General features: G+C 36.2%; 1 protein-coding gene and 1 non-coding gene across 2 annotated transcripts; one reads left to right on the top strand and one right to left on the bottom strand.

Annotated features, from left to right (window-relative positions):
- The first annotated feature begins 34,545 nt into the window (after positions 1 to 34,545).
- Positions 34,546 to 36,044, top strand: LOC110635029 (uncharacterized). Its single transcript, XM_021784216.2, has 5 exons — positions 34,546 to 35,000; positions 35,098 to 35,219; positions 35,447 to 35,538; positions 35,645 to 35,731; positions 35,808 to 36,044. Exons 1-5 carry the CDS (start codon positions 34,651 to 34,653, stop codon positions 35,913 to 35,915), a joined length of 759 nt encoding a protein of 252 aa, XP_021639908.2. The 5' UTR covers positions 34,546 to 34,650; the 3' UTR covers positions 35,916 to 36,044.
- Positions 36,045 to 42,822: 6,778 nt separating this feature from the next.
- LOC131170127 (small nucleolar RNA R71) lies at positions 42,823 to 42,930 on the bottom strand. The gene has a single exon (XR_009141068.1). It is a non-coding gene; the product is annotated as a small nucleolar RNA R71 (small nucleolar RNA).
- Positions 42,931 to 72,089: the final 29,159 nt, after the last annotated feature.

Raw genomic sequence — 72,089 nt, 5'->3', positions numbered from 1 at the left:
CATGATAATCCTTGAATAGATGCTATAAAGGATAAAGGAGCTAGAAGATGAAAACAGAGGTTTAAAAAACTAGATGGAGAATTCTAAGCCTCCAGAAATAGTACTATCCCTAATGTACAGACGGAGAACGATCCAGGCAAAAAGAAGGAGAAGGAAGATGGTGATAATGAGGCAGATTCAGGAGTTATGAAAAGCATTGACCGAAAGATAGTAAAACCACTTGAGAAGGTGCAAAAGGAGTATGAACTAGACAATGATTTTGGAGTGAGAAATTACTCTCCCCTTCCTGAACGGATGATGATTTCGAAGTGGGAGTTTATGCTCCCCTTGCTAAAGAAATTCTGGCAAAGCCATTCCCAGCCAAATTTAAGCTTCCACTTTAGACAACTATGATGGGAAGTCCGACCCTCGAAGTTACCTCTCCAACTTTAGAACCGCGACACAGTTACAAAACGTGAATGATTTCATTTTCTGCCAAGTCTTTCTTTCCACACTGATAGGATTGGCTCAAAAGTGATACTGGCATCTTGGTGCCCATTCAATCCGTAATTTCCAACAACTAGTGATTGAATTTAATTAGAGTTTCATCACCTGTACACTATCCAAATTGTTGCCATCCAACTTCAAGAAAATCCATTCGAAGGAAGGTGAGTCTCTCTGAAGTTACATTCATTGATTCAATGCTTAAGCCATTCAGGTTACATATTCTTTTCAAATTTACTTTGTAAAATTATATAAATTTATTTTTATATTTTATTTTTGAATATATGGATTTGTTTGGCTTGATTCAAAAAACATTAAGTAAATTTTAATCAATAAAAATGATTTTTTTATTATAAAATTTCAATTAAAAATAAATATAAAATATATTTTATATAATGAATAAAAAAATATTTATTTATTATGTAAAATAAATATAAATATATTTTTTTCTAAAATATAAATTTTAAAATAATTGACTGTTTTGTTAATAAAAAAAAAATTTTAGGGATTATAGTATTAATTTTTTCAAATTTAATTTAACTCTTTGACTACAATTACAATAAATTATAAAAATTAATCTATAATAAAAAATTTAAAAAATTAGCTATAATTGTAAATACAAATAAGCGTTTGGCTTTTTCATCATTAGGCCTTTATTTATGTTATAATATTCATTTAACACATTCAACTTCTAATAGGGTTTATTATAAGAATAGAATGAAAATATTAAGATTATAAGGTGGGCCAATTTTTAAATTTATAAATTTTTTATTAGTATGAAAATACTTTAATGAAAATTTGGATTTTTTATTAATATTTGTTTAAATGCTCAAGTTTGCCTATGTTATAATTTTTTTTTTTTTACTCAGATTGCAAATTGATTTAGCTTATTCATTTTATTACTATATAAAAAGAATTTCGAATCAAAATATATATTTTATTTAAAAATTTAATTTTTATTAATATTATTTAAAATTCATATTAGTAGAATTAACTCAAATGAAATAATTTCAAATCAAACCATTCAAGTTTAACTCTCAATTTTACTCCAAACAATTTTGATGTTCGTTTCAAATTTCATACAGATCAAAAGGGATTATGGATTTCCGGTTGATTTGACAAATCAGATTAAAATTTGTCAAATCTAAATTAATATATTATTAAATCATGTAAAAATTAAAATATAATTTAAATTATATATATCATTGGAGCGCACGGCATCTTAGCTGGTGAATTACGCAATTTGACTGTTTCTCGAACTCCTTCAGAAATCTACTTCTCCAAGCAAGTATACGTCTGCTATAGTGCTTGGTCCTCACGAGTAATGTAGCCGCTAAACATGACTTATGATGATTATTATTATTATTTTAAGAGTTAATATTTTCGTAACTTTTATTGCATGATAGTAGTAAGCTACGATTATTTAATTAAACTATGATTTTGATTGTTTAGCAAGAAATGCCACGGAAGTCCAATGTCCTAGAAAATATATGTTAAATTTAGAGAGTGTTGAGTATATTGTAATTTAATTTATTTTAGTATAAGTTTATATTAATGGTTAAATTATTCTATATTTTAAAATGATGAGTCAGGTCAATGCTATAATATCATAGCTTAAATTTTATTTTTTTTTATTTTATTTATTTTATGAAAAATAACTTATATATAAAAAATATTTTACATAAAAATTATTTTCTAAAAAATTGCTTTTTCATAAAATATTTTTAATTATTTAATTATAATATTAAATTAATAATATATATTTTTATCATGCATATATAAGTATTTTTATATTTTAATAAGATTATTAAAGAAAATATTATTTTTTCCTTTTATCAGAAAAATATTTTTATTAAATAATTTTTTAAATATTTAAATATTAAAAAATATGAAAAATATTTTCCAAAAAAATGTTTTTTGTAAAACAAACCTACCTTCGATTGATATATTTTCAATGTGAAATTTAGCTCAATTCATTTTTTCACAATATATGAAATTTAAAGTGAAGAATAAGTTTGTAACACCCTTAATTTTTAAATTTATTATTTTATGGGTAAATATTAATATTTTATTTTATTTTATTTAAATTTTAGAAAATTATTTGAAATTTTTCGGATTTTAGAAATCGATTCGATTTTTCGAAAATATAAAACTTTGATGATTTTTAAAAATTAATTTAAAGACAACGTAGCAAAACTAAAAATATATTTGAACTCTACGAATTTTTCTGAGTTTTCTAGAATTTTTTCGAAATTTTTGGGTCTCGTTTTCATTCTCAAGGCAGAGTAAAAATACAAAAATTTTCTATATTGAATCGGACCGGCCAAATCAAACTGGATTGGATAGGACCGGCCTTCTTCTCCTTTTTCTTCTCCCCCGCGCATTCCCGTCGCCCTTTCCCTCTCTCCCGTTTTCTCTCTCCTCCCTCCTCCCTATGTCGCGCCGCTGCCACCCAGCCCTCCCCACCTCACCGGCGCACCGCCCCAGTGCCGCCCCACAGCCGGCCGACGAATGCGCACGAAAACCCACCTATGGGCGCGCGCCGTTTCGACTTCCCAGCTAAAATCAGGCCGAATCCGGCCACCGTTTAGGCCGGTTCTTGTATCTAAACTCATCTACACCTCGAGAGCTTTCCATAGACACCAAGAACACCAAAATCCATTGAGCAGTTTGCCCAATTTTTATCCGGGAAGTTTTAACCCATTTCGACTTTTAGGCTAAATTTCTCGCAAACCATGAAACCCACGAGAAAACCAAGAGTACCAGAGCGCTCCACTTGTCGAGAGCTTCGCGGCAATATAAATTTCAAAATTTTCTGACATCGTTTTTCGGTAGGCCCCACGAAACTTTGTAGTATTTTTCTGAACACTAAATGAGCTTAGAAAATTTCGTAAAAATTATGTACTAACTCCCGTGTTGTGGGCTTTGTGTAGGTACCTTCAATTCACTGAAATTCAATAGTTGCCCAGGTCTGTGAACGGGTCTGTGAATTTCTGGCCAGACAGATAGGCTATTGAAAAAGTCTTGGAATTGGGTCGAGATTTTGGTTACCCCACCGTTGTTAGACATCCCGAGCTCGTCCCCAGAGTCGGAATCGGAATAGGTAAACCCAAACCTTGCTTTTTCTTAATTTTCTAGTGCTTGAATTGGATTAAAAATTCATAAAATATTTGTGGTAGCTCAGAAAATTATAATTCCTTTTGTATTAGCTTATTAATGATGCTAAGGACCGCGGGGCAAAGTTTTAGAATTTTTCGAACTCATTTGGGTAGTTTTTGCAAAAAGATTAAATTATGAGGACTAAACTATAATTTTACATGTTGTGATTGATGAATGTTTGGATGGGCCCAGGAGGGGCTATGTGATGTAATTGAGTTGTGGGTATATGGTTTGTAGATATAGAAGTGCGTTTTAAGCCCTTTTGCAGGTTGGGTAGGTCCTAGGTATAAGGGAGACTCTGTTGGATTTTCGGCATGACTTAGGACATCTTTGGTCTTTTTCTTAATTTGTGTTGAGTCAAATGTATTAAATAATTATAATAAAAATTATCAGGTGAGTTTGGACAGCCTTCCTCCTTTGCCCAGCCGCCATAGTAACTGCGGTTAAGTCTGTGAGTAAAATATTAATTTTAATTATAATTTCGATACTATTATATGTTCAAGCATGCCCATGCATCACTTATATGTATGTATCTATGTAATTAAACTCTAGGCACATTTTATGTCGCATTCACAAGTGTTAAAGTGCCATGGATGTTGTTTGTGGTAATTTGGAGCAGTGTGTGTGCGTTTTCGTGTGTGTGGTATAGTGTTGGATATGGACAGGACGGGTAGACACGGCTTGAGATCTTCGCTGGGACCCGGTCCTTCGGGGTAGACATGGCTTGAGTTCTTCACTGGGACCCCGTATTTGATTTATTAAGCGAAAGTTCGACATGAGATCTTCGTTGGCAGAGGTTGGATTAAGAGGGCTGTATAGGGGATCAGCTCCCATATATGTATTGTTTGACAGTGTTGGGTGTGTGAGTGCTCCAAATTGTTTTTTTATGTGATTTGTATGAAATTTATGATGGTGTTGCATTTTACTTCACGGGGCGCATTAGTTTTAGATAGCTATAGAGATTATGGTTAAAATTGATATTTTACTCTCTGAGTCAAACGCTCACTCCTATTTATTATTTTTCTAGGCTACAGGAGGATTATTATTGTGGTTAACCTGCTTTTCTTCTTCGCAGGTCATCTATTAATGTCTGTAATATTTGTATAATTCTGTTAACTCCTAGAATTTCTGCATGTGTTAGAAATATTTATTTGATTTGGGTCTGTAATATAATTTGCCATATTAGACCTGTAAACTTATTATATGCATGTATGTTGGACTGGATGAGGGAGTTGAGCTCCCATTTGACTTTATGTTATTATGAGCATGTGGAGGGTGAGCTGAGCTCCCTAATTGATTATATATTGTGTTTACAGGTCGGGTGAGTCAAAAACTCCCAGTTAAAAGGTCCATTTTATGGTCGGACTCTGTCCAGTTGAATTCTTGAAATTGGGCCCAAATGGGCCTTAGAGTTGGGTTGAGGAATAGTTAGGCTTACTATGGGCCTCGGGGGCTTTAGGCTGGCCCAGGTCCTAGTGCCGGTCCGGCCCATAGGTTGGGTTGTGACAAGTGTGGTATCAGAGCTTAGACTCCAGATTCATAAGGAATATTTGTCTAAAGTGTTGGAAAGAGTCTACTAGGAGTCACATGCAGAAAATAGGGTTCACATTCGTCTTGCATTGTTATCTTTGCTTCTAGTTTTTGCTTCATATAATTATGTGTAACTAGGAGTCTATAGAGCTGTGTAACATGCCGTTTTGAATTTTTGTGGGCTACTGCTACTAAATTTTAGAAAAATGCATAGAAGTAGAAGAGCTGCCACTACACCAGAACTAGATGTGCCTGATAAGGTGTCGGCACAGGATGAGGCGGCTGCCCCGAGGAGGCGGGATAAGAGGCCTAAAGCTGCTCAAGTAGAAGACCAGCTGCCACCAGTTCAGGATCAGTTTTTAATGGCACAAGGTCCCATAGACCCAATGGCAGCTACTCTAGCTGGTTTGCAGAGAACCATCGTTATGATGGCATAGTATATGGTCCACCCTCCCCAATAGCAACAGTCCACCACACCAAGGGGGAACCTTATAAACAAATAATTAATTTCAAAAAATTTGTGCCTCGTACTTATGATGTGTCAGACGATGCCTATCGGTTTTTGGATTCTTGCAAACAGGCAGGGATAGAGTTGCAGTTGACTAATAGGAGGCTCATAGAGTGTGTGCAGCATGTCATGAGGCCTATGCCTAGACAATGGATGAATGACTACATATTACCTCAGATGGAAGGTTTGTCATGGACCCAGTTTGTGGAACTGTTTATCAACAGATTTATACCAGAAAGTTTTAGAGATCAAAAGCAGTGGGCCTTTGAGGCCTTAAGGCAGAATGGCAGGTCTGTAAATGAAAATGCCATAGAATTTCTGGAATTGAGCAGATATGCCCCTACAACAGTGGCTACAAAAAGCATAAAGGTAAAAAGGTTCTTAAAGGGGCTGGACAGGAGGTATGCAAACCTGGCCATGATGTCTGATCAGTCTTTTGATATGGTAGTTGATCGAGCCCGATAGATTGAGATTAGCTATACAGGAGATGACGGTGGAAGGGCAAAGAAAAATAGAGTAGAGGATTCTTCAGGTGTTCCCCACATGGGTACTATGGATAGCGGAGGCCAAGGTCATTATAGAGGAAGAAGTAGGAATAAGAAGAGTGGTTTTAGACACAAATCTTGAGGATTCAAACTAGGGTACGGATCCAGCAGTGGTCACAGTTCAGGGTATAGCAGTTCTGGGTCTGGTTCAAGATCCTCCTTTGCACCTCGTGCACAGTGTGAAAGAGGACATTCAGGACCTTGTATGATGGGTTCAGGAGTATGCTTCAGGTGTGGCCAACCAAGTCACTTTGCTAGGGAATGCCCCGTGTTCAGCGAGCCATAGATGGGGTCACAGGGTTCTGTTGCTAATATTCCTCGTCAGTTGTATCCTGGTGCTTCCAGCATGGCAAGCAGTCGGTTCAGTGGCCAACAGGGCTGAGGACAAGAGGTACATGGATTTGGAGGCAGATCAGGAGGTAGAAGTCAGTATCAGGGTTCTGCAACCTAGGGTAGGGGTCAAGCTCGGGTTTTCACCCTGACCCATCAGGATGCTCAGGCTTCCAATGCAGTTGTGGCAGGTATTCTTCTAATCTGTTCCTATGAGACTCGTGTTTTGATAGATCCAGGTGTTACGCACTCCTTTGTCTCCCCAGTTTTTGCCATGAGATTGGGTAGGAACCCTATAACTTTAGAATGCCCTTTGTTTATAGCTACCCCGCTTAGTGACAACATAGATGTAGATATGATTTTTCCGGGTAGCCCAGTAGTAATGAATGGAAAGATGCTCCCAGCAGACTTGGTTCCTCTACCAGTAATGGATTTCGATGTAATTTTGGGAATGGATTGGTTGGCAACTCATTACACCACATTAGACTACAGGAAAAAAAAGGTGTATTTCCACATACCTGGTGTGGAAGAGTTTAGCTTTGATAGTGATAGGAGTGTGGCTCCATATAATTTGGTGTCAGCAATTAGTGCTAGAAAAATATTAAAGCGTGGATATCAAGGGTATTTGGCATTGGAGAGAGATACATCTGTAGAAGGTGTCAACATGGAAAATGTTCATGTTGTCAGAGAATTCATGGATATCTTCCCTGAGGAGCTTCCAGGGTTGGCACCAGGAAGGGAAATAGAGTTCTGCATTGATGTTGTGCTGGGTACAAACCCCATATCAATGCCACCTTACAGGATGGCACCAGCAGAATTAAAAGAGCTAAAGGAGCAACTATAGGAGCTTTTGGACAAAGGTTTCATACATTCGAGCACTTCACCCTGGGGCGCTGCTGTTCTATTCGTGAGAAAGAAAGATGGGTCCTTGAGGTTGTGTATTGATTATAGACAGCTGAACAGTATGACTATGAAGAATAAGTATCCACTTCCTCGGATCAATGATCTATTTGATCAGCTCCAAGGAGCTAGATTCTTTTCCAAGATAGACCTGCGATCAGGCTACCATCAGTTAAGAATCAGGAATGAGGATGTGTCCAAAATAGCATTCAGGACAAGATATGGTCATTATGAGTTCTTGGTGATGTCTTTTGGACTCACTAATGCACCAGCAGCCTTCATGGACTTGATGAACAGGGTGTCCAGGCCATTCCTAGACTGTTTTGTCATCATTTTCATAGATGATATTTTGGTATACTCTCGGACCAAGGAAGAACACGTGTGACATTTAAAGATAGTGTTGCAGACTTTGAGGGAGCACCAGCTATATGCCAAATTTTCAAAATATGATTTTTGGCTAGAAAGCATCTCATTCTTGAGACATGTGGTTTCTAGTGAATGCATTCAAGTGGATCCCAAGAAAATTGAGGCTATAACTGATTGGCTTAGGCCTACAACAGTCACTGAGGTGCGAAGTTTTCTAGGCCTAGCTGGCTACTATAGGCGTTTTATGCAAGATTTTTCCAGAATAGCAGCTCCCCTAACTAAGTTAACATGGAAGAATGTTCCATTCATTTGGACAGATGACTGTGAGAAGAGTTTCCATAAGCTTAAGGAGTGTCTAACCACCGTGTAACATCCTCCCGGTAGCAACTCCGTACATTCTACTGTTCCGGTGACCGGTGTCGGTCCGGACAGCTAGAACGTCCGGAAAAATATTTAAACTAAAGTCAGGAACCAAAATTAACTCAAATATTAATAAGAGAAATTTAATAAAAATTTTAGAAATGAAATACAACTAAGTCAAATGAGCCGGTGCCCAAGCGATGGGTAACCCAGAGGGAAGTTGCGGTTCTCGCAACTAGGAGCCCTAGACCCGTGGAAAAATTATAAAATAATTTTTGGGACTCCAGAGAAGGGCCATTGAGGTTCCTATGGCATTAGAATGCCCAGAAAATATTTAGAAAAATTTTTCAATCGGTACAGACAATTTTGACCCGTTAAGCCAAACGGAGGGCATTTTGGTCATTTCGCCTTCAGAGAGATTTTTGACCGACTTGTCCAGTTAAGTAAATAATTATTATGATCTAAAATATGAATAAATATTAGTTAAAATTTAATTAGAAATGAGTTAAAGAAAGAAGAAAGAAAAATCAAATAAAAAGGCATTTATGACATAAGCTTGATGTAATTAGAACCCCTTAGCCAATCAAAACTTAACAAATACATTTATAAGACATTAAATAAGAGAAAAGAAGTAAAAATAGGGAAAAACAATCTGCTCACCTTCACCTTCTTCCCCGAATCTCCATGGCCATTTTCTTCATCAAATTTTCAAGCTTTAAGCTTGCATTTTCTCTTTATCTATCCACCAAAATCCCTAAGCCCCTTTATAAAAATTTATCCCCACATCAAGAGGAATATTTTGATTATCAAAAAGTGAGGAAATTCCAAAATTTCTACAAGTGCAAGAAGAGGTTAAAGTGAGGTTAGTGCCTATTTATGCAAGTATTTCATTTATTTCATGTTAGGAACTTGAAATTGTCATGAAATGGACTAAATTCATGTGTATGTATACCATGAATTTCGGTAGCCCTAAGGAAGGAATGAATCTGATTGTTTTGATGGACTTAGAGTGAACTAGAGAGTATGTTTAAAGTATATATATATATATATAAGGAATGAAAGTGATTAATTAAGGTATGTTGTGAACATTTATAATGGGAATTAGGGTTTTGAGGAGTGAAATTTAGACTTGGCTTATGAAATTGTTAAAGAACATTATAATGGTCAATTAGTGACCATTTGAGGTAAGTTCACCATAATTTGAAGAGATTTAGAGTGATGCAAACTGAATTGGTGGGCTGCCTAATGAGTGCAGCAGGGTGGCTGTGAGTCCAGCCCACTTGGACAACCATAACTTTGGCTGTGTAAGTTCAATTGGTGTTTGGCCAATTGGACATGAAACTAGGCTTATAATGGCACATTTTTGCTGAAGAAACCATGCCCAAAAGACCAAAGCAAGAGGACCAAAAGTTAGCCCCAATCCGGATACCCTGCAACAGCACCTGCAGAATTGACCAAATGAATAGTAACTATTCATTTGGCCATAACTCACTGTAGATATGGTCAATTGACCTGAAATTTTTACAGCAACAAGTTAAGACATATACAAACAACTTTCATGAAGGAACCTACCCCAAATTATGGCCAGAACCCATCCAAAAAAGTGATTCTAGTCACTGTTCATGTTACTGTAGAAATGGTAATTTCTGCAGAATGGAAATCCGGCCAGCTGTGGTTTTTGGATCATATCTGGAGCTGCAAAACTCCAAATGGAGTGATTCAAAAAAGGAAATTCAACTAGACAAAATAAGGAACAACTTTCATGTTTGCCATTTCTTCAAATTCCCACTGCAACAGTACTCAATGAAACAGTAAAGTCAAGCTTCAAAATCTGAAAATTCTGCCCTCTTGGTTTTAAGTTAGAAATGGTAATGGTGACCAATTCCAACAAGTTTTAAATGTAAAATGTGGTATGTTGTGTGACACCCCTTACCTGACTACAGTGTAGCCGAGCAAGTTATGTCACTCAGTGTGCCGAGCACTCTATTTTATCTTAATTCATTTTTATTCTTCCTTTTGAATATAACTTGTGAAATATAATTTATTTAAACCATTTATCGAAATTATAATTTATTTGAGGTTCCAAGAATTTTATAGAAAATCCGGCAGAGTACCGGCTAAAAATGGAGAAAACAGTTCTTCGGAACCTGTGAAAAACACTTCCTATGATCATATTCAATCATCTCATCACTCTCAAACTTCAATATCAAAATCTCAACATTTTTCACCATTCATTTCTCAATCATTCATCTCATGTGATAATCATGTACAAGTCACAGTTATGTATTCACTTTTCCTTTCACAAACACAATTTTCTTAACAATTCCTCTATTTGTCATTCATTCATTTCACATCATCATTAGACTCAAATCATAAATAAATTCTCACATGTGATTTATAATCACAATTTACAAGTACTTACATTAATACAAAATTATATTACATTTGTTTCAAATACACATGATAAAATAAGAGTTTAATTACAAAATTTACAAAAACCTCAAAATACAAAATGGGACCTAGTGTCCTACCAATGCACTGTGGATGGTGAGGTGACACGGACACTATGCAGAACTGTGAACTGCCTTACCGAATCTGTGGTCTACTGGGCCCTCTGTCCAAATCTTCAGTACCTACGCGTTGCAAAAGCGACGCGCTAAGCATAAAGCTTAGTGGTGCCAATAATACGAGAAAATATAATATGCAAATAAAAATCATAATTTCTTAGCCATTGTGTTCATAAGAACTGAATAATTACCAACTTAATGTTTAGTCGAGGGCTAATTACGTTTTATGATATTAACTTCTTCATGCATTTTGTTAATTATTTTCTTCATGATCTTGAGTTTCTTTGTATTCTATCATAATCATTCCTGATATTTAATTTTCGTATTTTCTTTAACAATCAGTTCAATTACAGTTATACTTTTCCATGCCCAAGTAACCTATACTGGACGACTGGACTGGATAACGGGTCGTTGGCACTGGACACCGCGGTGCCTCGGGCCGTCATACCATGGGACGCAGAACGTCTACCACGTATGCAGTCAGTATGGCTAAAAAGCCATGATATCACATAATCGGGCATAAAAGCCATGAATACGGGCATAAAAGCCATGAATACGGGCATAAAGCCATGAATACAGGCATAAAGCCTTTCGCAGTACTGCTAAAATAATACCCTATTGGCATGCCAATCTATCCAAACCAATCACATTAGGCCTACTAGGGCATTTTGTACTTTTAAGTTTCACAATTTTTGAATTTCAAGTTTTCATGTCACTATTCATTTCATTAGTCAACTAAAATATTGACTTTTGCATAAACAATAGGTACATTGGTTTTAGTACTCCCAACATACCACATTTTGTATTCAAAACTTGTTGGTTTTGGTCACTTTCTCAAAGCTTAGGTCATTTTGGCAAAATTGCCAATTTTTGGTTTTGGTGTCACTATTCACCTCATTGGTCAACAAAAATGTTGACTTTTGGATAGAAAATAGGTGTATTGGTTTTAACACCCCAAACATACCACATTTTGTATTTAAAACTTGTTGGTATTGGTTGCCAATACCATTTCTAAGTTTAATGCTAATTGAACAAAATTTTCAGATTTGGTGCTTCATCTTTACTGTTCCATTTGTTATTTTTACAGTGGGAATTTGAGGAAATGGTAAACATGAAAGTTGTTCCTTATTCTGTCTAGTTGAATTTCCTTTTTTGAATCACTCCATTTGGAGTTTTGTAGCTCAAGTTATGGCAAAAATAAGTTTCTGTTCACGTGCCTTTATTCATGCTGCACTTTTGGGTTTTGGCAGATTTTGGTCCAACTTTGGTCAGTAATTTGATCAAGTTAAGTTCATAATTTGGCCTAACTTTCTTCATATGAAATGTTCTACTATGCCTTAGGTTTTCATCGGTTCAAGAATCGCCTAAATCCGAGTTTTCTAGAGAGAGTTATAGCCATCCAAACATTACTGCTCAAATGAAAATTCTGGAAATCTTAGTACAGTAAACTTCACTTTGCTCAATGATTTGATTAGGTTAATGGCATAATTTAGATTGGTGTCCTTCATGAAAGTTGTTTGTCTATATCTTATCTTATTTCTGTAAAAATTTCAGGTCAATTGACCATATCTACAGTGAGTTATGGCCAAATGAACAGTTACTGTTCATTTGGTCATTTCTGCAGGGGCTGTTTGCAGGGTATCCGGATTGGGGCCAAGTTTTGGTCCTCTTGCTTTGGTCTTTTGGGCATGGTTTCTTCAGCAAAAATGTGCCATTATAAGCCTAGTTTCATGTCCAATTAGCCAAACACCAATTGAACCTACACAGCCAAAGTTATGGCAGTCCAAGTGGACTGAAATTTCAGTCATCATGCTGCTGTCTTTAGGCAGCCTACCATTCCACTTTGCCATGCCATTTTTCAGTCCAATTTATGATCAACATACCTCAAATGGTCACTAATTGACCATTAGAATTTTCTTTAACCAATTCATAAGCCAAGTCAAATTTTCATTCCTAAACCCTAGCTAAATTTCAAAGATTACACCAATTACCTTAGTTAGCATACCAATTCATCATACATATATATATATACCTTAAACATCATCTTTAGTCCACTCTAAGTCCATCAAAAACACTTAATATTGTTCCTCCCTAGGGCTACCAAAATTCATTGTATACATACACATAAATTCCATTCATTTAATTCACAAATTCTTGCTTATTTTAGGTCTCTAATCATGGAAAGAGAAAGATGTATGCATAATAGGCACTAACCTCACTTGTGACCTAACTTGGACTTGCCCAACTTCAAAATTTCCTCAAATTTCTGCTGCCTTATGCTTCCTCAAGGTTTAGGGATAATTTTTTGTGAAGGAAGTTTAGGGTTTTGGGGTATAGAGCTTAGGGAAAATCAAGCTTTGAACAAGAGCTTTCACGGAGTTTTTTTTTCTTCTCTCTCTCTCTCTCAACGTTTCTGCAGCCCAAAGATGAAGATGGCTGTCCACTTTTTCCAATTTTTATCTCCTTTTATTCATATTTAAGTAATTTATAATGATGTATCAAAATTTGGTTGGGTGAAAATATTTTAATTGCATCATGCTCATATCATAAATATGACTTTTATTTCATTTTCTTTTCTTTTCTTTTCTACTCATTTTCAATTTAATTTTTAACAATATTTATTCATATTTTAGATCATAATAATTATTTACTCAACTGGACAAGTCGGCCAAAAATCACCTCTGAAGGCGAAATGACCAAAATGCCCTCCGTTTGGCTTAACGGGTCAAAATTGTCTGTATCGATTGAAAAATTTTTCTAAATATTTTCTTGGCATTCTAATGCCATAGGAACCTCAATGACCCTTCTCTGGAGTCCCAAAAATTATTTTATGAATTTTTCCCCGGGTCTAGGGCTCCTCGTTGCGAGAACCGCAACTTCCCTCTGGTTACCCATCGCTTGGGCACCGACTCATTTGACTTGGTTGTATTTTATTTCTAAAATTTTTACTAAGTGTTTCTTATTAATATTTGTCATGACCCAACCTATGGGCCGGACCGGCACTAGGACCTGGGCCAGCTTAAAGCCCCCGAGGCCTGTAGTAAGCCTAACTGTTCATTAACCCAACTCTAAGACCCATTTGGGCCCAATATCAAGAAAACAAACGGACAGAGTCCGGCCATAAAATGGACTTACCAACGGGGAGTTTTCGACTCACCCGACCTGTAAACACAATATATAGTCAATTGGGGAGCTCAGCTCACCCTCCACATACTCATCAACATAATAATAAATGGGAGCTCAGCTCCCTCATCCAATCCATCAAACAGACATAGAATATTAAGTTTACAGGTCCAACATGATAATAATATTACAGACCAAATTCAAATAATTACTGCTAACACATGCGGAAATTCTAGGAGTACATAAAATTACACAAATATCGATAAACAACCTGCGAAGTATAAAAGCAGGTTAACCCAGAATAAAATATCCTCCTGCGGCCTGTAAAAATTTTTGAACAGGAGTGAGCGTTCGACTCAGAGAGTAAAATATCAATTTTAACCATAATCTCTATAACTATCTATAACTAATGCACCCTGTAGAGTGAAATGCAACATCAACATCATATTCACATCATAGCATCAAAAAGGTAATTTGGAGCACTCACGCACCCTGTAGCATCAATCATAATATATTGGGAGTGATCCCTATCTGACTCTCTTAAATCCAACCTGGTGCCAGCGAAGAACTCAAGCCGGACTTTCGCTTAATAAACCAAATCGAGGGTCCCAGCGAAGAACTCAAGCCGTGACTACCCCTCGAAGGAACGGGTCCCAGCGAAGAACTCAAGCCGTGACTACCCCGTCCTATCCATAGTCCACACCACATCACACGCACGCCAACGCACGCACACTGCTCCAAATTACCACAACAACACTCATGGCACATTAACAGTTATGAATGCAACATAAATCGTGCCTAGAGTTTAACTACATAAATATATGCATATAAGTGATGCATGGGCATGCTGAACATATAATAATATCGAAATTACAATTAAAATTAATATTTTACTCACAAACTTGACGACAAATTCTGTGGAGGTGGCGGAGGAAGAAGGCATGTCGCTCACTGACAATTACATTACATCTATTTAATAAATTTGACTCAATACAAACAAAGAAAAGATCAAGTCGTCCTAAGTCGTAGAAAATCGTGAGAATCTCCCTATACCTAGGACCTACCCAACTTTGCAAAGGGCTAAAAACGCACTTCTATATTCACAATCCATATATCAACGGTTCAATCATATCACACACCCCTCTGGGCCCATCAAATCAATCATCCATCACAATACGCAAACTTTCAATTTAGTCCTTATTATTGTTCATTTTTGCAAAAGCGCCCAAACAAGCTCTAAAAATTATAAAACTTTGCCCATGGTCCTTAGCAATATTACTAAGCTATTGCAAAAAGAATCGTAATTTTCTAAGCTACCACGAATATATTATGGATTTTTAATCCTATTCAAGCACTAGAAAATTACGAAAAAGCAAGGGTCGGGTTTACCTTTGCCGATTCCGACTTGGGAGCGCTCGGGGATGCACGACAATGGTGGGGTAGCCAAAACCTAGATCCAATTCGGAGACTTTTCCTAGTAGTGCATGCAGTAGGAAATTCACAGATCCGGACAACTGTCGAATTTCCGCGAATTGAGGATACCTACACGAAGCCCAATAATAATATATAAAAAAATCAGGGGTGTTACATTCTTCCCCCCTTACAGAAAATTCGTCCTCGAATTTTACACAAGGCAGAATAAAGCACATGATTATACATTGAACAGATAAGGGTACTTGCTACGCATGTCCCGTTCTGACTCCCAGGTGCACTCTTCCACTGACTGACTCCTCCACAAAACCTTAACCATAGGGATCTGTTTTGATCTTAGCTGTCTCACTTGGTAGTCCACTATGGCTACAGGTTGCTCCTCAAAGGTCAAGTTCTCTTTTAGCTCTATTACATCCTGCCGTAGTATATGGGGAGGATCTGGGATGTACTTCCTGAGCATGGAGATGTGAAACACGGGATGAGCGTGAGAGAGGTTGGGTGGTAGCTCCAACCGTGAACAAGCTGCTCCAACTCTATCAGTAACCTCAAAAGGTCCAATATACCGAGGTGCAAACTTGCCCTTCTTTCCAAATATCACGACTCCCTTTGATTGGAGAAACCTTCAGGAATACATAGTCGCCCACTGCAAACTCCACATCCCTCCGTCTGGGGTCTGCATAACTCTTACTGCTCTTGAAAATTTTCAATCGTTCACGATTAAAGGAACTATCTCGAAGTGTCTTGCACTAGGTCTACATCATGCACCTTCGCGTCCCCCATGTTCGTCCAACACAGAGGAGACCTACACTTTCTTCCATATAGTGCCTCATAGGGTGGCTTCCCTATGCTGGAGTGATAACGGTTGTTGTAGGCAAACTCCACCAAAGCTAGTTGATCATCCCATCGACCTCCAAAATCCAAAACACTCATGCGAAGCATGTCTTCCAGTGTTTGGATTGTCCTTCAATTTGTCCGATGCATGCGAGGGTGGAAAGCCGTCTTGAAGTTCAGCGTGTGCCAAGTGCCTCTGCAATTTTCTCCAAAACCGAGAAGTGAGCGGGGCCCTCTCGGATATTATGGGCGAAACTCCATGCAATCGACTATTTCTCGAATGTAGATCCGTCTTGTGCCACAGTATGTAGTCTTCTGAGGCAAGAAGTGAGTGATTTGGTTAAGCGGTCTACAATCACCCATATCGAATCATATCCTCGCGTGATGCGAGGCAACCCATCACAAAATCCATAGTGATCATTTCCCACTTCCATTACGGGATAGGAGCTCTTGCAACTTCACGGCGGTCTCGATGTTGAAACTTCACCTTCGACAAGTCAAGCACTTGGACACAAAGTCTGCTATGTCTCTCTTCATGCCATTCCACGGTAGCTATCTTTCACATCATGGTACATTTTGGTGGAACACAGGTGGACATTATGCAGGTGTATAGTGTGCCTCTCGCATGATTTCATTCCTGAGATTGTCCACATCGGGCACACATATCCTAGAACCTTGCATTAGGGCACCATCATTAGCAAATCTAAACTCACCACCTTCACCCTGCTGTACTCTTTCTATGATTTTCATAAATTGTTGGTCTCTGTGCTGGGAAACTCTAACTCTGTCCCGTAAGTCTGGCCTTATTGAAAAATGAGCCAACAAAACCTCCTCATCTGAAAGATCTAGGATTAAACCTTGATCCATCAACTCATGTACTTCCTGAATCAACGATCTCTTCTCTCTTTGAAATGTCGCCAAGCGCGGAAGATTTTCTACTTAAAGCATCTGCTACTACATTGGCCTTCCAGGTGGTGCTTGGATGGTGCTATCATAGTCTTCCAGAAGCTCCTTCCTTCTCCTATGTCTCTAGTTTAAATCCCTCTGTTGGAAGATGTACTTCAAACTCTTATGGTCGGTGTATATCTCTCACACTTCACCATACTGGTAGTGTCTCCAGATTTTTAGTGCAAAGACTACACCGCCATTTCCAAATCATGGGTGGGATAGTTACGCTCATACCTCTTGACTACCTTGAAGCATAAGCCACTACTTTTCCATCCGCATCAAAACACACCCTAGGCCAACTCTGGGCGTCCACGACACGGTGTATCCTTCATCGCTCATAGGTAGTGTTAACAGGCGATGGTTAGACACTCCTTATCCTCATCATTATAAGCGACTCTATCGAGCTCTCTTCTGTCCTTTGCATCTTATCCACATCCCTTATACTATATTAGGAATTGTTGGTATCTTTTCAACTTTCTTTGTACTTATTCCTTAATTTTAGTCCTATCTCATCCTTACACCTTTTCCTTCAAAGATGTCTATCCATCATCAACTTTAACTTTCTTTTTATTTCTTAGTCTTATCTTGATTACTAGTTTCATTACTTTGAGAATTCTAACCCTATGATTTACTCCTACCAGCACATTCTTCACCTTATGTAACACTTATAATTACCCATAGAAAAAAAATTTTTTTTTTTTTCTTGTATCCCCTTTTTTCCAACTTAACTATCGAACATTATCATTCCCTATCGCCTTAGTAGGAAATTGCTTATCCTGGATGAATATGAGCCCCATAAACTATAAGTTCCATCTGAACTAACACGGCTGTAGGAAATATGTGTCATGCCTTAATTCCAAACAAGATACTTCACGTGTTCATTCTCCTTAATATAATCATATATACTGCCCATAGCTTTCTAAACTTCAACCTCAAATTACCCATCAGCAACAATTTCATCTATTGAATCTCAACCATAAATAGTACTTCCTCCAGCTCATAGTTTAAAACATTTGCAAGCCTTAGTATAGCTAACTCAATTTAACTCCTGTCATTACTCTGTTCGTCCTTTCATACTTAATACTAGGTATGCACTTACTGTCATTCTCATATCAGGAAATTATGTATGAATTGGTGCCTACCAAACTCTCAATTAACTAGGTCTCCTTGACTCAGTCTCTGTTCCTTATATAATGCTCTAGAATCAAAAACACGAGCTAAACTTGAAAAGAAAGAAAAATACTCTTATACTCAACTACGCTCGATTGTCCATATAATAATGTTTAACCTATGTTTCTTGGTCTTTCTCTTCAAATTTCATCATCTCCTAGCACAATTGTGCTCTACCTATAAGATGTCATCTGCATGAACTCTTTACCGAACCATTGTCCTTCCTGACATAATATTTTATAATTTATTAACTTTACTTATACTCGACCAATGATTCATATCTATCATCGTTTATATTGTGCTCTTAACTTTTGTTGATTCCTGAAAGATTTCTCTCACTAATAAATTCTTCCAACACTAATTCTAATCTTATCTATGGTCATTAGTTTGATCCTTGAACTTTCTAGTGATTTATAACCACCCAGACTTGTCACTTCTCGTTCTACCCCTACTGTTGTCATGTCGTTATTGCTTTACTACAAAGTGATTACATTGATCACACTAAAAATGTTTGCCTGACATTCATAATGAACCTCTAACTACCTTGTCACTATCTCAAAAGTCTAACTTAAAGCCTCTGTGTCATTATCTATCATTCTTTTCCTCTCATCATACCTTTTTGATCCCTTAGATTAACTTTTATTAAACTTACTACTTACTAACTTCTTCTTCTCTGCCTAATTAGATAGTCCACAATATCATCGCACACCTTCTAGCTTTTACTCATTATTATTGTATTCCATACCTCCATCAACATTCTTACTAATGTGGTCCCATTTTGGGTTTTCCATCCTTGTCATTCTCCTTGCCAAGAATAACACTTAGCCTACCATATATCTTAACTTTGTTCCTTTTATTCTGGCGCCCTTTAGGTTGTCCTTTCATTTATTTCCTTTTTCTTATCCAAAAAAGAACTTAACTATTCTATCCCTGGTACCATTCTTCTTCCTAACATGACAAATTTGTACTTCGACTATATCTTCGAGTCTCTGTCGGCGTTATCATATGTGCGTGCTACTCAGTTTGGTCATTTGACCACTCTAGCTAGTACTTCCACTGGCATTTAAATTATATTGCATCTGCAATCAATTGTCCAAACTTTCATTCTGCACTTTCTCTATTCAATGGCCTTCTGTGATTTATCTTCGCTAATTTATTACTCTTAACACTATTATAATTAGATTATACTATTGTTTTGAACAATATGAAGTTACAAAAGAACTCAGGAAATGACAATCATACCTTTATCGTATGATCTCTATTCTTATCCTTTAGCTTACATAATATCCTTACTACCTCGAGAATGATTCTGCGGTAATTTTATTTATTTGTTGTTATCATTATCATTATTATTATTATTATTTTCTATATTTATTCAATTAGCCAAAACTTAAGATTCCGGGCACCCAAACCCGTCATCCAATTCAAAGGATTTACATCCATCGTGATCTGATTATATATGATTCCTATAATGGAACTTGTATCCTCTCCGGGATACAGAGCCAACTACTCTCTACCACACTCTACGGTCCCATCCGGGACACTATTCCATAAGTCATCATTATCATTAATAACCTTGATCCATTACGAAAAGATAGGACTATATCCTAACTTGCGCAACAAAGGTACTACATCTACCACCTTGACAGAACCATGTCAAGTTAATGACTCTTTTATCATATCATAGCTCTATAAATCATCAATTCATAGTTTCGACCTTCTCTAGGTAGTAGAGTTGTACTTTATTCCATACTGATACACACAAGGTATACTATTCTCACTCTATAAGTGTCACCTATACATTGCAACTAGTCAGAAACCTGCAGTGCGATGGCAACTCTTGATGTAACTCTAGCTCATCTTTGGGAGTGGCTGAGTCATGACTCTAGTTATCACCCAAGCGTGACCTTTCAATATTCTAACTCTAGACTCTTAGCAGGAGTTCCCAACTCCTCTGCAAATATAGAACTACGTGCGGCATAAGCTATGCCAAAGCGAAGCCATCTCAAACACCCTCATTATGGAGCACCATGGGGATGCACGCAGCTCTACACAATAATCTCATGCCGGTACTGTAATCTGCAGCTTACAGAGCAGACATCGAGAACATTGTATAGTTACTACGATACGTCCTGACAGACTAGGTCTCCTGATTTCTTATCTCTCATGAATCTTCTATTATCACAAACTTATTACATTTGGGTCATCTACGATGTTGCGGTGAGTGGTATCCTCATCCTTATCTAGGGCAACTGTACTTTTAAGACTCACTTTTATGTACTCGTGTCTTACACGAAATAGGCACACCATTTAAACCCATACTGACAAAAATATAACATTTCTTGGAGTACGTATCCTCATGATAGATCTCACATGTCTACTAACTCTATTTCACATTTCTGTGTACTCCACGAAAATCAAGACACTAACTGAGGTAATCTTATATTTCCCGAGGTATAACGTAGAATCTAGAAACAAAGAATTAGAGGGAAAAGGCAAGCAGAATCCTATACTCCGCATGTGACTCCTAGTAGACTCTTCCCAACACTTAGACAACTTTTCCCTAAGAATCTGGAGCCTAAGCTCTGATACCACATTTGTCATGACCCAACCTATGGGCCGGACCGGCACTAGGACACAGGCGACTTAAAGCCCCAGGGCCGTAGTAAGCCTAGCTGTTCATTAACCCAACTCTAAGACCCATTTGGGCCCAATATCAAGAAAACAAGCGGACAGTCAGGCCATAAAATGGACTTACCAACGGGGAGTTTTCTACTCACCCGACCTGTAAACACAATATATAGTCAATTGGGGAGCTCAGCTCACCCTCCACATACTCATCAACATAATAATAAATGGGAGCTCAGCTCCCTCATCCAATCCATCAAACAGACATAGAATATTAAGTTTACAGGTCCAACATGATAATAATATTACAGACCAAATTCAAATAATTACTGCTAACACATGCGGAAATTCTAGGAGTACATAAAATTACACAAATATCGATAAACAACTGCGAAGTATAAGCGAGTTAACCTGAATAAAATATCCTCCTGCGGCTGTAAAATTTTTGAGCAGGAGTGGCGTTCGACTCGAGAGTAAAATATCAATTTTAACCATAATCTCTATAACTATCTCAGAACTAATGCACCTGTAGAGTGAAATGCAACATCAACATCATATTCACATCATAGCATCAAAAGGTAATTTGGAGCACTCACGCACTGTAGCATCAATCATAATATATTGGGGTGATCCTATCTGACTCTCTTAAATCCAACTTTGGTGCCCGAAGAACTCAAGCGGACTTTCGCTTAATAAACCAAATCGAGGGTCCCGTGAAGAACTCAAGCGTGACTACCCCTCGAAGGAACGGGTCCCAGCGAAGAACTCAAGCCGTGACTACCCCGTCCTATCCATAGTCCACACCACATCACACGCACGCCAACGCACGCACACTGCTCCAAATTACCACAACAACACTCATGGCACATTAATAGTTATGAATGCAACATAAATCGTGCCTAGAGTTTAACTACATAAATATATGCATATAAGTGATGCATGGGCATGCTGAACATATAATAATATCGAAATTACAATTAAAATTAATATTTTACTCACAAACTTGACGACAAATTACTGTGGAGGCTGGGCGGAGGAAGAAGGCTGTCCCGGCTCACCTGACAATTACATTACATCTATTTAATAAATTTGACTCAATACAAACAAAGAAAAAGATCAAGTACGTCCTAAGTCGTGCCGAAAATCGTGAATCTCCCTATACCTAGGACCTACCCAACTGCAAAGGGCTAAAAACGCACTTCTATATTCACAATCCATATATCAACTGTTAAATCATATCACACAGCCCCTCCTGGGCCCTTCACTTCACTCATCCATCACAATACGCAAACTTTCAATTTAGTCCTTATTATTGTTCATTTTTGCAAAAACTGCCCAAACAAGCTCTAAAAATTATAAAACTTTGCCCCGCGGTCCTTAGCAATATTACTAAGCTATTGCAAAAAGAATCGTAATTTTCTAAGCTACCACGAATATTTTATGGATTTTTAATCCTATTCAAGCACTAGAAAATTACGAAAAAGCAAGGTTCGGGTTTACCTTTGCCGATTCAGACTTGAGAACGCTCGGGATGCCTGACAATGGTGGGGTAGCCAAAACCTAGATCCAATTCGGAGACTTTTCCGGTAGCTGGTCTGTCTGGCCGGAAATTCACAGATCCGGACAACTGTCGAATTTCCGCGAATTGAGGATACCTACACGAAGCCCAATAATAATATATAAAAAAATCAGGGGTGTTACAATATTTGAGTTAATTATGATTCCTGGCTTTAGTTTAAATATTTTTTCGGACGTTCTAGCTGTCCGGACCGACACCGGTCACCGAAACAGTAGAATGTACGGAGTTGCTACAGTGAGGGTGTTACAATTCTTCCCCTCTAATTTAAATTTCGTCCTCGAAATTTACCCAATGTAAATAGCCAAGGAGCTAATACCTCTTTATTTCTTCACCTTTCCGTGTTATCCTACTTCACTTTCTCCTTAGTCTCAATCCTATCCTCAAACAGTTATGTACTCATCCTTTTTCATCTTAAATATAGTCTCCTTCTCATCTCCATTCGCTATCTCATTGTCTCTTCACTCTCTTATTCCATACCTTAACATAAAATAAACAGGAAATACAAATCTGCAATAGTGTCACCTCGACTCTTATGAATGCAATGCATGATATGCAGTCTATCTAGGTCTAGAAACGCCTAAACCGCGCTCTGATACCACTAAATGTGACACCCCTTACCCGACTACAGTGTAGCCGAGCAAGTTATGCCACTCAGTGTGCCGAGCACTCTATTTTATCTTAATTCATTTTTATTCTTCCTTTTGAATATAACTTGTGAAATATAATTTATTTAAACCATTTATCGAAATTATAATTTATTTGAGGTTCCAAGAATTTTATAGAAAATCCAGTAGTCTGGCTAAAAATGGAAAAGCAGTTCTTGAACTGTGAAAAACACTTCCTATGATCATATTCAATCATCTCATCACTCTCAAACTTCAATATCAAAATCTCAACATTTTTCACCATTCATTTCTCAGTCATTCATCTCATGTGATAATCATGTACAAGTCACAGTTATGTATTCACTTTTCCTTTCACAAACACAATTTTCTTAATAATTCCTCTATTTGTCATTCATTCATTTCACATCATCATTAGACTCAAATCATAAATAAATTCTCACATGTGATTTATAATCACAATTTACAAGTACTTACATTAATACAAAATTATATTACATTTGTTTCAAATACACATGATAAAATAAGAGTTTAATTACAAAATTTACAAAAACCTCAAAATACAAAATGGGACCTAGTGTCCTACCAATGCACTGTGGATGGTGAGGTGACACGGACACTATGCAGAACTGTGAACTGCCTTACCGAATCTGTGGTCTACTGGGCCCTCTATCCAAATCTTCAGTACCTACGCGTTGCAAAAGCGACGCGCTAAGCATAAAGCTTAGTGGTGCCAATAATACGAGAAAATATAATATGCAAATAAAAATCATAATTTCTTAGCCATTGTGTTCATAAGAACTGAATAATTACCAACTTAATGTTTAGTCGAGGGCTAATTACGTTTTATGATATTAACTTCTTCATGCATTTTGTTAATTATTTTCTTCATGATCTTGAGTTTCTTTGTATTCTATCATAATCATTCCTGATATTTAATTTTCGTATTTTCTTTAACAATCAGTTCAATTACAGTTATACTTTTCCATGCCCAAGTAACCTATCTTTGGACGACTGAATAACGGGTCGTTGGCACCGACACGCGTGCCTCGGGCCGTCATACCATGGGACGCAGAACGTCTACCACGTATGCAATCAGTATGGCTAAAAAGCCATGATATCACATAATCGGGCATAAAAGCCATGAATACGAGCATAAAAGCCATGAATACGGGCATAAAGCCATGAATACAGGCATAAAGCCTTTCGCAAGATCGCTAAAACAATACCCTATTGGCATGCCAATCTATCCAAACCAATCACATTAGGCCTACTAGGGCATTTTGCACTTTTAAGTTTCACAATTTTTGAATTTCAAGTTTTCATGTCACTATTCATTTCATTAGTCAACTAAAATATTGACTTTTGCATAAACAATAGGTACATTGGTTTTAGTACTCCCAACATACCACATTTTGTATTCAAAACTTGTTGGTTTTGGTCACTTTCTCAAAGCTTAGGTCATTTTGGCAAAATTGCCAATTTTTGGTTTTGGTGTCACTATTCACCTCATTGGTCAACAAAAATATTGACTTTTGGATAGAAAATAGGTGTATTGGTTTTAACACCCCAAACATACCACATTTTGTATTTAAAACTTGTTGGTATTGGTTGTCAATACCATTTCTAAGTTTAATGCTAATTGAACAAAATTTTCAGATTTGGTGCTTCATCTTTATTGTTCCATTTGTTATTTTTACAGTGGGAATTTGAGGAAATGGTAAACATGAAAGTTGTTCCTTATTCTGTCTAGTTGAATTTCCTTTTTTGAATCACTCCATTTGGAGTTTTGTAGCTCAAGTTATGGCAAAAATAAGTTTACTGTTCACGTGCACTGTTCATGCTGCACTTTTGGGTTTTGGCAGATTTTGGTCCAACTTTGGTCAGTAATTTGATCAAGTTAAGTTCATAATTTGGCCTAACTTTCTTCATATGAAATGTTCTACTATGCCTTAGGTTTTCATCGGTTCAAGAATCGCCTAAATCCGAGTTTCCTAGAGAGAGTTATAGCCATCCAAACATTACTGCTCAAATGAAAATTCTGGAAATCTCAGTACAGTAAACTTCACTTTGCTCAATGATTTGATTAGGTTAATGGCATAATTTAGATTGGTGTCCTTCATGAAAGTTGTTTGTCTATATCTTATCTTGTTTCTGTAAAAATTTCAGGTCAATTGACCATATCTACAGTGAGTTATGGCCAAATGAACAGTTACTGTTCATTTGGTCATTTCTGCAGGGGCTGTTTGCAGGGTATCCAGATTGGGGCCAAGTTTTGGTCCTCTTGCTTTGGTCTTTTGGGCATGGTTTCTTCAGCAAAAATGTGCCATTATAAGCCTAGTTTCATGTCCAATTAGCCAAACACCAATTAAACCTACACAGCCAAAGTTATGGCAGTCCAAGTGGACTGAAATTTCAGTCATCATGCTGCTGTCTTTAGGCAGCCTACCATTCCACTTTGCCATACCATTTTTCAGTCCAATTTATGATCAACATACCTCAAATGGTCACTAATTGACCATTAGAATGTTCTTTAACCAATTCATAAGCCAAGTCAAATTTTCATTCCTAAACCCTAGCTAAATTTCAAAGATTACACCAATTACCTTAGTTAGCACACCAATTCATCATACATATATATATATACCTTAAACATCATCTTTAGTCCACTCTAAGTCCATCAAAAACACTTAATCTTGTTCCTCCCTAGGGCTGCCAAAATTCATTGTATACATACAGATAAATTCCATTCATTTAATTCACAAATTCTTGCTTATTTTAGGTCTCTAATCATGGAAAGAGAAAGATGTATGCATAATAGGCACTAACCTCACTTGTGACCTAACTTGGACTTGCCCAACTTCAAAATTTTCTCAAATTTCTGCTGCCTTATGCTTCCTCAAGGTTTAGGGATAATTTTTTGTGAAGGAAGTTTAGGGTTTTGGGGTGGAGAGCTTAGGGAAAATCAAGCTTTGAACAAGAGCTTTCATGGAGTTTTTTTTTTCTTCTCTCTCTCTCTCAACGTTTCTGCAGCCCAAAGATGAGGATGGCTGTCCACTTTTTCCAATTTTTATCTCCTTTTATTCATATTTAAGTAATTTATAATGATGTGTCAAAATTTGGTTGGGTGAAAATATTTTAATTGCATCATGCTCATGTCATAAATATGACTTTTATTTCATTTTCTTTTCTTTTCTTTTCTACTCATTTTCAATTTAATTTTTAACAATATTTATTCATATTTTAGATCATAATAATTATTTACTCAACTGGACAAGTCGGCCAAAAATCACCTCTGAAGGCGAAATGACCAAAATGCCCTCCGTTTGGCTTAACGGGTCAAAATTGTCTGTATTGATTGAAAAAATTTTCTAAATATTTTCTTGGCATTCTAATGCCATAGGAACCTCAATGACCCTTCTCTGGAGTCCCAAAAATTATTTTATGAATTTTTCCCTGGGTCTAGGGCTCCTCGTTGCGAGAACCGCAACTTCCCTCTGGTTACCCATCGCTTGGGCACCGGCTCATTTGACTTGGTTGTATTTTATTTCTAAAATTTTTACTAAGTGTTTCTTATTAATATTTGAGTTAATTATGATTCCTGACTTTAGTTTAAATATTTTTCCGGACGTTCTAGCTGTCCGGACCGATACCGGTCACCGGAACAGTAGAATGTACGGAGTTGCTACAGTGAGGGTGTTACACGTTGGGAGTGTTAAAACCAATGTACCTATTTTCTATCCAAAAGTCAACATTTTTGTTGACCAATGAGGTGAATAGTGACACCAAAATTTGAAATTCAAAATTTGAAATTAGAAATGTATCTAGGGGACTTTAAATTGCAATTGGCAATTAATACTAGCAAATGTAAAACTCAAAATGTGGGATCTTGGTGTAATTAGAATTAATATATCCATTAAGTATAAAAAAGTCAACATTTTGGTTGACTAGTAAGGTGAATAGTAATCAAAATAACTAGTAAATTAAGATGAAGACCTAGAACCAATTCTAAGCTTAAATGCTTAGAATTGTATGACAAATGTGGACTATGCATCCTAGTCAAAATTGTTAAAAAGAAATTAAGGCCATAAATTTGAAATCCATGAAATATTCATGGATTACTTGAAACATGAAAAATAATTCACCTAATTGATGTGAATGGATAGTTAGGGCTTATATGCCCATCACAAATGGAATTCATAAAATATTAGTAACTCAACTTGAAATATAAAATTTGTAATTACATAAGTAGATTCTTGAATGTATAAATGAGAAAGGAAAAATGTTTTGAATACAATGGTACATGTGAACCATTGTTTAGAATTGTGATCAATATGAATAGCATAATGAATGAATAAATGAACTATATTAATGTATGAACGAGACACTAGTTCTCATTATTATAGAAAGGAGAAGTATTTTGAGTACAATGGTATAAAATGGATAATTGATGTGAATTGTGATCATATAAATGATCAAATGAATGTATGAATTATAATTGAAATTTATCATGAAATAACGAATTCATAAAACACAATATATTAATATTTAATGATATTATGTGCCCTTGTATTGCCTAGACACGTGTGTCAGATTGGATAGATTGACATGCCAATAGGGTATTGTTTTAGCAGTACTGCGAAAGGCTTTATGCCTGTATTCATGGCTTTTATGCCCGATTGTGTGTTATCATGGCTTTTTAGCCATACTGACTGCATACGTGGTTGACGTTCCGCGTCCCATGGTATGACGGCCCGAGGCACTGCGGTATCCAGTGCCAACGACCCGTTATCCAGTTTAGTCAGCCTGTCGTAGGTTACTTGGGCAGTGTAATTTATTGAAATAAATTAAGACTATTAGTAATTAAAAATATTAGAAATCAAATAAATGAGTTAATAAGACTTCAAAAGAATTAGTTAGAATTATGAAATGATCCAAACCACATAAAAAATTGTTAAGTAAAATGATAAAAGAGTTACAAAATTAGGTATAACTTAACTAAATGTCTTAAATGTACCTTCTATTGCCATATGAATATAAACTGAGTATTTTTATTAATTATGTATATTGTACATTATCTCTGTGAATTTAGGAATTAAACGCTTACAAAGAGAAACAAATGAGAACAAAAGATAATTAATATTAGACACATTGTATTAAATTAAATTGATTCTTAAATATTCAAATTATGCTTCGTTCTTTCTTTATTTGTATATTTTATTTTCTTGTTCTATTATTGCACCACTAAGCAGCAATGCTTAGCGCGATGGATTTGTTTCCTCGCGCAGGTACTTTGATTAAGATTTTTGGAGTCCAGATTTGCAGAAGTGGCTGAAGTATTCAAGGTTGTCACCTCCTCAGCAATACATGTAGATAGGGCCCATATAGATCATATTTTGTATTTAGTATAAAATGCTAAATATTCTATTATAATGTAGATTATGAGCAGGTAATTGATAGAAATGTAATGTAATTTAATAAATTAGCTTTTTCATATGTACTTAATTTATATATCATGTAAATTATGAAATTATGTAAATTAAAGAAATTTGAAAATTTTACTTATGTGATTTGAGCATGAATGAGACTGTATGGATTCGAAGACAGATTTGAAATATATAGATAATGCATGGAAATGAATATGAAATTGAGATATATGAATGAGATGTGAATTATGAGATGATTATGAAAATAATTGATGAGATTTTAATTGTAAAATATTATTGAAACTTTCAAACAGGTAAATAGTAAAATACGTCAACTGGTAATAAAATAGGGAAAACTCCGCTGGTTTCTCCGTCGAAAATTAATCAATATTAAAATATATCGAGATCAAAATATGAAAGGAATAAAGTAAGATAAGATAGGGTGCTCCGGCACCGAATGTAGCACACTTTGCTCGGCTACACTGTAGTCGGGTGAGGGGTGTTACACACCGCCCCTGTGTTGACACTACCGACGAGTGGTGAAGGATATACCGTTTACTGTGACACCTCCAGAGTTGGCTTAAGGTGTGTTTTAATACAGAATGGAAAAGTATTAGCTTATGTTTCAAGGCAACTGAAGAGGCATGAGCAAAACTACCCCACCCATAATTTGGAAATGGCGGCTATAGTCTTTGCACTAAAGATTTGGATATACTATCTATATGGTGAAGTGTGTGAGATATACATCGACCACAAGAGTTTAAAGTACATCTTCCAATAGAGGAATTTAAACTTGAGACAGAGGAGATGCATGGAGCTTCTGAAGGACTATGATTGTACCATCCAATACCATTCTGGGAAGGCCAATGTAGTAACAGATGCTTTGAGTAGAAAATTTTTTGGCAGCTTGGCGCACATATCAGCGGAGAAGAGACCGTTGATTCAAGAAGTACATGAGTTGATGGATCAAGGTCTGATCTTAGATCTTTCAGATGAGGGGTTATTGTTGGCCCATTTTCAGTGAGGCCAGACTTGCGAGATAGAGTCAGAGTTTCCCAGCACAGAGACCAGTAATTGATGAAGATCATAGAAAGAGTACAGCAGGGTGAAGGTGATGAGTTTGGATTTGCCAATAATGACGCCCGTATGCAAGGTTCCAAGATATGTGTGCCCGACGTGGATAATCTCAGAAATGAAATAATGCGAGAGGCACACTATACACTGTACAATGTCCACCCAGGCTCCACCAAGATATACCGTAATGTGAAAGATAGCTATTGGTGGAATGGCATAAAGAGAGACATAGCAAACTTTGTGTCCAAGTACTTGACTTGTCAGAAGGTGAAATTTGAACATCAGAGGCCGTCAGGGAAGCTGCAAGAGCTCCCTATCCCAAAATGGAAGTGGGAAATGATTACTATGGATTTTGTGACTGGGTTGCCTCGTACCACATGGGGGTATGATTCGATATGGATAATTGTAGACCGCCTAACTAATTTCTTACCTGTGAAGACCACATATTCTGTTGCACAATACACCCGGCTCTATATTATGGAAATAGTCAGATTGCATGGAGTTCTTGCTTCCATAATATCTGACAAAGGGCCCTAGTTCACTTCTCTATTTTGGAGAAAGTTGCAGGAGGCACTTGGCACGCAGTTAAACTTTAGTACCGCTTTCCACTCTCAGACAGACGGACAGTCCGAAAGGACAATCCAAACACTAGAAGACATGCTTCGCATGAGTGTTTTGGATTTTGGAGGTCAATGGGATGATCAGCTACCTTTGGTGAAGTTTGCCTACAACAACAGTTATTATTCCAGCATAGGGATGGCACCCTATGAGGCACTATATGGCAGAAAGTGTAGGTCTCCTCTATGTTGGAGGGAAATGAGAAAAGCAAAGGTGCATGATGTAGACCTAATGCAGTACACTTCAGAGATGGTTCCTTTAATCAGGGAACGATTGAAAACAGCTTTCACTAGGCAGAAGAGTTATGCAGATCCTAGATGGAGGGATGTAGTGTTTGCAGTAGGTGATTATGTATTCCTGAAGATTTTTCCGATGAAAGGAGTAATGAGATTTGAAAAGAATGGCAAGTTGGCACCTCGGTATATTGGACCTTTTGAGGTTACTGATAGAGTTGGAGCAGTTGCCTACCGGTTGGAGTTACCACCCAACCTTTCTCACATTCATCCTGTATTTCACATTTCCATGCTCAGAAAATACATACCTGATCCTTCTCATGTGCTACAGCAGGATGTAGTAGAGCTGAAAGAAAACCTGACATTTGAGGAGCAACCTGTAGCCATAGTGGACTACCAAGTGAGGAAGCTAAGATCAAAACAGATCCCTATGGTTAAGGTTTTGTGGAGGAGTCAGTCAGTGGAAGAGTGCACCTGGGAGTCAAAGCGGGACATGTGTAGCAAGTACCCTTATCTATTCAATGTGTAATTTTGTACCTTATTCTGCCTTGTGTAAAATTCGAGGACGAATTTTCTGTAAGGGGAGAAGAATGTAACACCCATAATTTTTAAATTTATTATTTTGTGGTTAAATATTAATATTTTATTTTATTTTATTTAAATTTTAGGAAATTATTTGAAATTTTTCGGATTTTAGAAATCGGGTTCGATTTTCTGAAAATATAAAACTTTGATATTTTTAAAAATTAATTTAAAGACCATGTGACAAAACTAAAAATATATTTTGACTTTACGAATTTTTCTGAGTTTTCTAGAATTTTTTCAAAATTTTTGGGCTTCGTTTTCGGTCCCAACGTAGAGTAAAAATACAAAAATTTTATATCTTGAATAGGACCGGCTGAATTGAACTGACCCGGATCCGACCGATCGAATCAGACCGGTCTTCTTCTCCTTTTCTTCTCCCCCGCGCATTCCCATCGCCCTTTCTTTCTCTCCCATTTTCTCTCTCCTCCCTCCTCCCTACGTCGCATCGCCGCCACCCAGCACTCCCCACCTTGCCAGCGCGCCGTCCCAGTGCCTCCCCACGGCTGGCCAACGTCCCAGGCGGCCTGAAAACCCGCGCGAAAATTCGGCCGATCCGGCCACCATTTGGGCCAGGTCTTGTGTCTAAACTCATCTACACCTCGAGAGCTTTCCACAGACACCAAGAACACCAAAATCCATAGAGCGGTTTGCCCAATTTTTGTCCGGGAAGTTTTAGCCCATTTCGATTTTTGGGCTAGATTTCTTGCAAACCATGAACTCCATAAGAAAACTGAGAGTACTAGAGCGCTCCACTTGTCGAGAGCTTCGTGACAATATAAATTTCAAACTTTTCCAATATTGTTTTTCGGTGGGTCCCACGAAACTTCGTAGTATTTTTTCGAGCACTAAATGAGCTTAGAAAATTTTGTAAAAATTATGTACTAACCCCCTTGTTGTGGGCTTCGTGTAGGTACCTTCAATTCGCGGAAATTCAACAATTGCTCAAGTCTGTGAATTTCCGGCCAAACAAACAAGTTATCGAAAAAGTCTTGGAATTGGGTCGAGATTTGGCTACCCCACCATTGTCAGACGTCCCGAGCGCGTCCCCGAAGTCAGAATCGGCATAGATAAACCCGAACTTTGCTTTTTCTTAATTTTCTAGTGCTTGAATTGGATTTAAAATTCATAAAATATTCGTAGTAGCTCAAAAAATTATAATTCCTTTTGCATTAGCTTAGTAATGATGCTAAGGACAGCGGAGCAAAGTTTTAGAATTTTTAAAACTCATTTGGGTAGTTTTTGCAAAAGGGTTAAATTATGAGGACTAAACTGTAATTTTATATATTGTGATTGATGACTGTTTGGATGGGCCCAGGAGGGGCTGTGTGATGTGATTGAGTTGTGGGTATATGGTTTGTGGATATAGAAGTGCGTTTGAAGCCCTTTTGCAGGTTGGGTTGATCCTAGGTATAGGGGAGACTTTGCCGAATTTTCGGTATGACTTAGGACATCTTTGATCTTTTTCTTAATTTGTGTTGAGTCAAATGTATTAAATAATTATAATAAAAATTATCAGGTGAGCCAAGACAGCCTTCCTCCTCCGCCTAGCCACCATAGTGACTACGATTAAGTCTGTGAGTAAAATATTAATTTTAATTGTAATTTCGATACTATTATATGTTCAAGTATACCCATGCATCACTTATATGTATGTATCTATGTAGTTAAACTCTAGGCATGTTTTATGTTGCATTCACAACTGTTAAAGTGCCATGGATGTTGTTTGTGATAATTTGGAGCAGTATGCGTGCGTTGGCGTGTGTGTGGTATAGTGTTGGATATGGATAGGACGGGTAGACACGGCTTGAGATCTTCGCTGGGACTCGGTCCTTCGGGGTAGACATTGCTTGAGTTCTTCGCTAGGACCCCGTATTTAGTTTATTAAGCGAAAGTTCAGCTTGAGATCTTCGCTGGTAGAGGTTGGATTAAGAGGGTTATAAAGGGGATCAGCTCCCATATATGTATTGTTTGACAGTGTTGGGTGTGTGAGTGCTCCAATTTGCCTTTTTATGTGATTTGTATGAAATTTATAACGGTGTTGCATTTCACTTCACAGGGTGCATTAGTTTTAGATAGTTATAGAGATTATAGTTAAAATTGATATTTTACTCCATGAGTCGAACGCTCACTCCTGTTTATTATTTTTTTAGGCTACAGAAGGATTATTATTGTGGTTAACCTGCTTTTCTTCTTCGCAGGTCGTCTATTAATGTCTGTAATATTTGTATAATTCTGTTAACTCCTAGAATTTTCGCATGTGTTAGAAATATTTATTTGATTTGGGTCTGTAATATAATTTGCCATGTTTGACCTGTAAACTTATTATATGCATGTATGTTGGACTGGATGAGGAAGCTGAGCTCTCATTTGACTTTATGTTATTATGAGTATGTGGAAGGTGAGCTGAGCTCTCCAATTGATTATATATTGTGTTTATAGGTCGGGTGAGTCAAAAACTCACCGTTAAAAGGTCCATTTTATGGTCAGACTCTGTCCGGTTGGGCCTAAATGGGCTTTGGAGTTGGGTTAAGGAATAATTAAACTTACGACGGGCCTCGGAGGCTTTAGGCTGGCCCAGGTCCTAGTGCCGGTCCGGCTTATAGGTTGGGTCGTGACAAAGTTAAAGCGTTAAACTTCTCAATTATATTAATTTTAAACTTGTAAAACTAAATTTTTATATTATAAAACATAAATTGATCTAATAATAATAATAATAATAATAATAATAATAATAATATTATTATTATTATTATTATTATTATTATTATTATTATTATTATTATTATTGCTCAATAAATCCTATAAATAACTTTGAATACCAATAAAAAAATTAAGAACTAAGAGATTGTTTGATTTTACTACTTTTAATTTTTTGATTTAAAATATATTTTTTAATTTATGAGTCAAATTAAAAATAAAAAATAAATTATTTAATAAAATTACTTAAAAATAACTTTAACTAATTTAAGTATTTGATTAAAAAATATTTAAAAGTAATTTAATTTATTAAAAATGTTGAAAAGTATATATAATTAAGTGTTGTTATTATTAAAATAAGGATAATGTTAATATTTTTAAAAATTATTAGGATAATATAATATTTTACTTAGTTAATGAGTAATTTGAAAATAAATAAATAAATCATAAGTAAATTATAAATATATTTCATAATTTTATTAGATAAATTAAACACTTTTTAAATTGAACTGTGACCTTTATTTTGTTTCTTATTTATGTAAAAAAAATCTTCTCAAAATAAGTAAAAAAGATAAATAGAAAGCAATATATTTTATTTATATTATATTATTTAATTACCTTAATTAAATTATTAGAGAATAAATTTTCTTTCTTTTTATTTTTATTATTATACACTCATTAAATAAAATTTACTATAATATATTCATAACTTCCATTTTTATAACTTTTTTTAATTTTTGAATTTCTTTTTTTCAATTTTAATTTTAAAAAAATATTTAAAAATTTAAACAAAAAGTATAAGAATATAATATTTCTTTCTTCTTTTCTTTCGTTGGCTTCCTTCCAAACAAACAAGCCATTAAATACCTCAACAGAGTAAAAACAAGCCAAATCAAAATCTAGTCGATCACATCGAATCCAACATCCGCAGAGAGAATGAGTTTTCTCGCGGGAAGGCTAGCAGGAAAAGAAGCTGCCTACTTTTTCCAGGAATCCAAACATGCCGTTAACCGGCTTGCTGAGAAATCCATCCCCACCTCCAAGAACCTCCCGTCTTCTCCTCTTTCAAGCGAGCACGAATCCCAAGCTGACGTTCTTCCGGAGGTCTTGAGGCATTCCCTTCCCTCCTACATCTACGGGAAACCGTCCGATTCATCGTCTCTTTCCACAGCCTCCAAGTGGGCACTGCACTCCCATGTCAGTAAGGCCTCCACTGTGTCCCCTGATGCTTTGAATCCTCTCAGAGCTTATCTATCTCTGCCTCAGGTCACCTTTGGCCCCAAAAGGTAATTGAAAATTGGGGATTTGATTTTTCAATTAAAATTGAATTGTTTTCTCTCTTCAATTTTCTTCTTTTTTTTCCCCATCAATGGTGAATTGCAGGTGGGAATTGCCGTCACAAGAGAACTCGGTGTTGGCGTCGACGGCGAACGAAATGAGAAAAGACAGATATACCCCTATAAATCCAGAGAAATTGAAGGCTGCAGCTGAAGGGCTCACACAGAGTAGGTTTTAGTGTCTTTCCTTTTCTGGCTCTAGCACAAGACAAGTGCACACAGAATATGATCCACCATCCTCTCTCAATGGAGTGGACTCATTAGTCATTACCAGCTAAATTTAAAATAAAATATTATAAATTCCTGAGTTGTTTCATAAAATATGTAATAGTAAATCGTACAATTTTATTGAATACTGTGAAGGTTCTAATGTACTACTCGTGGTCTCATTGTAGTTGGAAAGGCATTTGCAGTTGCTACTGCAATTGTGTTTGGTGGAGCCGCAGTGGTGTTCAGTTTGGCAGTCTCCATGCTAGACCTGCACAATGTAAGTATTTTGTGCCTGCCTTATGCTTAAAATTTGCTACCATTTGTATGACAATTTTGGAGGAGGATCGCCTCTGAAATTGATGATGGGTTTTATATACTGGCAGAGTGATGATATCAGAACTAAAGGGAAAGATTTGGTTCAGCCAAAATTTGATATTATTAGAGAGCAATTGGTGCCTTTAAAAACATGGGTATGCCAATTATACAATTTTAATCCTTACCCTTTTTACTTTTCTTCTTGTACTAACAAGGAGCTTCTGATTTCAGGCAGAAGACACATCAAAGAAATGGCATCTCAGTAGGGAGGAAGATATTAAAGAGAAACCTATTGTCAAGGAGCTTTCTAAATTTTTTGGTGCCAAAACGTCTAATTGATCTCCATCTATGCTGTTTGATAAATGTCATAGCAAAGACAATATTAGAAATGTTGTATTTTTTTTTTTTGGTTACATCTGAAAGAAACAAATGTTATATTCATAACAGACGTGAATTTTTGGCCTACTATGAATCTGGCTTAATGTGTAAAATATTGCTGGGATTTTAAGGAGACGAACACAAATAAAAACAACTACGGACTGAATCTTTAGAACCTCTAAATGTTCATAAGTGATCAATTATATGACCCACACTTCCAGTAAAGCACAATTATACACCAGCGAAGGAATTTTGTATTATATTTCCTTCATGTCTTGCGTTACTATTAATGAATAATATGAACTCCATAAATGTGCGTTACTATTAATGAATAATATGAACTCCATAAATGTCTCATTATATCACTATAAAATTTAGGGAAAATAACCAAAAAAAAAAATCCCAGCCTTTCGCCTTTTTAACAATTCTAATGCTTTTTGTTTTTTAATCAATTTTACCCTGACCTTTGAAGACCAATTTAATTGCACCTTATCATCGGTTTTAGCTATTGAAGTTTAACAATTTATGCCACGTCAACCTCCTAATCACATTTTGTAACATCTAATCACCCTTAATCCAAAAATTAAGTTATAACCCTAATAATCCTTAAACCTAATTAACCTATTTGATCAAAAGAGAAATAATTAACTGTCCTTCACTACATTTAACCAACTCTTGATTTTCAATTCTAGTACCACCCAATCCATCTTTTGAATCTGCAAGAAATTCAACCTCTCGACTCCAAGATGATAGGGAGCTTTATTAGTAATTGATTTTTGAACAATTTTATAAATCTCGACACACTCTTTGCCACAACCAAAACCAATCATGCAATCTGCAATTGCCTTTAACCATGGAGCTGTCGGGTTCTGTGTTGATGGCATAAGGGAGATGGAGCTCTCCCCTACTCCACCCTCGCAACCTCGCGTTTCTTACAATACTAAAAGTAACTCCCGAGCTCCACACGCCAACATAGAGATCCATTGCTGGTGCCCACGCCCACTTGCGACATCAGATGCTCTGCCTTCGAGTCCCTTTTCCTTCAAGCATCGCTAGATCTCCAACGCCACTCAAAGAAGCTTATTAAGCTTCAATGCCCATAACATGCGCACTTTATCACTAGTACGAGATCTTAGCACCACTCATACCCACTGCGACAAGAAAATCAACACAATCACTCTCATCCTTGTAAAATAACCCAACATCCCCCCCCAACAAATCTTCAGCATCATCAATAACTGCATGTGATTGTGGGAATCGATGTGTGGAAAAAGGCCTTTGAGCTATGGGAGAGGCGAGGGAGGAAAGAAGCAAACAGAGGAAGTAGAAGAGGAACTGTAAAGAAGCCTTTATGGAATAGCTGCAGTAGATCTACTGGCTGTGCTACTGAGTAATGGGTTTTGATTTTTTGAGTTGGGTATGAGTTATAGTAAGAGCAAGAAGAAAAAGAAGGACCAGACATCGATTTTGGGCTATGGATTCCTTCGGTTTAGAGATTTTAGGGATATTAGGATTTGAACTTAGTCATGGGCCGAATTATGGCCAATTAGATGCTATAAAACATGATTAGGCTAGCGATGTGGCATTGCTGTTAACTTTAACAGTTGAAACTGACAGTTGGGCGCAATTAAATCGGCCTCCAAAAGTCAAGGTGAAATTGATTAAAAAAAATATAGAGTAGAATTGTAAAAAAGCGAAAGATTGAGATTTTTTTTTTTGGCTATTTTCCCTAAAATTTAAATGTTCAAATGTCACTTTGCTTGCAATATAACTGTCCAATTCTATCTAGTCACAAAATAATAGCCCAAGAAATCTTAAGTTGAAAGAAAAACAATCCATGTAGAGAGTGTGAACAAAGTCCATGCACAAAGAAATAACCCTAGAACTCAAAGATTCAATAAGTAAATCTATTATGAAAACCAACTTATACCCAATATTACAAAGAAAACTACCATCTCCTAATGAAACAATAGCAACCCCATTATTTGAACAACTAAAACAAACCATAGCCTTATATAATCATTTTTCGCGAAAAACAAATAGAAACTACAAGTAATTGCCTGAGTTCTAAAGGGAATTCTTGTGTTTGTGCTTAGGCTTGCAAAGAAATTTTCCTTTTGAGTTCTCTACTTTCGTATCAGAACCAGCATACTCACCTTTGGGTATTGAAAATATTATTATTTTAATATTAATATTATTACTTTTATTGATGTTCAGACATTAGAAATTTAACTATTATTTTTACTATTTTCAAATAAATATAAGAATGATGTACTTTTATGTAAAAATTGAGATTTAGAGTGAAACTAAAATCAAAATTAAACTTAGACTAGAATCGAAATTACACTAAAATTACATACAATTAAATCGAAACTGAAATTTAATTCTAAGTCTGATTCCTAAGAATCAAACATTTATAATTTTGATTCGAATTCTTGAATAGAGCATGCTAAAACCGAAACCCAACATCTGAAACTTATGCTGTTTCTTTCCTAGTTCACCATATATTGGTAAAAGCAAAAGTGGTTGACCAAGAGAAATGGTGTTCTTTCCGGCTCTGGGCTATGGAAACTAAGGAGCCTATCTTCCTTCAATTTCCGATTAAATTTTCAATGTTTCTTTATCCATTAAATTTCTTTTCTCCTTCTTTTTTACTGTTTTTCCCTTCGTCCCCATCTTCCTTCATCTTTTTAATAATACTGTCCCCTATCTACTTCCCATTTATTCCCCTTAACCTCCTCTGTCCTTTACTACCATCACTTATTGCTCATCACCATGTATAATTTTGAGACAAACGTGACTGCACTTACTCAGAAAGCAAAAAATCTAAACTGCAGAGATACAATACTCAAACTAACAACTGTACCAGAATATGGGACATGGCAACATCAGCAAAACAAAATGCTAGGAGGGAAAGTTACTACAGAAAAGAACCTCAATGTTCATACTGTTCGAGCAACTTGAGAAAAATCTTGGCTCACGCAATGTGCCTTCCAAGTAACAGCCAATAGAAACAAAATTCTGCTTTTCACCTTTGACCATGAAGTTGATGCCAAATACGTGTTGGAGAACTGACCTTGGTCTATACAAAATCAGCATATCTCCATAAGAGAATGGCCACTAGACAAGTTGCTAGAGGAGCTGATCTTCACTCATTCACCTCTTTGGGTCCATGCCTATGGACTACCACTAAACTAGATCACTGTAAAAAATGCTCAACTCATTGGAGACATCATTTTAAGTGTGAGAAACTACTAGATTTTAGTTACGGTTGTGGGATAATAGGTCATTTGAATAGGACTTGCAAAACTATTCAGACGTAACCATCTTTCTCTGCAAACCCAATTACCAAACCCATTTATGGTCCCTGGCTTAAAGCACCTTCCTTTACTAGGAATCTTAGACCACAGATTCCCACTTCTATCCCTTCTCTAAGGACACACCATATTGAAGCATCTATCATGCCTTCTCCCCCCACTAAACTTTCCTTGTCTACAACCTTGTACCCAAAAGATCTCGAGCCTACCCTGAAAGACACTTCTAAAATTTCTCATTCTACCATCACCCAGCCCTAACAAATATTCTCACATTTAACTCCCTACTGCCATACAGTAGTGCCTTTGGTCAACAATACCCAAAGACCCTCCTTACTGATAATAATATCCACCCGAAGCCTTCCCTTCGCCAATAAACTTACCAACCCAAATTTCCCTCTTATTAATAACATGCTGACCGGGAACCCTACAAAAACAAAAGGGAACCAAACCACTAGCCCAAATAACACACCAAACCTAGTTTCTAGTTAAACCAAAACTCAAAATACCTTTTTTAGCAAACCACCGGTGATTGAACATCAAGCTGGGACTTCATCTTCGATTCATGCTTTTTTTGAAAATTTATTGGAAACTGTGCCAATTGCAGAAAAGTCAAATATCTATTGCCTAGAGCCCTTCTGCCAAGAATAAATCCCTATCCTGTTTTGGCAATACCTAGCTACTTTGGGTATTCAACATATCGACACAGAGGTGTTTTTTCAGAGCTATTCCATTTTGGTGAGTCATTTTCAGATGTCCGCATTTAATTTCCGGCAGCGCACTACTCAAGGCTACCCACTACTACTAAAGGAGATGAGTCTAACCCTTATTCTCCTACAACACATGGGCCTTGCATCTCAGCAATTGGGGCATCTAAAGCCCATGACCATAATTCAATCTTAAAAGAACAGAGGCCATCATCAAAAGAAACCAATCAAAATATGCGTCAACCCAAACCATCACCAACTAGGCCCCGACCTATTATAGACTGATACGTGCATTTTTTTAATTATTTAAATTAAATTTTATAGTCGTTTTATTAATATATTAATTATTTTTAATTAATTTTATGAGTTATTTAGTTAATTTTTTGTAATTATTAATTTTTAGACTAAATTATAATTTTACTTTTGTTTTATAAATAAAAAGTATTTTTGAGAGACTAAAAAGTAATTATACAAGTGATAAGCAATTTCTAAATCCAAAAATGCTAAAATGAAGTATGGAAATTAAAAATTATGAAGTTGTCGAAATCTGCATGACTTGCTACGTAACCTGTGCAGTTTTTGCATATGAACTAGAAGAAATTGAATATCTGCCGAAAAGTACATAACTTGCTGTATAACTTATGCGGGTTCTTTATGTAGCTTCACGGAGAAGACCTTACACTAGCCGAAACTTGCACAACCTGCTGCATGACTTATACACTTTCAAGCCTTCATTTATGCAGCTTCACAGAGGAGACTCTGTTACTGCCAAAACTTGCACAACTGATTGCACAACTTGTGCAGCTCCTCATGCAGCTTCACGAAAGGAATTCCCAGATAGCCGAAACTTACATAACTTGTCGCATAACTTGTGCAGTCCACTTATGCACTTTCACGGGAAGCTTCAAAACATGAAGAAACTTGCACAGGCAGCCCACATAACTTGTGCAACCTCACGGGAAGCCCCTGTAACTGCCAAATCCGCACAAAATCTTGCATTATCTGTGCATTTCTTCATAAATGAGTTGGAAAGAAAAGATTCTCCCATGTGAATCAATGACCACGCACACCATTTTAGGTTTTCTTTGTCAGAGAATATAAATAGAGAATTTTTTACCTCATTTGGGCGACAGAAAAAAATAGAGGAAGAGAAAAAGGCACATAGAAGGCAAGGGAGAGGAAGCAGCTGGCATTTTTACTCCAGTGCCAGATTTGGAAACTTCTTTTTTTTTCATCATTTTCTACATTTCCTTTACTGGGTTTCTTAGTTCTTAGTTTATTTTTTAAATTTATTTCTATATTTGCTTAGAATCTTTTGTATTAAATATGGGTAGTGAGTAGTTTTCAAAGGTTCTGGAGTTTGGGTACGTAATATTTAGGATATTTTGTGGATTTTAATTGGGTAATCCATTTTATGTGGTTTTTATGAGGTTTTATCCAGTTCTTGTATTGTCAATGACATGCTTAGTATAGGATCCCATTAAGTGATGTTCATAATCCTTAGTTGAAGTACCGAAAGGAGAAAACCTTGAGATAGATAATTAAGAAATTAGACTTAATTAACTTGGATCTAAAAATAGACTTAGGATGGAGAGGATTAATAAATTGATTAAGCAACCTAATAAGTTTTAATTAATTTCAACTCCACGAAAGTAGGATTGAGTTAATTAAAACACTTTTTGTCTCACTCGAAATGGTATTTAAAGGATTTAAGAATTAATCTCCTTGAAACCCATAATTCCCATGTATTTGGATAACCAATTTAAAATCTCAAAATAACTTGAATATGAACCCCTAAACTCCGGAATCATTTTATTATCATTGATTGTTAGTTGAGATTGATTGATTATCAATTAAATTTTTTCTACACTTAATTTTGTAGGGTTTATTTCTTATAAACATAGTTGGTTTCCCATTTAAGTTATTTCTTAGTTAAAATTGCAATTATACTCTTAAATTCCATTCTCTTCCTTTTATTACGTTTTTAGTTTAAATTTAACTATAATCAGTTAATATTACATCAACAATTCAATCATTAACACAACTCTCCGTGGGAACGATATCTTTTTCTATACTATTCGTGCGACCCGTGCACTTGCGGTAGGGCCACATCAAGTTTTTAGCTCCATTGCCGGGGAGTTATTTGTTTAACATTGAATTCTTGATTATTTTAGTTGTTTATAATTTTTATCTTTGTTATCTTTTCATTTTGTGTTTGTTTATTCTTTTTATATACTTTTTGACCTTTTATGAGAAGAGTTAAAAGCACAAGTGATACATCTTTATTGTTCAATCCTAAAATTGAGAAGTTTTGTAGAGCCAACAAGAAAAAACTAGAAAATGGAAAGAAGCTTTGAGAGCAGCTGAAGTTGAAATAGAAATGGCTGAAGAAAGAGTTAGAATTGGTGGTGGTAATGCTGGAAATGATCGAAATAATGAAAATAAAACTCGAGGAGAAAAAGTTGTCAATGCTAATGTGCCTAGGGGAAGTATGATGGATCATGCATTCCCTCATTTTGATGATTTGAGAGAAAGTATTGCAAGACCAAGGATAGATGCAAACAGCTACAAAATGGATTTTGGGGTACTTCAAATGATTCAGAATTCTCAATTTGGAGGTCATCCTTCAAAAAATCCTCATGCTCATCTTAAGAAGTTTGCTATGATCTGTGATATGCAAAAGCAACCTAGAGTATCAGATGATGCAACAAGGCTGAAATTATTTCCATTCTCTTTGAAAGATAGAGCATTGGATTGGCTTGATTTTCTACCTCACAATTCAATTACAAATTGGATGCAGCTCACTGATCCATTTCTTGCACAATATTTTTCACCTAGAAAAACTCAAGAATTAAGGAATCAAATGACAACTTTTAGGCCAAGAGAATATGAAACTCTCTATGAGTCATTGATGAGATGGAAGGAGTTAGAGAGACAATGTCCACATCATGCCATTTCAAAATAGATGATAAACCAAAATTTTTATATGAATGTCACTCTTGCTATTAGAGGAATCAAGTGAAGAGTTCATTATGAAGCATGAAGATGAAGCCTATGAGTTGTTAAAGAAAATTGTAAAGAACACTCATCTTTAGAGTAGTCCAAGAGGGCCAGCTCCAACACAAAAGAGACAAGCTACTAAAATATATGATCAACGCTAAATTTGATGCACTTACAAATGTCTTGGCAAAGAAAATGGAAGATTTAAGCATGCTGGTTACTTCATCACCCTCTAAATTCTTAACAAGTTGCTTATGCAGAAGAAAATACTAACTGTGGAGCAGATTTTGGTGAACAAGCTACCTATGTGGGGAATTATGGAAATAAGCAAATGGGCAACCCTATTCTCAGACATATAATCCAGCCTGGAGGAACCATCCTAATTTTTCATGGGGTAATCAGCAAAACCAAGGGCCAAGTCAGAATTTTCAACCACAATAACAAGGGAATTCATATCAGCAGAATATGCAACATTTGCCTAGATTCAGCAAAGGAACACAAATCCTGCACCTCCAGCAAGACAGCAAGAGCAAGGTTCTACCATAAAAGCATTATTGCAACAAATCCTTACCAATCAAACTAAGCATGATGAAGAAATGAGAGAGATAAAAGCAAGATTGGAGCAGCTGCAGACACATAATAGAATATTAGAGAATCAAATTGCATAGCAAGCATCCTCTTTAGGTACCAAGTCTTTGGGAAAGCTTCCAAGTCAGCCGAAAAACCCAAGAGAACATTGTCAAGCCATCACATTAAGGAGTGGGAAGGTAGTAAACAATGAAAAGTGTGAAAAAAGTGAGAAGAGAGAAAATGAGAAAGAAGTTTATGAGGGTGAAAAACTAAAACATGAAAAAGAAGAGAGTTCAAAAAAGAGTAAATAGGAGGTTGAGGAGAAAGAAGAGAAATATATACCTCTAAAACCTTACAAGCCACAACTTCCTTTTCCACAAAGATTTCAGAAAGCCAAACTTGATAAGCAATTTGGGAAGTTTTTGGAAGTCTTAAAGAAACTATACATAAATGTGCCTTTCATTGATGCTCTTTCACAAATGCCCTCTTATGCAAAATTCTTGAAAGAAATACTTTTAAATAAGAGGAGACTTGAAGATCATGAGACTATAGCCCTGACAAAAGAGTGTAGTGCCATACTCAAAAGGAAACTTCCTCCCAAGCTTAAAGATCCAGGAAATTTTTCAATTCCATGCCACATTGGAGAGTCATATTTTACAAAAGCTTTATGTGATTTAGGGGCTAGTGTTAGCCTTATGCTTGTCTCCATATATGAAAAGCTCAACATGGGAGATCTTAAGCCAACCCATATTTCTCTCCAGCTAGCTGATAGATCAATTAAATATCCAAAGGGAATTTTAGAGAATGTGCCTTTGAAGGTTGGAAAGTTCTACATACCAATTGATTTTATCATTCTAGACATAGAAGAAGATGCTAATATTCTAATTATTCTTGGAAGGCCTTTTCTAGCTACAGCAGGAGCACTAATTGATGTCAAAGGTGAAAAATTATCTCTTAGAGATGGTGAAGATCAATTGATTTTCAATATTAATAACACCATGAAGAAACATCATTCTGAAGCTGACTCTTGTTTGAGAATTGATATCATTGATGAGCTTGTTGAAGAGCATTTCAGAAAGAAATATCCAGAAAATCCACTTGAAAATTGCTTGGTTCATGGAGGAAGCATAGATTATGATAATCTTAGTGTGGCTGCATTTGCTCAACACTTGGAGAGCAGTCCACCATTTACCTCTGCATCAGTATTTCAACCTACACAGGAGGAAAAAGTTGAATCTAAGCAACCATCATTCAAGGAAGAAGATATACCTAAGGTTGAACTTAAGCAACTCCCTTCTTAGCTCAGGTATGAATTTCTTGGCCCCAATGACACTTATCTAGTAATTGTAAATGCAAATTTGAGCATTTTAGAGGTAGATAAGTTGTTAAGAGTGTTGAGGCAATATAGGAAGGTTTTAGGATACACAAGATGACATTAAGGGAATAAGTCCAAATTTTTGCATGCATAGAATTATCTTGGAGGAAAGTTGTAAGCCATCTATTGAACATCAAAGGAGGTTAAACCCAAATATGAAAGAAGTGATCAAAAAGGAAATTTTAAAGTTACTTGATGCAGGAATAATATATCCTATCTCAGACAGTACATGGGTGAGTCCAATGCATGTTGTCCCTAAAAAAGGTGGAATGACAGTGGTTAAAAATAAAAAATAATGAATTAATTTCCACCAGAACAGTGACTAGATAGCGAATGTGCATAAATTACAAAAAATTGAATAATGCCACTAGAAAAGATCACTTTCCACTTCCATTCATTGATCAAATGTTAGAAAGACTGGCTAGGCATTCTCATTTTTGCTATTTAAATGGGTATTCAGGATTTTTTCAAATCCCTATCCATCCAAATGATCAAAAAAAACTACTTTCACTTGCCCATATGGAACCTTCGCCTGTAGAAGAATGTCATTTGGGCTATGTAATGCACCAACCACCTTTCAAAGGTGCATGATGGCAATATTCTCAGATTTCATTGAAGATATAATGGAGATTTTTATGGATGACTTTTCTATTTAAGGATCTTCATTTGACAATTTCTTGGCTAATCTTTCCAAAGTTTTGCAATGTTATGCAGACACTAACCTAGTTTTGAACTGGAAAAAGTGTCATTTCATGGTTCAGAAAAGGATAGTGCTTGGACATTTGGTATCTAATAGGGGAATAGAGGTCAATAAAGCTAAGGTTGAAGTCATAGAAATAATGCCCCCTTCAACCAATGTCAAGGGAGTTCGAAGTTTTTTAGGACATGCTGAGTTCTACTGGCTCTTTATTAAGGATTTTTCTAAAATAGCTAAACCTTTGTCTAATTTACTAAGCCATGATGCACCATTTGTATTTGACCAAGAGTGCTTGAATGCTTTTTGCAGGTTGAAGGCAGCTCTTATTACTTTACAGATCATGCAACCACCTGATTGGAGTCTTCCTTTTGAAATCATGTGTGATACTAGCGGCTATGCAATTGGAGTTGTCCTTGGCCAAAGAAAGGAGAAAAAGGCTTATGCTATTTATTATGCTAGTAGAACACTAGATGAGGCTCAGGTCAATTATGCCACTACTAAAAAGGAATTCCTAGCAGTTTTTAGAAAAGTTCAGACCTTACATTATTAATTTAAAGGTAGTTGTATTTTCAGATCATGCAGCCATTAAGTATTTGCTACATAAGAAGGAGGCTAAACCTAGGCTCATTAGGTGGATTCTGCTGCTACAAGAGTTTGATCTGAAAATTAAAGATAAGAAGGGAGCTGAAAATGTAGTTGCTGACAATTTAAACAGATTGAAAGTAGAAAATGAGGAAATGGATGCATTTCCTATTGATGAGTTTTTCTTAGATGAGCAACTTTTCTCTCTTATTGCTAAATTGCCATGGTATGCAGACTTGGTCAATTATCAATCTTGTAGAGTGTTACCTCTAGAAATGAAATGGCAACAGAAGAAAAGATTTCTACATGAAGCAAAATTTTACACTTGGGATGAGCCCTTGTTGTTTTATAAATGTGGGGATGGATCGATCAAGAGATGCATTCCTAAGGAAGAGATTGCTAATGTCATGCATCACTGTCATGCATCAGATTATGGAGGGCACTTTGGAATTTCGAAAACTACTAGTAAAATTTTACAAGCTAGTTTCTTTTGGCCAAATATTTTCAAGTATGCTAAAGAATTTGTGTCAAAATGTGATAAATGTCAAAGGAGTGGAAATCTATCAAAGAGAGATGAAATGCCCTTGCATGGCATCTTAGAAATTGAGCTATTTGATGTATGAGAGATAGATTTTATGGGCCCATTTCCACCATCTTATGGCAATAAATACATTCTAGTGGGAGTTAACTATGTATCAAAATGGGTGGAAGCTATCATAACTCCTACTAATGATGCTAAAGTGGAAAACAAATTCTTGTGAAAGTTTATTCTAAACAGATTTGGAGCTCCAAGGGGCAGTAATTAGTGATGGTGGTAGTCACTTTTGTAATAGACAATTTGAGAGCTTAATGAAGAAATATGGTGTAGTGCACAAGATAGCTACCCCATATCATCCTCAAACTTCGAGCCAAGTTGAAATTTCTAATAGCGAGCTTAAACATATTTTGGAAAAAACAGTAAATAGTTTTGGCAAAGATTGGTCCATCAAACTAGATGATGCTTTATAGGCATATAGAACTGCTTATAAGACCCCCATAGGCACTACCCCTTTTAGGTTAGTGTATGGCAAGTCTTGTCATCTACCTGTAAAGCTAGAGCATAAAGCATATTGGGCTATTTAGACCTTGAACTTTGATCTTAAATGAGCTGGTGAGAAAAGATTGTTACAACTAAATGAGCTGGAGGAGTTAAGAAGAGATGCCTATGAAAATGCTTACATTTATAAGGAAAGGACCAAAGCTTGTCATGATAGGCATTAGGAAAAAGGAGTTCAAAGAAGGTGATCTTGTTTTATTGTTCAATTCCAGATTGAAAATGTTTCTAGGAAAAACTCAAGTCCAGATGGTGTGGTCCATACAAAGTTGTTAAGATTTTCCCTCATGGAGCAGTGGAACTTTGGGGGAGAAAAATTAGGAAATTTTAAAGTTAATGGCCATAGGTTGAAACACTACATCACTAGGGAGCCACTTGAAGGAGCAAGCTATTGCAAGCTTTCAAATCCCACACCTCCTTCCTAATAGCAGTGCATTGAGTGTTAAGCTAAGGACCATAAATTAGCACTCTTGGGAGGCACCCCAAGTTTCTTTATTCTATTTTTATTAAGTTTATTCTACTTGTATTATTATTTTTTGTTTTAAATATCCCTCAAATTCAATTTTGATTGTTGAATTTCTTCTTTTGTAGATGCATTTTGAAGGACTAGAGGCTGTTGCACTGTTGGAAAGTTATTCTTACTTGATATTCTGATTATCTACTTCCCCAAAACTGATTTATTTTAATTGCCTTTGTTGCAAATCCTTTTTGGCTTATGCAAGGAAGTTTCTATGAGCTGATTTTGTAACATATGCTATCAACTATCTGCTTATTCTTATTGGCTGAGGTTGGGTGTATAATTTTCACATATCTATGTCTTTAATATTGGTATTATGGTGAGTGGTTCATTTTTATGGTTGTGAGTTTAATTGGGTTATGCCATTCAATTTTATGGTGCTGCATGTGATTGGAAAAAAAAAAAAAAAAAAAAAAAAACTGAGCATGCATGATCGGCTTTTGTGGATAAATGCAACTTTTTTATTATAGTGCAGTGCTGTTGGTGTAGTGCAAGTTTTGAGCTGAAATGATATTGCTTACAGGCTTTTATGCAAAAATTTTTGCTATCATGAATTTGAATGTGCAATTAATTTGGATTTGCATGTGTTGATGAATTTTTTATGTTAACTTTTAATGATTCATGCAATTTCTTAGCTGAAAATTCCCATTTTTAATGAAGTTTAAACATTAACAGTCATTTTTCCTTGCATCTTTCAAATTTGCAAAGTGATTTTATAAACTTTTATTTTTGTTGAATTGTGCATAGGCAAACTACAACCTGTGCAGTTTTTATACTTCATTTTTGCCCTATTTCTCATTTTTGCCGAAACCTACACAACTGAGTGCATAATTTATGCAGTTTCGCATCACTCAATTTCCTGTTATTTCATTTTTTTTCCAAAACTTGTATAAGGACCTACTTAACTTGTGCACTATCATCTCCACCCTGTGCAAGAACCCTCCTATACTATGCAAATCAGAAAATTCCCGTAACCCTAGCTTCCGGTTCCTAATTTTCTCAACACTACTATTCATAACTCCCCACTTCCCTTTTTCTCGGCATTTTTCCCCATCTTCCTCTAATATACCCACCGCATTCTCCTCCTGGCTCCCCTCCCCTCCAAATCACTCCTCTAGCCATCCAACCACCCGACCCTAAATCCCTTCTCCCTCAACAACCTCCTCCTACCACTTCAACCCCGACCACTAATAAAAGGAAAATTAGGTTCAAAAGCACTCGCCCCACTTCTCTCTCACCTCCAATCACAAAGAGGAAAGAACCACCACCTACTACCCCAAGTTCCAAACCTCCTTCCAAAACCCCTAAAACTATCGCTTCCAAATCCAAAGGTCCCGGTGCTTCTTCTCCAGTCCAACAAATCAAATCCCCCTCAAGCAAGAAGACACCTTCTGTGGCAACTTCAAAGGTAACGAAATTGCCTTAGCCCCTTATTAATTCTACACATAAAGCCACTTTTAAGTGCTTGAAAGATAGGAAAGTGCAACCCACTAGGTACATTTCTAAAGATGCCTTCAAATCTGTTGGTCTATTTAATAGTATTGTTGCTTATCTTGTTGTCTAGGTTGGATGGGTTTTGTGCATAAATAGGAGTTAGTTTATCCAGCCCTAGTTTTGGAATTTATATCCTCATTTTCTGCTACCTTAAAACTGCATGAGATGGATTACAAGCCAATTATGAAATTTAGGTGCTTTGGGCAGGATAGAGAGTTATCATTGGACCAATTTCATACTATCTTTGGTTTTGCTATTGATGGATTATTTAGGGTCTCATATATAGGCACAGAGGTTTTGGACAAAGGAGTTTGGAATGCTTTTCTGTTTTGGAGAGATATTACAAACTAATCTCAGGGTTTTTATGTTGGCATATCCAAAACATCCCAAATAATAGACCCAGCCCTTAGATTAATCCATAGGCTTATTACTAGCACCATCTTGGGCTGAGGGACTAGCTCTGGTGCTATTAGAAAATCTGACCTCTTTATGCTTTGGTGTGCTTTTCACAAAGTCAAACTATCTCCTGGTTACTTCTCTTGTGAACATTTGTGAATATGTGTTGCACATTGCTACCAAATCTATAGGTGATATTGTCATAAGTGGGCTCATAACTGTTATAGCCAAACACTTTGGCTTTGATCTAAAAGAGCACCCCTTACTTGCACTTACAAACACTTTGTATCATGATGCTCCTCACTTATTCAAGACTAGCTTCAATTTACCACCATCTAACATTGCACAACCAGCAACAGGCACAGGACCATCTCAAGCTGCACAATCAGTTCTATCAGAATCTGCACAGCCAGGACCAGCTGGATCTTCTTCCACTACAGAACCTCCTCATTAACACCAAGGCACTATTTACTTATCTGGAGAGGCTTAGTGATGATTTTATTCTGTGGATAGGAAGCTTGACTCTGGTCTTAATAACCTTAAGGACCGTCATGATCATCTTCTTGACCTCATTATGGAGACTAGGGATAAGCAAAACTAGCTAAAAGACATGATGAAGCAGCTTATGACTTTTCTGGGCATGCCACTTCAAACAAGGGCACCCTTTAAACAAGGGCAAAGCCATAAAAATAGATTGATTCTTAATCTATCCTTATTTAGCTTCCAATTATTTCCTTTTATATTTAGTGTTTACATTTTTATAGTTGTTGGAACAAATTTAGTTTGCTTTGATTTAGTTTGGTAAACAAATTGAATGGGTATTAACTTTGGTTTTTCACTGTTGCTATATGCTTGTGAGGTCCAATTGTGCATATTAGTGTATATTCCTTCTTGACCCACAGTTCTTTTCAATTATTTTTTTTCCTGTTATATAATTCTATTGCAATTTTTAGTCCACCACACAACTTGTGTAGTTGTTTGTGCAACTCATTTCAAGGTTTTGTATGCTGCACAACTTGTGCAGCTTGCTTACGCACTTATTTTACAGAGCACTCCTATTACTTTAACTTATGCAGTCTGCTTATGCAACATGCATTATGCACTTTAAGCTGCTAAATCACTACCCTATGCCAAGCAACCTTTCACCTTTTCTTTTCAATTCACTAATGCTTGGTTATTCATTTTTTTTAACTTGAATTCTACTATGCACTACCTTAGATATTAAGGACAATGTCCGATTTTGAGTTTAGGGGTGTGCATTACTGCTTCAATTTTAATTTTTGCAAAAACAATAAGATTTCAAATAATTTTTCTCAATTAGTACAGAAACATTTCATTCCATTTCATTTGCATATGCATACATATATGCATCCATTTCATTACACACACTATATTACACACACACACACACACACACACACACACATATATATACATTGCACATTATCTAGGAATCAATCATATAGATATTACAAATAGGTCTCTTCCATTTAGACAATGCAATTTTTTTTCATTTTTTTTAGAAACTATGCATTCATGAAATAAAATTTTTTCCAAGTTCTTTGGGCTATGAGAGCTACTTAGTAGAGTGAATTAGCTTGCCCTTGGTTGGGTGTGTGGATTGAAAGTTTCCTAAGAGATGCAAGGTTTCAAAGTGTTTATCCTTTGCCTATATCTTCTTAGCCAAAAAGCCACCCAACTAGTCATTTAGAGATGGAAGTCTTTAGAGGGAGCTATGGGATAAAAGGTAGTCAAGTAATATCTCACCAATCCTATAACAAATTTTCTAAACCTTTCGAGGCGAAATACCAACTTGTACTTGAAAAGAGAGATTATTAGGCATTCTTTGATTTAAACCTTTTCATTTTAAACCTTTGGCCTTTTTTCTAATTAAAATTAACTTTGTAAACCCCTTTGAGCCTTTATATTCCCAATTTTTCTTGAAACCCTTATTTCTACCTAGTCAATAGACTAAACACTACCTATCCTTTCATGATAACAATCCTTCATAGCAATTGGTACATAAAAAAAAAAAGAGAAAAAAAATTAATAATAATAAAAGGGAGAAGAAATGCTTGTCATCTTGTAAAAGTGTTGGTATATGTGCTTTTCACTATTGTCTTTCAAATTGAAAGAATCCACCCAAAGTAATTAAAGAAAATGAGTTTGAGAGTGATACTTTTAGGGATAATTGTTAGGAGAAAATACAAGATATAAATTTAAAATATCAAAACAGTCCCTTATCTTTTGTATCTTTTAAAATATGATAGCACTTAGTCAATTTTAGTGTGTATTTCTTTTTCCTTTGTTCTTTGATATATTCCCATAAAAAAGTAAAAAATGAAAAAAAAAAAAAGAAGGTGTACCTCATATTTTCAAGATTGAAAATATTCTCATGCTTTGAATACCTTTTACCCTTTTCTTCTTAGCTTCATTTTGAACCCCATAGCCCCATTACATCCCTAAAAAGACCTTTGATCCCTTGATAGTACTTGCTATATTAGTGGAGATAGGAGCAAGGAGTTTGCCTATGGGATTGGAAATTTATTCATTCATTCGTGAAATTCCATCATTCTATATAGAAACACTTTGGCTATTGATTATTCTAGAGTTCTTTTTTTGAGCATGACTTTCTCTTTTGATTGGTTGGTTTGGAAATTTAGAATGATAATTGACTTGATGGCTAAGCGGTGAAAGCTTGGGTGAGCATTAGACTCTTAGCATCTTAAAGGATGGGTATATGGAATGTTAGTATGGCCAAGGGTGAGTTAGATTGCTCTAGTAGGTAATTCTCATGGTTCATTGGACAAGGCACCCCAAAGTGCATTATATTTTAAAAGTTTGTTTGAGAACAAGCAAAAATTTAAGTTTGGGGTTATTTGATACATGCATTTTATAGAGTCATTTAGGTTAAATTTCATAGTCATTTTATTAATATGTTAGTTATTTTTAGTTAATTTTATGAGTTATTTAGCTAATTTTTCATAATTATCAATTTTTGGACTAAATTGTAATTTTGATTTTATTTTGTAGATAAAAAGTGTTTTTGAGGGACTAAAAAGTAATTGTGCAAGTGAGGAGTAATTTCCAAATCCAAAAGTGCCAAAATGAAGCTTGGAAATTAAAAATTGTGAAGTTGTCGAAATCTGCATGACTTGCTGCATAACCTGTGCAATTTTTGCATAGGAACTAGAAGGAATTGAATATCTGCCGAAAAGTGCATAACTTGCTGCATAGCTTATGTGGGTTCCTTACACAGCTTCACGGAGGAGACCTTACACCAGCTAAAACTTGCACAACCTGCTGCATGACTTATGCACTTTCACGCCTTCCCTTATGTAGCTTCACGGAAGAGACTCTGCAACTGCTGAAACTTGCACAACTGACTGCACAACTTATGTAGCTCCTCATGCAGCTTCACGGAAGAAATTCCCAAATGGCTGAAACTTTCATAACTTGCCCAATAACTTGTGTAGTTCACTTATGCACTTTCATAAGAAGCTTTAAAACATGCAGAAACTTACACAGGCAGCCCGCATAACTTGTGCAACCTCACAGGAAGCCCCTGTAACCGCCAAATCTGCACAAAATCTTGCATGACCTGTGCATTTCTTCATAAATGAGCTGGAAAGAAAAGATTCTCCCACGTGAATCAATAAACACACACACCATTTTAGGTTTTCTTTGTCAAAGAATATCAATAGAGAATTTTTTACCTCATTTGGGGGACAGAAAAAAAAAGAGGAAGAGAAAAAGACACAGAGAAGGTAAGGGAGAGGAAGTAGCCAGCATTTTTGCTCCTGCACCAGATTTGAAAACTTCTTCTTTTCTTCACCATTTTCTACATTTCCTTAACTGGGTTTCTTAGTTCTTAGTTTATTTTCCAGATTTATTTCTATATTTGCTTAGAATCTTTTGTATTAAATATGGGTAGTGAGTAGTTTTCAAGGATTTTGGAGTTTGGGTATGTAATATTTAAGATATTTTATAGATTTTAATTGGCTAATCCATTTTATATGGTTTTTATGAGGTTTCATCCAATTCTTGTATGCTCAATGACATACTTAGTGTAGGATCCCATTAAGTAATGTTCATAATACTTGGTTGAAGCAAAGGAGAAAACCTTGAGATAGATAATCAAGAAATTGGACTTAATTAACTTGGATCTAGAAATAGACTAAAGATTAAAGGGATTAATAGATTGATTAAGGAACTTAATGGGTTTTAATTAATTTTAACTCCACGAAAGTAGGATTGAGTTAATTAGAATACTCTTTGTCTCACTCGACAGGGTATTCAAAGGATTTAAGAATTAATTTCCTTGAAACCCATAATTCCCATGTGTTTAGATAACCAATTTAAAATCCCAAAATAACTTGAATATGAACCCCTAAACTCTGGAATCGTTTTTATTATCATTGATTGTTAGTTGAGATTGATTGATTATCAATTAAATTTTTGCCACACTTAATTTTGTAGGGGTTATTTCTTATAAATAAAGTTGGATTCCCATTTAGGTTTTTTCTTAGTTGAAATTGCAATTATACTCTTAAATTCCATTCTCTTCCTTTTATTACCTTTTTAGTTTAAATTGAACTATGATCAGTTAATTTTACATCAACAATTCAATCACTAACACAACTCTCTGTGGGAACGACATCTTTTTCTATACTACTTGTGCTACCCTTGCACTTGCAATAGGGCCAAATCATGGACTCATTTGCCAATCCATTTTTTTTAATGCAAGAAAAAATGCCAAGTTAACCACGAAGATGAATTGGGCTAAACATAAGAAGGAACTGGCTAGCAATTACATGCCTCTAACTGGTTTGATAAATTATTTAGGGCCTAAGGTCTTACTGTCTTTTGATGATTTGATGTAAATAATTGTAGAGCTATTTCCTCCTAACTGCAAAAAACAAACTGTTTTTCAACTACTACACCAAGATGTTGAAGCTCACCCAGCTCCAAAATCTAGTTAGAAGATACAAGCAAGGCAGCAATCAAGAGGAAACACGAGTGTTCTTATTCAAGAGGTTGAAATAGGGGATGTGCCACGAGGATATATAATAGCTCATACAATCCCTGAGAAACAAAATAGAGTTAAAATGGAAGCTCAAATGCAAATGAAAAAAATCATGTCTCGAAGATGTTAAAATGGTGGAGGAAGCCAACCATAAATGACTTTAAAGAGATAAATGAAACTTTGAGTTGGAATTGTCAGGGTGTGGGAAACCCCCTAACAATCCACACTTTATAAGGGTTATGCAGAACCCATTCCCTTGATATGGTGTTACTAATGGAAACCAAGAATAAACTAGATGTGGTTAGGACGAAATTATCCAATTGTGCCTTCACTAATGTTTTTTTAGTTGACCCCATAGATTTATCTGGTGGTCTCTTTTTTGCTTGGAAAGAATCATGCATTATTCAGATCATTAGGTATGAATTATTTTTCATTCATATAAGACTCTTTGATTAGAAAATGCAATTGGAATGGGATGCAGTTTTTTGTTATTTTAGTGCTGATGAATTACATAAAAACCAATTCTTATTTATGACAAATTACAAATCCCATCTCATTATAGATGCTATAATAGTTGGGGACTTCAATTCTCTTCTACACTCAAGGGAAAAACAAGGGGGAGAGAGGGTAATTCCATCTCAGCTAGCTCCTTTTTAGGATTTTATTAATACTATAGGCATGGTTGATATGTGTCACGACCTGACCAAGGGGTCATAACCAGTGCTAGGAAACAAGTCAACTTAAGGTTGCCAAAACCCATAGTAAGCCTAAGACTAGAGACTTTGACTTTCTAAGGGCCAACATAACCCCTTTAGAACTTTTCTTTAAGTCTAAGGGAGGTTCTTTCCTCCCTAAAACTCAAATTCATCGGAAATAGCTCAAAACTTTAAATAAATTATGCGGAAATTTCTTTTGCTATTTCTATCTTTCATTATCATTATCATTGTACTTAAACTTCATTTATACAAAACTAAGCTCTTTCTGTAACCTTTACATGACTGCTATAAATCACATAACTTTCTTTGAATTGGTTCCCTAGGAAGAGCAAGCTATAGACCTTTACTTTCTTATATTTGCTAGGGCTATTCAACATTTTCATGCCTAAACTATGGAAATGTCCCCTTAAGGGACCTCCTTTTACTTAGTCAAAGCATTTTAACTTTAACTGCATCCTATTAATCACACTATCTTTACTTCTTAGTGAGCATTCGGTCTACCCTTGGTATTGAGATACTCAAGAGGGTCATTGATTACCCCAGTAGACTTTCATTAACTTTCTTAGTGTGACTAATAGAGAAGTACTTTACTCTATCTCCATTACATAACTAAACACTCAAGTCTTATCATACTCTTCCATTTGGAACAACTCACTACACAAACATCTAAATAACCTATTGGCAAACACATTTTTATGATGTCATCATAAATTAGACATATATGCCCACACCACAAACATTAACATATAACCATAATACATCAAATACATTCACTTGCATGGCATCATGACATAACATAAATACATATTTATTTATTATTAATACATTTACACATCACATACTGACTGTTAATACTATTACAACATATTTTCTTCTAACATGCCATAAACACTCCTAGAATCCTATGCTCTTGCTACCTACAAGGACTGTTTTGGTTGGGGGGGTGTGAACTGGGAGGCTCAGTAAGCATAAACTTCTTAAGGCAATTACATATGCTTTTAATTACATACACATGATTTGCCAAATACACATATGCAAACATGGCAGTCATGTCACTAGTGACTCCCCTATAATTCAATGTGCCCGACTCATATGGAGGCTCTTCAAGACTTTCGCTCAATACATCTAATGTGCCCAACTCATATGGAGGCTCTTCAAGACTTTCGCTCAATATATCTAATGTGCCCAGCTCATACAGAGGCTCCTTAGGACTTTTGCTTAAAACATGACATGTGTCATGCACTATAGGCATCGTAAAGATCTCCTCTTAGATTTTTATGGATCCATTACATTACATCACATAGCACCATATACCATCTGGGAGTTAATGGGTCATCTATAAACTACCTCACATCATAAATATAAATGCAATTTCATTAAATATGGTTCTAATGCATTACACCCTAATATCAGTGCATTTCGTGATGCATGATTATGCGTAAAGCAAAAATTAAAGTAATTATAAGCAATTTATACTTGCCTCTTGTAGTATTTATTCATTTATTCTTACCCCTTAGATTTGGTAGGTAGACTTAATTTCATGTGTACTTCCTAGCATGTTTTGACATCAAACCGACTCAGGGCCTAACTTCCTTAAACTTTGATCACCGACTCTGATCAAGTGGTGAAATAATAAACATATCAATTCTATATCCTAGACTTCATGAAACATATAATGGACCTTTAATGTACATCATCTAGGTTCTATTAGGTAGCAAAAATCATGTTTTGGAGCCTTAGAACTAAAGGAGAAATAAGGCGGACAGAACCAAGTTTAGCTGCCGAAGTCTTGGACTTTAGCTGCTAAAAACTTCAACATCAGTTGCCCCTTTTAGGCAGTAACTACTATGACTGCCGAAGTCTTGAGCATTCTTTTTCCTTTTTTTCAGAAATGACTGTAGTTGCCAAAGTCTTAGACTTTGACTATTGAACTTGGAGATTTTCTAAATTTTTTCGAGAAACTGCATACTTTGGTTGTCAAAATAATGGTTTTCGGCAGCTAAACCTAGGAATTTCCAAAATTTTCAAGTTGAAAACTTACAGAAACTCTTGCCTAAACAACTTAAAGCTTAACCCAAGCTCTCAAAACATGATCCATATATCCCAACACATAATTAAGGCCTAAAACAACTTGAACAAACACTCAATTCCAACATACATCGTCCAAGAACACAAAAACCTAGGTTTTTCCCAAAACTAACATAATATAACCAAAGATTCCCTCAAATCTATTAAGGAAAATTAGCCATTTAAGGCCCATAATATTTAGACATAACAAAAATTAAGAACAAAACCTCAAAATTTAATAATTTTCAAAACCAAACATACAATTCATCAAGCTAGAACTCTTCTAACCTTCACACAATGAAAACCAACTAAAACTCTTGAACCCAACATGCATTTAGAGCCAAACAACCTAACATTCATAAACATGCTTGGATCCTTCTAAAAGATTAAAAAAAAAAATTATGTAATTTTTCCTTTAAGCTCGAGAAATGAGAAAAGTCATGATCCAAGCTTCAATCCACTTTCCTTTGACTTTCCTAAGGAAAATCCAAGCATCAAGGTATCCAAAGCATGGAATTGGCTAAAGAATTTCAACTTAAGCCCTTACATGCAACAACAGCTAAGGGAGAGAGAAAAAGACTGATTTTCATTAAAAAAAGAAAAAAAGAAACTAAGTGAGCAATTTATATCTTTGTTGTCAAGGGGACTTTTAGTTGCTAAAAGCTGGGCTTTTGGCTATTAAAGTCCATTCTGTCCAAAAGCACAGTTGAACAGCAAAAAGGGACTTCAACTGCCAAAAGTCCAACCTTCGGCTGCGAAGTTCCTTCTACCCACAAGGATACCTCATTTTCTTTTATTAACAAAACACACACACACACATATAGTTCACTACCACCACTTCCTTGTCTGTGAAAACCTTGATTTCACAAGGATGCCCCATCGATGATAGGAATTCTGACATTGAAAAATGGTGGGTGTTACAATATGGGCTTCAAAGGTTCTTCTTTCACCTAGAATAATCAGCGGGGTGGCAGAGATCATATAAAAAAAAAGGCTTGATCGCAGCTTAGCATTAACTCCCCTCTACATTTTATATCCCAGTGTAGTGGTTTTCCATTTAGATGACAAGTGTTCTGACCATAGGCCCCTCCTTGACCTGGATCCTTTAGTCCCTCAAGCTAAGAATCAATTCTATTTTGATTAAAGATGGACCAATTTGCTTGAGGTTTCAAATGTTATTGCCAATGCATGGAGTAAACAAGTCCAGGGTTCAGGTATGTTCCAAACCTTTACCAAACTGAAAGACTGTAAACATGCTCTTATGAACTGGAATAGGAATAAAATGCACAATTCTGGGCTCAAGATGCTTCAATTAGAAAATTCTTTGGAAGTTACTAAAACTGTAGCGGTGGGATGCAGAGGCAAATCAAAATTTGGAAAAGGAATTGGTAATAGAAATTAACTTAGAGGAAAAATTTTGGGACCAAAAGGCCAGGCAAGATTGGTTAAAGCTGGGAGACAAGAATACTTTGTTCTTCCATGCGAAGGTGGTGCAGCGAAGAAAGCAGAATTTCATAGTTGGTTTTAGAGATGATGATGGTTAATGGAAACACTCCTTAAATGATGTCGAAGGAATTGTTTTAGACTATTTTAAGAAGATTTATACATCCATAAGGCCAGTGACCTTCTCTTCTTTCACTACTGGAATCCAGATACTCATCACTGATAATATGAACCAATAGCTAATTCAACCAGTCACAAGAGAGGAGATATACAAAGCCACTTTCTCCATTCACCCATCTAAAGCCTCGATAAAAGATGGGATACTAGGGAGGTTTTTTTAGAATTATTAGAGAATTATTAGTAAGGATGTGATTTTGGTAGTCCAAGAATTCTTCGAAAAGGGTTGTATGTTGAAGAATGTTAACCATACTATAATCTCTCTCATTCCCAAGGTCAAGCAAGTCCAAACCATCAAAGACCTGCGGCCAATTGGCCTTTGCATTGTGTTCTATAAGATTATTGCAAAAATTCTCACCCTTCACCTATAAAGATTCATGAATGACATAATAGGGGAAGAGCAGAGTGCATTCACAAAGGGAAGACTAATTTCAGACATTATATTAATTAATCATGAGATTATGCACAGCCTCAAATAGCGAAAGAAAGGTAAAAATTGTGGTATGGCTATCAAGCTTGATATGAACAAAGCCTACGAATGTGTAGAATGGGATTACCTCTGTCATATCATGCAAGAGATTGGTTTTCCTGATATATGGGTAAACTGGATTATGGAATGCATGTCATCGGTGAGATATGCTATGAAAATCAATGGTCATCCTACCAAGTTGTTTTCTTCCTCTAGAGGACTTTGTTAAGGGGGTTCCCTATCTCCTTACTTGTTTTTGCTCTGTGTTAAGGGGCTATCTCACAAGCTTAAGCAGTATACTATTCAACGTATCTCCTTATCTAGGTATGGACCACCAGTTTTGTAACATCCTGAGTTTTTTAAATAATTATTTTATGTATAAATTTTGATATTTTAATGTATTAAATATTATGGTATTTAATTTGAATTTTGATATTTTAATGTATTAAATATCATGGCATCTAATTTCAATTTTTTTTTGGGTTTTTAAAACTAGGTTTTTATTTTTTAAGATAATTAGTTTTAATGATTTTTAAAATTAATTTAAAGACTACATGACAAGTTTGAAAATATTTTTGAACTCCATAAATTTTTCTAAGTTTTCTGTAATTTTTGTGAAATTTTCATGCCTCGTTTTGAGTCCTAGGACAGAGCAAAAAATCGAATTTCAGGTGTCCTAAATCAAACCGATCAAATTGAATTGGATCAGATCGGGCTGATCAAATCAGACTGGCTCTTTTTTTTTTCTCCCTCCTTCTCCCATGTGACTTGGCCTCCTCCCTTCACTTTTTTTTTTCTCTCTCCTCCCCCTTCCCCACTGTCAGCCACCATCGCCCCCACCTTCCCCCTTGTCGACGCATCACCAACGCCCATCTCTTGCCGTCGCCACCCCTTTTCTTGCTAGAATCACAACCCAAAACTTCCACCTCTCCCACAAGTGACTTTTCACTTTCTCTCACCATTTTCGGTGATTCTGACCACGAATCGGATCACGTCTTATCCATATTTTGTTTTACTTCTCGAAAGCTTTCCATAGACACCAATTTTATAAATTTTGGGTGGTTTGTGTGATTCGAGTTTAGAAAGTTTTAGCCCTTTCGACTTCTAGGCTAAATTTCTCCCAAACCGTCAACCTCACCGAAATTTTGAGACCACCAGTGCGTCCTACTCGTTGTGAGCTTTGCAACGACATTAATTTTGAATTTTTTTCACACTGAAAATTTGGTGGGTCTCATGAACTTACCAGTGATTTTTTGGGTCTTTAATGAGTCTTTTTTAATTAAATCAAAATTATATTTTAACTCCTAGTATTGTGGGCTTCATGTAGATATTTTCATTTTGAAGAAATTCCACTAGCAACCGAGACTGTAATTTTGAAGCAGACACACAGGCTGTCAGATCCACTTTGGAAGTGGGTCAATAATACAGTGCTTCCCACTATTATTAGATACCTTGGATGCATTCCAAGTGTTAGAATTAGCATAGATAAACCCAAACTTCAAATGCCCCATTTTACCTAAAGTTGAGTTTAAAATAAAAATCCATAAGATATTTGTGGGTAGCCGAAAAATTATAGTTTCCATTGTAATAGTAAAATGGTATTGTTAAGGACTGCAGGACATAATTAAAGAACTTTTAGGGTTAATTTAGATAGTTTTTGCAAAATATTAGTTTTAAGTTTAATAGCTGAATTGTGTAAATATGTAAGGTCTAGCTGTTTTGGCAGGCCCACGAGGGGCATTATATTGTTGTTGTGTTATGGGCCTAAGGCCTTTGGATTAGGAAGTGTTATTTGAGTTGTTCTGTAGGTTGAGTAGGTTTTAGGTATAGAAGAAACTCTACCGAATTTTCAGTATAAAATTTAGGGTGTCTTTAATTCTCTAGTTTTTTATTTGTTTCATTATTGATAAATTCATGAATATAATTGTTTAGGTGATCCAAGTCAACCTTCCTCTTCTTCTCAGTCACCCTAGTGACTTTTGAAAAACCTATGAGTTGATATTGATTTTATTTATAACTTCAATATTATTAATTTGTATTCAAGGTATGCTCATACATTCACATATATGTATATATATAATTAGTTAAATGCTAGGCATGCTCCTTTATTGCATATGTTATGAAACTTATTTGTGGACGTCACCTTAAGGTAATTTGAAGCTCTGTATGTGTGTTTGTTGGCTTGAGTGGGGTGTGAATATGGATATGGGTAGAACAGGTAATCGCAGCTAGAACTTAAATCGCTGTGATTCGATCCCTATATATGAATAAGATGGGGTGAGCACAGCTTCAAGTTGATCTCGCCAGTCCCCATATTTGGATTATTAAGAGAAAGTCCGACTTGAGTTGACCTCACTGACAAATATTGGATTAAGAGAGCCATTTAGGGGATCAGCTCCCATACATATTAATGTGGCACACGGGTGTGTAAGTGTTCCAAATTATCTTTTGTGCTAATACTGTTTGAATTACTTGAAACTATGTGAATGTGTTACATTTCATACATAGGAATGCATTAGATCTAAATAGTTATAGAAATTATATTCAAAATCTACCTTACTCTCTGAGTGGAATGCTCATGCCTATTCAACTATTTTTCCTAAGGTGATAGGTGGCTTTATTGAGATTAACCTACTTTCATTTCCTGCAGGTTTAATAAAAAAATATTTATATTTACTTTTATTGTATTTTGTTTAACTCTAGAACTCTGTATGTACCAATAGTTGTATTTTTCTATATGGGGTTGTAATAACTTAAGTTTGTGGTGTTGTAAAACTAATTATGTGAGATTGCATGGATGTATGTAACATTTACTACTATTGATGGAGGGAGCTAAGCTCCCAAATATTGATTTATTTATTTTGAGGATTGTGAAGGTCAGCGGAGTTCCCCAGATTATTGATGCTATGGTTAGAGACATAACAAACTTGGTGTCTAAGTGCCTAACTTGTCAGAAAGTAAAGTTTGAGCATCAGAGGCTATCAGGGATCTTGTAGGAGATTCCCATTCCAAAGTGAAAGTGGAAAATGATCATTATAGACTTTGTGACTATGTTGCGCTGTACTACCCAAGGATATGATTCCATATGGGCGATTGTGTACCATTTGACAAAGTCGGCTCATTTTTTTTCTTGTACGAACCACCTATTTTGTTGCTTAGTATGCGAGGTTATACATTTATGAGATAGTCAAACAATATGAAGTTCCTGCTTCCACAATATCTGATAGAGAGCGCCAGTTCACTTCTCAGTTTTAGAGGAAGCTTCAAGAAGCACTTGGCACATAGCTAAATTTTAGTATAGCTTTCCAACCATAGACAAATGGGTAGTCTGAGAGAACAATACAAACGTTGGAGGATATGCTTCGTATGTGTGTCATGGATTTTAGAGATCAATGGGTTAATCAGCTACCATTGGTGGAGTTTGCTTATAATAACAGCTATCATTCTAGTATTGGAATGACACCCTATGAGGCATTATATGACAGAAAGTGTAGATCTCCTCTGTGTTGTGCAGCAGTTAGAAAGACGAGAGTAAATGATTTAGATATAGTGCAATATACTTTAGAGATAGTTCATTTAATCAGGGAACATTTAAAGATAGCTTTTAGCAGGCAGAAGAATTATGCAGATCCGAAACGGAAAGATATAGAATTTGCAGTGGGTGATTATGTGTTCTTAAAGGTTTCTCCTATGAAGGGGGCTATGAGATTTGGAAAGAAATGTAAGTTAGCACCCCGTTACATAGGACCTTTTGAGATCACAGATAGAGTGGGAGCAGTTGCCTACTGATTGGAGTTACCACCAAACCTTTCTTATGTCCACCCAGTGTTTCATATTTCCATGCTTTGTAAATATGTTCTTGATCCTTCTCATATGCTACAACTAGACACAGTGAAATTAAATGAGAACTTGACCTTTGAGGAACAGCTAGTAGCTATAGCAGATTATTAGATGAGACAGTTTCGATCAAAATAAATCCTTATAGTTAAAGTCCTGTGGAATAGTCAATCTATGGAGGAATGCACCTGGGAGTCTGAATGGGATATGCAAAACAAATATCCATACTTGTTTAGTATGTAACTCAGTGATATTGTTCTACCTTGTATAAAAATTTGAGGACGAATTTTCTATAAGGAGAGAAGAATGTAACATCCCGAATTTTTTAAACAATTATTTTACATGTAAATTTTAATTTTAATATATTAAATATTATGGTATTTAATTTGAATTTTTTTTTGGTTTTTAAAAACTAGGTTTTTATTTTTCAAAATAATTAATTTTAATGATTTTTAAAAATTAATTTAAAGATCACATGGCAATTTTGAAAATATTTTTGAACTTCATAAATTTTTTTGAGATTTTTTCAAAATTTTTGGGCCTCATTTTGAGTCGCAAGGTAGAGTAAAAATTCGAATTTTGAGTGTTCTAAATCGAAATGACTTAATCAAATCATACTACATCAAACTGATCGAATCAAACTAGCCCTTTTCTTTTTCTTCCTCCTTCTCCCACGCAACTTGGCCTCCTCCCTTCTCTATTCTTTTTCTCTCTCCTCCCCTTCCCCACCACTGGCCACTACCTCCCCCACCTTCCCCCCTTGCTAGCACACCATCGTTGCCCATCCCTTGTCGTCATCGCACCTCTTTTCGACCAAAATCGTGGCCCAAAACTTTCCCCTCTCCCACACGTGACTTTTCACTTTCTCTCGCCTTTTTCAGTGATTCCAGCCACTAATCGAATTGGGTCTTGTCCCCATTTTATTCTACTCCTCAAGAGGTTGTAATAGACACTAATTTTACATATTTTCATCAGGCGGTTTGTGCGAATTGAGTCCGGGAATTTTTAGCCCTTTTCAACTTCTGGCTTAGATTTTTCCCAAACCATGAACCCCATCGAAATTCTAAGACCACTAGCACGTCCTACTCGTCGTGAGCTTTGCAATGATACCAATTTAGAATTTTTTCAATACCAAAAATTCGATGAGTCCCACGAACTTACCAGTGATTTTTTGGGTCTTTAATGAGTATTTTTAATGAAATAAAAATTATATTTTAACTCCTGATATTGTGGGCTTTACATAGGTATTTTTTTTCAAAGAAATTCTATCAGCGACTAAGATTATAATTTCAGAGCAGACACGGGGGCTGTCGGACCCACTTCAAAAGTGGGTCAATATTATAGTGCTTTCCACCATTTTCATATGCCCCGGATGGGTTCCAGGTGTCAGAATTAGTATAGGTAAACCCAAACTCAAAATGCTCCATTTTATCTAAGGTTGAGTTTAGAATAAAAATCCATAAAATATTCATGAGTAGCCGAAAAATTATAATTTCTATTGCAATAGTAAAATGGCATTGTTAAGGATTGCAGGACATAATTAAAGAATTTTTTGGCTTAATTTGAATAGTTTTTACAAAATATTAGTTTTAGGCTTAATAGCTGAATTGTATAAATATGTGAGGTTTGGCTGTTTTGGCAAGTTCAGGAGGGGCATTATGTTGTTGTTGTGTTGTGGGCTTGAGGCCTTTGGATTAGGAAGTGTTATTTGAGCTATTTTGCAAGTTGGTTAGGTCCTATATACAGAGGAAACTCTGTTAGATTTTCAGCATAAAATTTAAGGTGTCTTTAATTCTTTAGTTTTTTGTTTGTTTCATTATTGATAAATTCATGACTATAAGTGTTCAAGTGATCCAAGTCAACCTTTTTCTTCTTCTCAGCTACCTAAATGACTTTTGGAAAACTTGTGAGTTGATATTGATTTCATTTATAATTTCAATATTATTAATTTGTATTCAAGGTATGCTCATGCATTCATATATATGTATATATATAATTAGTTAAATGCTAGGCACGCTCCTTTGTTGCATATGTTATAGAACTTATTGTGGATGTCACCTTAAGGTAATTTAGAGCTCTGTGTGTGTGTGTTGGCGTGAGTAAGGTGTGGATATGGATATGGGTAGAACGGATAGTCACAGCTAGAGCTTGACCTGTTGCGACCTGATCCTCATATATGGATAAGTCAGGGTGAACACGACTTTGAGTTAATCTCGCTAGCCCCTACACTTGGATTATTAAGAGAGGTCCCAATTGAGTTAACATCACTGGTAAGTATTAGATTAAGAGAGCTATATAAGAGATCAGCTGCCATATATATTGATGTGAAACATAAGTGTGTGAGTACTCTAAATTATCTTTTGTGTGAATAATGTTTGAATTATTTGAAACTATGTGAATGTGTTGCATTTCATACATAGGAACGCATTAGATCTAGATAGTTATAGAAATTATTTTTAAAATCAATATCTTACTCTCTAAGTCTAATGCTTACCCTTGTCCAACTATTTTTCCTTAAGTGACAGGTGCATTTATTAAGATTAACCTTCTTTCTTTTCCCACAGGTATGATCAGAAATATTTAGATTTACTTTTATTGCGTTTTGTTTAACTCTAGAACTCTGCATGTACCAATAGTTGTATTTTTCTATATGGGTTGTAATAACTTAAGTTTCTGGAGTTGTAAAACTGATTATGTGAGATTACAGGGATGTACGTAACATTTACTACTGTTGATGGAAGGAGTTGAACTCCGAAATGTTGATTTATTTGTTTTGAGGATTGTGAGGGTAAGCAAAGCTCCCCAGATTATTAATGCTATGCGTTACAGGTTGGGTGAGTTAACGCTCCCCGTTGGATAGTCTAATTTATGATCAAACTCTGTCCATTTATTTTCTTGAAATTAGGCTACTATTATGGGTTTTATGTTCGGGTTAGAATAGTTAGGCTTACTATGAGTTTCGGAGGCCTTATGTTGACCCAAGTTCTAGTGCCGGTCTGGTTTAGAATTGGGACGTGACAAGTTTCACATCTGTTATTTGCTGATGACTTGATTATTTTTTCCAATGCTACTTACAGAGAAGTAGAAACCATTCATCATATCCTCTAAAGCTATGCAGTAGTGAGCGGTTAAACCATAAACTTCAGTAAATCTACTCTGTTTTTCACTCCTAATACTCCACTTGACCTTAAAAGAAGAATTGCTTATTTTCTAGGGATCACAAATTTAAATGGCCAAGACAAATTCCTTGGGTTGCCATTAGTCATTGGATAATCAAAAAAGCAAGTGTTTGATAAAATTACGGAGCGTATTCAAAACAAAATTACAGGATCAAAAGGGCAATTGCTATTAAAGGAAGGTAAAGAAACTTTAATTAAGGCAGTTGCATCAGCTATGCCTATGTATGCCATGTCCTGTTTCAAACTGTCGTCTTCATTATGCCATGATGTAAATGCCCTAATTACAAACTTTTGGTGGGATCAAGGGTAGAATGAAAAAAAATTACATTAGGTGAGCTGGAAGCATACGTGTAATCCCAAAGTGCATGGGGAAATGGGATTCAGAGATCTTGAATGTTTCAATAGGGCACTGTAGACACCATATTTTGGATAAGCTTTAAATGCGTAACTTACCAATTCGATCTCCCATTTTAATGTTTTATTCGATCCCCGCTGATTGCCTGACGCTAGGTCATTTTCTCTAAAGTGGTAATGATCTGAAGATAAGTAATAAATTCGATCTCATGAATCTCAAAGTGTTTTCTGATCTCTCCATCAACCCAATTTGTTTGGATTTAACCTTCAAACCTTTGAAACCATCTTTGTATTTTTGTTTTCCAATCTCTTGGAGTTCAAAACTCTGAATTATGGGAAGTTTCGCAGTTAAGTATATAATCAAGTCATTGTTTTGTCCGATCTCTAAATATGTGATCCTGAAACGAATGTGGACTAGGACTCGATTTCGAATCATTAATGTTTCTAAGGTTTTCTAGTCTCATCCTCGTGAATAATGTTGTCCGATCTCTTTAAGCAGTCATGTTTTATAACCGATCTTAAGTTCTGTGGAATCAACATTCATACTTAATGGGGATGTTTTCTCGATCTCATCACAAAAACAAATTTATTTCAAAGTCGAAAATATACAAGTCATTCGGTAGGAGGATCTTCCCTAGCCTGCTCTTCAGCTACATCTGCAACATTTACTCCCTCCTCTCTCTCTTGCTCGCCTTCACTCTTAGCTTCAGCACCTGGAGCAAGTTCCTCGAGCCAAGCGAAGTCCTCATCAGGATAATGTTTGACTAGCTCGATAAGGAGATCACTATGAGCTTTCACATAAGCCCAAGCTTCTTTCGTTAGAGCCTCCTCATCCTTCACTTGAATCTCTTCGAAGAACTTAATTCGGACATCATCAAGCTCCTTTTCTAGCCGAGCTGCCTTCTCTTCGTAAGACTTCATTTGTTCTTCTAGCTTGATGACTCGGCATTCGCGGTAGGGAGTTGGTTCTGCATTGATGCCATGTCTTGAGATAGCCTCGACATCTCCCTCTTTATAAGATAAACCTTCTCTCTGACCACGTGTTGGGTCACCATTGCTTTCGATCTCAAGCTCATTGAAAGGCTAAGAAGATCATCAATATTTTCACTACCCATTCTGGTCCGATCTTCAAGGAAATAGATCATAGTGCTCAAAACTTTTGCCAAATCAAGATTGCCCCACATCGATTTGTTCTTCTCCAATGAATGGAGTAGTATTCTAGCGGCTTGTGAAAGAGGTCATCTAGACGAAGCTCCCTGTCCTGAGGATTTGCCCTCCGAAGCCGAAGTAATCAGAGGTTGGGGAGGAGTTTCAAATCGGGCGGGAGGCTCTACAATAAGGATTTGCCCCTCTGGGACAGGCTGATCTTGGATTAAAACTTCCAAGCTCGTCTCTTTAGTTCGGGCTCTCTTCTGAGCTTCAGATCTCTTCATTTCTGATACCTTCCTGCTAAGCTCTTTATTCAGCTTCTAAGCTTTCTTCGCTGCCTCATTTCCAGCCATACCTGCACAGAAGAACGAGATTAGTGAGATTGACAAGGACTAAGATTAAATATTCAGGTTTTACCAGTCCCGAGACCCAGATCAGAGAGTTGCAGCTCATAGTCCTCGTGGGCAATCAATCACATCATCCACAATTTTAGCTCGGCCATAACCACATCTGAACATGAGTATTTATGAACGATCGCTTGATTCTTCAATTCTTCCACCATGGCATCCTCGTCTTTGTTTAAATTAAGCTTCTTTGGCACTTTGGGGACCAAATATTCTAGCTACATGGAACGCCCTTAAAACCATTCGGATCCTTATTGCTAAGCGTGAAGAACCAATCTTTCCAGTTCTTCAGCGAGGAAGGGAGATCAGTGAAGAGCCCGCAATTCGGTTTGGCTTGGAAAAACCAGTATTTGTCATCCTTTCGTCGAGTAAGCCTATGTAATTCAGCAAAAACCTTCACCGTATGATCAAGTCCCTTAGCTCGATAAAGACCTCTGAAGGCCACCATAGTTCACCAAGAGCTCGGACGCACTTGGGCTGCACAGACATGGTGAAACTTTAGAATAGCTTTATAAAATTCATCCAGGGGAAACTGGAGCTCAGCTTTTAATTGTTCTTCATACACCATGATTCGGTCGATCTCGTCAAAGAAGTGATAAGCTTGCAGACTTGCATGGCATTTTATCAGCTCATAAGAGTTGATTCGAAGGTTGTATTCTTGGCTAATCAATTGGAGATTGACTTCCTCTAGAATCGATGGCAGTTTGTCCACAAGTAAATTTTCTTTTCTTGGGGCTGAAGTCTGAGCCTGTTTTGATTTAGCAAGTTGACCAGAGATCGAAATAATGGTTATGGTGAGTACAGGCAGCCCACTTGGCCTGGCTGCATTGCCTTCATCTGATTCTATGAAATGCGGACAGAAGGAGGACTTGCAACTCTGTAACCTTCGACATTGCTCATTTTCAAACAACAAAGATAAATCTAACTAGAAAAAGATTAAAACCCTTACCAAAGTATAAGTCGTCGCTAGAAAATACAAGAACTGAGACAGAGCGTCGATGTTGTTCAGAGAATCAGAAAATAGCATAAGTATGAAAATGGCTAACACCCCCCCCCCCCTTTCTTATTTATACCTGCTTAAGCATTAAATGCTCACGAAGCCCAAAGACACATCAGTTACCGGAATCTGACCATTTCGATGACTCATCAAAAGAGAATTCCAAAAACATGGCAGGGAGATCAAATAGTTAAAGGTCAGTTACGAGGGATCAACCATAGCAAGTAGTTTTGAATCAAAGAGATCGATTGATGAGTGTGATTTGGGAGATCAGATCGGACACAGTTATAAGAGATCAAGAAAAATATTGCAATAATAAAACAAAATAAACAATCAATTTTGAATAAATAAAACTTCATTTCATTTCCAAAAGGTCGGATTACATCATTTGGGCGATCTCTCAAAATCAATAATTACAAATTTCCCTTCACTATATTCTACCTATCTTGCTCCTACGGTTCGGACCACTCCCGATTCCAAGATGCAGTTCAAGAGATACATGGAGATCGAGAAGGTAGCTCTCGTCAACTATGGCAAAGACTACAAGAAGCTCAATGTCTTCGTACATGTCATCGACCAAAACTAAGCTACAATCGGGAGCCTTGACATGGTTAGGAACCAAATGAACTTCAAGAGGTGGTCACCGACATCAAGATTGAAATTAGCAGTCTCCTTATCCAAGATCGGTTTGTAGATCATACCGGTAAACCGATATGAGATCGGCACGATAGTCAATTTTGACCCTGATCGGTCAATTAGTCCAGTTCCCTCACCATCATCAGACAACGCCCTCATAAGTCTCTGATCACCAAAATTGTCCATTTTCAGGCGATGGCCAAGAAAAACATTCGGAAAAAGATCAAGGTGGCTGTCATGGGGAGAATTCTCACAGGAAAAGTCAAGAGCAAAAAAGTAAAACATTAGAAATTCACTAGAGAAGGGAGAATGTGAATGTGTGAAGGACGAAATTTCTCTACATATATATAGGGTCTCGGCATTTATTACGTGCAGAACTCGAAGCAGTTCATCGATAATCGAAGAATTAATTACTTTAAGAGATGAGGAAGGGATCAGAAATTAAGATCGGGAAGCAAGAAAAGACCAGATGCAGAAAGTGGATGGAGATTGGAATAACAAGCCTCAGATCAGTCAATCGCGATAAGAGGTCGAGTAGACCAAGGAATAACTTATAGAGATCGGAGAGCCCGGGGAGTCGAATCACTTTTAATCATAACCCTTAATTCATAAGAATAATTCTCCCACCATCAGATCCAAGTCAATTAAAGCATTTTGGGTACGATTTATCCCTCACCACCCATTTCATTTGTAAGGATGCACTCTTCACCGTCGGATTTCAAACGGTTAAAGCAGCCCAGTACATCTCAACTTACACTGTTGATCATAATTATAAGGATGGATTTGAGGCCCTCGGATCAAAAGTAAATAACAAATTCGGCATTTTTTGTTCCTAGCCCTTGGATCAATTTTGTAAGGCAGGACTCCTGATCGTTGGATTAAAGAATGAAAGGATGGAAATTCTGAGCGAAATCCCGACCCTCAATCTTGATTCTTTTTAATTCTAAGACGTCGGATCACATCCTTTTAAATCCGAGCCCTCTATCTCTTCCTGCTGGAAACCTGACCCTCTATTTTGAATGCCCATTCCCTATAAATACCTGCATGCAATACTATAGGGGAAGATAGCGATTATGGTCAGGAAACCTCTGAATTTCGATATAGTTTTATTGCCCTTCATTCTGAAGCTCTTCAAATTCTTAGAGACTTTAGAAACAAGTTTTCTAAAGGATCTTTTCACTAAAGCTATAGGTCTTGCAATCCATACCCTTAGTAATTGTGCACCATCTTGAAAGCCCAATCACAGTTTGTCATTAAGGCCTCATTATCATCTCCTTCGGCAGCTCAAAGTCACTTCGTCATCTCAGCTATACCAGCTCTAGAGTTCTCAGAGCATCAGTATTGATTCATCCATTGTTTCAGCTATCTACAGGTAAGCGTTTAACTTGTCAATCTCTAAATATCGCTAGTTTGTGTTCAAGACATGAGTACTCTTAAGGTGCCCTGTCACACCGAGTTTTCAAAATAGGGTCGTATCAAGTTTGACTTGTGTCATAAATATTATCTTTGGCCTCCTATCATTCGCAAGTCTTATAGTTATCATTACTTTTAATTCTTTTTATTTTGTATGAGTGAAAGTTTGGGTCGCTAACACTCCGTAAATGCCGTAAGGAGTACGGATAAAAGTGACGACCTGGAAATTTTCGATCCGAGTAAATAAGGAAAATAATTAGAAAAATAGATGTATTCCATATTCATGTAAAAGGTTCGGATGAGTTGTGAGGTCAAAAACCGAGATTAGCTCGGATAAGTAAATTATGAGATCAAAAAAAAATTGAGGCAAGCCCGGACAAAAAACTATAAGATCAGAAAATCAAGACAAACTCATATCATAAGACACGAAACCTGAGATAGAAAAGTTCAGACAATAAGCTATAAAGGTGGAAACAAAGGAGTTCGGATAGCGTAGAGATCGAGGAATTACGCGGAAGATCGA

Source organism: Hevea brasiliensis, chromosome 10, assembly GCF_030052815.1.
Source record: "Hevea brasiliensis isolate MT/VB/25A 57/8 chromosome 10, ASM3005281v1, whole genome shotgun sequence".
Lineage (NCBI taxonomy): Eukaryota > Viridiplantae > Streptophyta > Magnoliopsida > Malpighiales > Euphorbiaceae > Hevea > Hevea brasiliensis.
This window is presented reverse-complemented; position numbering and strand designations above follow the sequence as displayed.

What these genes read in the sequence shown, in the direction of transcription:
- LOC110635029 (XM_021784216.2), top strand. Translation starts at nt 34,651, where the DNA reads ATGAGTTTTCTCGCGGGAAGGCTAGCAGGAAAAGAAGCTGCCTACTTT. An exon ending in AGCTGAAGGGCTCACACAGA is followed by an intron (nt 35,220 to 35,446) that starts GTAGGTTTTAGT and finishes GTCTCATTGTAG; the next exon opens with TTGGAAAGGCATTTGCAGTT. An exon ending in CCATGCTAGACCTGCACAAT is followed by an intron (nt 35,539 to 35,644) that starts GTAAGTATTTTG and finishes ATATACTGGCAG; the next exon opens with AGTGATGATATCAGAACTAA.